Source organism: Dendropsophus ebraccatus, chromosome 1 (genome assembly GCF_027789765.1).
Source record: "Dendropsophus ebraccatus isolate aDenEbr1 chromosome 1, aDenEbr1.pat, whole genome shotgun sequence".
Taxonomy (NCBI): domain Eukaryota; kingdom Metazoa; phylum Chordata; class Amphibia; order Anura; family Hylidae; genus Dendropsophus; species Dendropsophus ebraccatus.
Genome location: NC_091454.1, coordinates 68,510,985 through 68,583,073, shown reverse-complemented (window position 1 = coordinate 68,583,073; position 72,089 = coordinate 68,510,985).

Below are 72,089 nucleotides of genomic sequence, written 5' to 3'. Positions count from 1 at the left end.
GAGGGTCCTATATAACTGTAGTATAGAGTTGTTGGAGGTCCTGTATACCTGTAGTGTATAGTTTGGGGTCCTATATACCTGTAGTATATAGTTAGTGGAGTTCCTTTATACCTGTAGTATATAGCTTTGGGGTCCTGTATACCTGTAATATAGAGTTGGTGAAGGTGCTGTATACCTGTAGTATAGAGTTGGTGTAGGTCCTGTATACCTGTAGTGTATAGTTTGGGGTCCTGTATACCTGTAGTATATAGTTGGTGGAGTTCCTGTATACCTGTAGTGTATAGTTTTGGGGTCCTGTATACCTGTAGTGTATAGTTTGGGGTCCTGTATACCTGTAGTATATAGTTGGTGGAGTTCCTGTATACCTGTAGTGTATAGTTTTGGGGTCCTGTATACCTGTAGTGTATAGTTTTGGGGTCCTGTATACCTGTATTATATAGTTGGTGGAGGTCTCTTGCACCTGCAGTGTATAGTTTTAGGGTCCTGTATACCTGAAGTGTCCTGTATACCTGCAGGGTCGTATTTACCATTAGGCACCCATGGTCTGGTGCGTAAGGTAGCACCTTGCAGAGGGGTAGTACCCTCCCGTTCATACTTGCCATAAAATCTGGTGTCTTTTCGAGGGGGGTATGGCGGTATTGGTAAGGTCTGGTATAGCGGTGTTATCCAGTCACAGTATGGTGGTATTGGTCAGGTGTGGTATGGCAGTGTTATCCAGTAACAGTATGGCAGTATTGGTCAGGTGTGGTATGGCAGTGTTACCCAGTCACAGTATGGCGGTATTGGTCAGGTGTGGTATGACAGTGTTATCCAGTCACAGTATGGCGGTATTGGTCAGGTCTGGTATAGCAGTTTTCTCCAGTCATAGTATGGTGGTATTGGTCAGGTGTGTTATGACAGTGTTACCCAGTCACAGTATGGTGGTATTGGTCAGGTCCGGTGTGTCGATGTTATCCAGTCACGGTATGGTGGTATTGGTCACGTCTGGTATAGCGGTGTTATCCAGTCACAGTATGGCGGTATTGGTCAGGTCTGATATGATGGTGTTATCCAGTCACAGTATGGCGGTATTGGTCAGGACTGGTATGGCAGTGTTATCCAGTCACAGTATGGCGGTATTGGTCAGGTCTGGTGTGGCAGTGTTACCCAGTCACAGTTTGGTATACCTGTAGTGCCCTGTATATACATGTACTGTATAGATGGAGTAGGGGGCCCTGAATAAATGTACTGTATAGATGGAGTAGGGGGCCCTGTATACATGTACTGTATAGATGGAGTAGGGGGCCCTGTATACATGTACTGTATATATGAAGTAGGGGGCCCTGTATACATGTACTGTATAGATGGAGTAGGGGGCCCTGTATACATGTACTGTATAGATGGAGTAGGGGGCCCTGTATACATGTACTGTATAGATGGAGTAGGGGGTCCTGTATACATGTACTGTATAGATGGAGTAGGGGGTTCTGTATATACATGTACTGTATAGATGGAGTAGGGGGGTCCTGTATACATGTACTGTATAGATGGAGTAGGGGGTCCTGTATACATGTACTGTATAGATGGAGTACGGGGTCCTGTATACATGTACTGTATAGATGGAGTAGGGGGTCCTGTATATAAATGTACTGTATAGATGGAGTAAGGGGTCCTGTATACATGTACTGTATAAATGGAGTAGGGGGTCTACCAGTTATTACTGTGGATGTTGTGAGGCAGCTTCCCTAGCAACCATTGCTCCCTGTGAAAATGAAAGCAGTAATCCTATTGGTTGCTAAGGCTCCAACTGCCGTGTCTGCTGCAGCTAATTATATCACCTGTGTTTGCAGTGAGGAGATTTTCCCATTCATCTCTATCGGGCGCCGCTCTTCCCCCTCTCCCTCCTCTCCTGTACATCTGGCGGGGACAGGACCTTCGCAATAACCTTCCCGGGCACCCAATGTGTCTATGTGCCAAATTTGGGGTCAAAATATATTTTAAAGTTAACACTGTGTTATTGGGTTAACGCACTACAACTGCATCTGTACTTCTTATGCTGCGTTTACATGTAACGATTATCGCGCAAATTTGCGCGATAACGATCAAATTCGAACGATAATTGTACGTGTAAACGCATCGAACGATCAAACGATGAGCGAGAAATCGTTCATTTTGATCTTTGAACATGTTCTCAAATTGTCGTTGATCGTTCGCAAAAAATTTGCAGATCGTTCCGTGTGAACAGTCGTTCACCGATTTAACCAATGTGTGAGATAGGCTTAAGCGATTGCAAAACGAGGGGCGTGTCTAGCCGCGCATGAAGACGGTTGTGTGAGACCGGAGCTCCTGCTGGCGTCGGCTCTAACAGCGGCTCAAAGCATTCCAAACGCTTCCTAGAGAACCTGAACTTTGTTCAGAACATCTTCTGACCTCACCCAGATGGCGAAAGGGAAGAAAAAGAAGAGTCCGCTTCGACTCACTAGCTTCTTCTCGGCATCCGAGGCCTCTCAAGATGGCGCCGGTGCGCCTAAGCACACCAGCGCGCACTCAAGGGATCAAAACGACGAGGACCAGATGGGGCTTGCTACACGCAGATCATCAGTGCAGGCACCAAACTTGTCTCCGGAGGTGAGTGAGGAGATTATGTCGGCCCCCATGCTTACCTTGCCAATATCCCCGAGCAGTGCGTCACAAGCAAGCCGTAGCAAAGATGGCGGCGATGGAGGTTCAGCCTCATGTTCCCCGGCGCATATTACAGATGACTTACTGGACTTGGACGCTCCATCCCTCCCTCCAACTCCACTATCGTGGAAAATGACTCCCATCACCCCGGTTAAACAGCTGTCCCTGCTATACCCGTCTCCTGCTACTCAGGACCCTAACACAGGAGCTATAACGTTGCCTGCTATGAAACAGCTCCTGGATGATCTTAAAATGTCCATGCAGGATCATGTCACACAGGCAGTAGCAGCAGTCCGTAAAGAACTCTCAGCCATTGGAAACCGCACGTCTCATATTGAGCAAAAAATGGCCGAGTTATCATCTGCCCATAACAGTGTGGTAGATACTACAAATGATTTAGAAAAAGAAGTTGAAACTCTCAAGCTTAAAATAATGGATATGGAAGATAGATCTCGGCGAAATAACTTGCGCCTGAGGGGTATTGCCGAATCTGTTAAGACAGAACAACTAAGAGAGTTTCTAACAGACTTTTTCACAACTCTCCTCCCTGATGCGTCTGACCAGGACCTCACAATTGACAGGGCCCACCGCCTGCCCAAACCCAAATCCTTACCCAACACAATACCCCGAGATGTCATCGTACGAATTCACTTTTTCCATACGAAAGAAAAGTTAATGGATGCAACGAGAGTTCAACCTACCTTACCTGACAGATTTAAGGATATTAAAATCTTTACAGATCTATCAGCTGCCACACTGGCACGCAGGAGAGAGTATGCGTCCGACACAAAGCTTCTTAGAGACAACAACATATCTTATAAATGGGGCTTTCCTGTAAAGCTTATTGTCACTTACAAAGGAGCAAAAGTGATTGCTAATTCTCCTGAGGAACTCCATCTCCTGAGGAACTCCATCACCTATGTTTGGATTGGCACTTGATCGACAAGGAACAGGAACCCTCCACCTCTAAAAGACCCATGCCTCGTTCCGTATCTCCAGGATGGCGTACAGTCCACTACGGCAAACGGCGACAACAACAAGATAACCACACCCAAGCTCCCACTACTCGAAACTCCCGAGTCATATGTTAAGAATTCCCTTTTATGCTAATAGCGATTTGGAATACTAATTCCTTCCTTTCTTAGTTATAGCCGATTAGGCATCTCTTTTCTGGAAATTTACCCTAAACCCCCTACCGGAAGAAACTTCCTGCTGAAAGCAGAAAGCGGTATTGCACCGCAACGTTTTTTTATTTTTACTGTTCTTTTGTTGTTAGGGGTTGCCACCCCTAATGGCTTGTTTTCTGTTCTTTTCACTATGTTCCCTGTTTGGGATTTGCTAAAACCTTCCCTCTCCAAGGTATTTGTTGCATCATGTATGTACAGGAACGTATTACTAACTTTAATTATGATAACTCTGCTCCCCATATTGATATGTTGGAGCACTGCCTCTCTTTTACAAACTAGCTGGCTGAGTAGAACCCCTCCTCATCTTTAAAATGGTTCTTAACATAATGTCCCTAAATGTCAAGGGTCTTAATTCACCCTTTAAAAGGTCACTATTGCTGAAGGAAATGACGATTAATAAAGCCGATATATGTAGTGTGCAGGAAACGCATCTTAACGAAGAAGACATATATAGGTTAAAATACAAAATGTTTCCCCATATTATTTCCTCACCAGCGGTAAAAAAGAGAGGTGGTGTCTCTGTACTGATTAGGAACACAGTAGCTACTTCTATAAACCAAACAATTTTGGACGATAAGGGCAGATATGTTATTATTATCGGTCAGTTTAACAGTGTCATGTATACTATTGTTGCAGTGTACTCACCTAACAGGAAGCAGCACAGGTTTGTTCGTGGGGTGATCGCCAAGGCTCAAAAAGTGAAACAAGGATCACTGATATTAACTTCAACCTACCGGTATGGCCCTCTATGGACACTACGTCCTTATCCAAACATAATGAACCCACTCCCCTAGCTAAAACACTTCATTATCATAATCTACAGGACCCATGGAGGGTTACCCACCCGGGAGATAAGGACTTTACGTTTTATTCTAATCCCCACCATATATACACTAGGATTGATTATTTCCTAGTGGAGGCCCCCTTCCTAAATCAAATTGCAGGTGCACAGATACACACAATTACATGGTCTGACCATGCACCTATAACTTTGCAAATACATGAACACTTCACGTGCCCTCCTAATTCCGTATGGAGATTGAATAATTACGTATTGCAACTCCCCCAATACTCTAATGACACCCAGAAAGCCATGGAAGAGTTCTTCTCTTACAATGATAATGCCGAAGTCTCAGACATGACTTTATGGTGTGCTTTCAAAGCTACCCTACGCGGCCATTTTATAAAACAGGCATCCCATTTTAAGAGAACGACCACACAAAAAGTATTAGAGGTTAGACAACGTTTAGCGACACTTCACAGGCTAAACAAACAAAATTATGACCGCGAGAGAACTAAAGAAATTTCCACACTTACCTCTCAATTATCAGAACTATTAGCGCACAAACATGAATTAGCCATGAGAAGAATGCGCATGTCTTATTACTGGCATGGCAATAGACCCGGCGCACTTTTAGCGCAGCTACTCAAAAATCGAGCAGCTAAATCCCGCATTCCATTTATATACAATTCCAAAAAGGAGAAAATTATGGATCCCAAAGGGATTGCCAATGTATTTGCGGATTATTATGCATCTCTGTATAATTTAAAACATGATGCTGATACTCCTCAACCACAAGAGCATAATATTAAACAATTCTTACAAAAACTAAACCTTCCTCAACTCCCCCCTTCAATAGCGGATACATTATCTACCCCTGTGCAATTAAATGAAGTGTTACTGGCCATCAAAGCTTTAAAATTGAACAAGTCCCCGGGCCCAGACGGTTACACTAACGAATTTTATAAGAAATATCAGCCTATTCTTGCACCGTATCTCCTTAGAATTTTTAATCAGGCTTTTTGTTCTGGTACTTTTCCTCGAGAGATGTTGGGGGCCTTGGTGGTCACCTTGCCCAAACATGGTAAAGCGCCAAATGAGCCTAGCAATTTTAGGCCCATTTCGTTATTGAACAGTGATCTTAAGCTTTATGCTAAAATTATTGCTCAAAGACTCGCAGGATTATTACCGTCCGTTATAGCAAATGACCAAGTAGGCTTTGTACAAGGCCGGCAGACTCTGGACGGGACCCGACGATTTATCAATATAATAGCACATACACAGCATCTTCGAATGCCTTCTCTGCTCCTAGCCCTGGACGCGGAGAAGGCATTCGACAGAGTGCACTGGGGCTACCTCCGGGAGGTATTGCTTCGATTTGGTATATCTGGTAATATACTTAAAGCAATAATGGCTTTGTATACGCAACTGTCAGCCAAAGTATATACCTCCGGCGCCCTTTCTAGTGAGTTCCAAATTACCAACGGCACAAGGCAGGGGTGCCCTCTTTCCCCCCTAATTTTTGCCATGATAATGGAGCCATTGGCTCATAGCATTCGTACTTCCAGCTCTGTGTCTGGAATTAAAATTGGACTAGAAGAGCATAAGATCGGACTATTCGCCGACGACGTTATTCTTTCCCTATCTAGCCCCGAGAATTCTCTACGAGCAGTGACTGACATTTTAACGGAGTTTAGCACTGTCAGTTATTACAAAGTTAATACTTCCAAATCCCTAATTCTTAACATGGGCATACCTCTCACCACCCAGGCACGATTACAAACTAGTTTTCCATATCAATGGTCTAATGGTTGTATTCCTTACTTGGGTATAAATCTTACATTTCCCCTGACCAATCTGCTTTTATCTAATTGGAGTGCTCTTATCAACACTGTCCAACAGGATATAACACATTTTTCTAAGCTACCCGTTTCCTGGTTAGGCCGTATAGCCACAATAAAAATGATGATACTTCCCAAGATCATATACTATTTCCGCAACTTGCCTATTTCTATACCTATGAGTAAGATTAATCGCCTACAGAAACTGATTATGGATTTTATTTGGAAACAACAAAGATCCAGAGTTTCTTTTAAAACCTTAGTAATGCCTGTGGACAAGGGCGGTCTAGGTTGCCCTGACCTCAAAAAGTATTACTTGGCGGCCATACTGGAACAACTTAAATCATGGTGGCACGGTGACCTCTCCAGAAAATGGGTCTCCATGGAAACCCATATAAGTAGATATCCCACTCTTAGCGATCTCCTTTGGACATCTAGGTTACCTGATGTTAGACCCTCCTCATACTCGCCCACTATAACAGCAACACTAAAAGTCTGGAATCATCCCATGATTAAAGCCATACTCTTACCTACCAAGCATCTGAACATGCCACTACGCTGTCTGCACACAGTAATACCTGATATAAATTTAGATACTTGGATAGCACACGGCCTAGATATTATGCATAAATTTTACAATAACTCTATTATTAAACCCTTTGCCTCTCTTGTGACTGAATTCTCCCTCCCTAATAAGGATTTTTATAAGTATTTACAAATCAGGCACTTTCTACAGTCATTACCCAAAACTGACCCGTCTCCTACTACAATTTATGAAAATTACTTTAACAATGCTGCAACCAAAGTAAAGGGTCTGTCCAGAGCTTACAATGCACTACAAGAGGAGGACCCCTTTTTGCCTGCTATTGTTAGGTGGGAAAGGGACCTTGCCACCAAACCTTCTCAGCAGCAATGGTGCCACACTTTCACGATTACGTCTAAAGTCTCATACTGTGCCAACCACTTAGAAGCAGCCAGAAAACTTCTATACAGGTGGTACCTCACGCCACACCGTTTGGCCAAGATATATCCGTCATGCTCTCCTCTCTGTTGGAGATGCGGTGAGGAAACAGGCACTTTGATACATGTGTGGTGGGATTGTGCATTGATACAGCCACTGTGGTGTGAAGTTTATAAACTATTACACAAAATTCTACATTTCCCCCCACCCTGGAGCCCCGAGGTGGCTCTCCTCCACCTTTATATGGAGGACTTGAACATATCTGATATTACAATTATCATTCATACTCTCATTACTACCAAAACAAAAATTGCCCAACACTGGAAAAGTGTGACTGTACCATCTATCTCTGAAATTATTGCGGGAATATCCTCTAACTGTGTATTAGAGTACTCGGTGGCTAGTGCGATGCATAATTTGCCACTATTTAGGACTCGTTGGTCCAAGTGGATTGAGTCAGATATCCACCCCCCCCTGATGTTTGTAACAAATAAGCCATAACCCCATATATCAACAACGTACTGTGCATTTATACGTTTCTTGTGCGTCTATGCATTCATTCCTGATTATATTTATTCCGGAATATGTTTCCCTTGGAGTAGGGACTTGTTTTGTTTTGTTTTGATTTGTTTTGTTATTTTGTGCCATGTAGGCCCTTGTCCCTTCTTTCTCTTTCTCCCTCCTTCCTCTTTTCCAATTTACCCCTATCCTCCCCTCCCCCCCCCTCCCCATCCCTTCCCTCCTCTGTGTTTACACGTTTCCTTCAATTTGGATTTCCTATATATGGGAGAATGAGGTTTATTAATGCTTTGATAGGTGTAAGTATATATTCCTCAGGAAAATGCTTTGTTGCCTGACTGTAATCCTTTTTGTCAAAATTGACTATACATCTTTTGTATTTTTCTATTTCTGTTAAAACTTGAAAAATTTCAATAAAAAATATGTTAAAAAAAAAAAAAAAAAAAAGCGATTGCAAAACGATTGCAAAACAAATTTTCCATACGATATATCGTACCGTCTAAACGCTGATTGTTATGAAAAAAAAAATCGTTACTCTGACATCGTTAATCGAACGATCGGGCCAATTATCGTTTCGTGTAAACGCAGCATTATACAAGTCTGTGCAAGTTCAGGTGCAACAGAGTTGACATTCTGATTGCATTAACATAGCTAGATAACTCGGCTATCTGTCTAATCCCTCATAGATTGTAAGTGTAAGATGTCCCAGAACGCATGTGCCATTACTATTTTGGGACCAAAGTGTCCCTCTGGAGATTCAGATATCCTTATTACAATTATAATAATACATTGCATCACAGGATGTAAACCTTTTAATCCATATTAGGATAATTATGGCAAAATAGATCTAAATAGAACGAACAACATTCTGCCTTTCGAAGTAAAAAAATAAAAATAAAATATTTTTATCTGACTTTCACCCAATCCCAGCAAATTACAATGTACAACCTTTGATTCTTGAGGTGAGGGGCACGACTAAAAATAATAGGGTGGACCTGTTTAATGTTGGTGTTTCCTTTCTAAAATATACTTAATGTTTCCTGAGCATTCGACCTTTGTTAACTTTAGGCACCATAAGCATTTCTTCAGACATCCGTCATGAATAGGCGATAAAACATGAGCACGGTGGTTGCTTCATTTATTTGTATATTTTAGTAATAAGGTAAACTATTTAGTATTTTCATTTAATAGCATCCTAGTTTCTTGTTGATGTCTCCTATGGAGAAACACGAGGAACTACTTGTATTATTGTGTAACCGATATCTGCCTAGTGTGAGTTTAGAAAATGACTTCCTTTATGGTGAGTGGCCAGGATTAAGATACAGATGAGGCATTGATAACAGGTTAATGAATGAATAGTGAGCTTTATACCCCAATTTTTTATGGAAAACGTTAAGTGTGACCATTACATAATCCTTTAGCATGAAATGTAATTTGCCTTATTTCAAAGTGGTTATAAGCTTAAAAAAATTTCTTCCAAATCAACTTGTTTCAGAAAGTTATATAGATTCGTAATTTACGTCTATTTAAAAATCTCAAATCTTCCCATATTTATCAGCTGCTATTTGTCCTGCAGGAAGGGGTGTTTCCTTTTTAGTCTGACACAGTGCTCTCTGCTGCCACCTCTGTTTAAGACAAGAACTGTCCAGAGCAGCAGCAAATCCCCATAGAAAACCTTTCCTGCTGCTCTGGACAGTTCTTGTCTAGGACAAAGGTGAGAGCAGAAGGCACTCCGTCAGACTGAAAAGAAAACATTTCCTGCAGGACATAAAGCAGCTGGTAAGTATGGAAAGACTTGAGATTTTTAAATAGACATAAATTACAAATCTATATAACCTTCTGAAACCTGTTGATTTGAAAAAAATAATAATAATAAATATTGCAAAGTGTGAAAATGACAATTATAGTAAGGCAAATTACATTCATGCTAAAGGATTATCTAATGGCACACAACGTTCCTCATAAAAAGTTGGGGTATAGAAGCACGTCTACCGGAAGTTCCATGGGCTTCCATTATAATTCAACCCACTGCTGAGACAGAAATGAAGAGTCAGAGCGTGTGCTGCTGCTCGTGTCTACCTCTTTGTTCTACCGATCGGCAAGTTTCTTAGCACCAGGACCCTGATCGATACAAACCTCTGATATGTCGCTATGAAAAAATCATAAGTGCGCTTATATAGTGTAATTTTAAATATGTTAAAGGACTTCTAAATAGAAGGGGGTACAATCTGAAGTAAGTTGGGAGAAAAATGAGAGGCAACAGAAGAAAATATGATTTTATTGAAAGAGTAGTAGATGCTTGTATTGAACTTCCAGGCAGATGTGGTACATCTACAATAAGGTAAATCAACAATAACAGAATTTAAAACTGCCTGGGATAAACTATATATATATATTAATGCAGACCTGTGAGGAGCTAAATGGGTGATGACAATAATACAATATTGCAATTTTAGTTGGTTATAGTTGTAATAATTTTTATATGACATTTCAGGAATCCATCCATATATTGTTGTAGGGAACCTGCTGTTAATATTTTGAATCTCACCCCTCCCACTGTCTAAGCCCACAGTCTACAGGTCACATTCTGACTACTAGGAAATTTCCTAAACTGTATTACTTTAGCTCTGCTGTTTATGAAAGGAAGCACACTTTATTGCAATGTACATTGTCAGGTAATAACCACTCTTAGTGTCCTATTCCACAGGCCGAGCAGGGCCCAATTAACGATGTAAACGAGCGCCGATCTGCTAGATTGTCGCTCGTTTACTGGGCCTATTCCACGGCCCGACAATCATACCTGTCCAGGTGCAGGTCTTCTCCTTCTCCCAGTCCCGTGCGGCAGCATCAGCTTCGGAGCGGCCTGGCTGAACTGACAGAACGCTCAGCCAATCACTGGCCGCGGCGGTCCTGGCCAGTGATTGGCTGAGCGCTCTGTCAGCTCAGTCAGAAGACCTGTGCCTGGACAGGTAATGTATGATATTTGTGAAATCGTCGGTCACCCGCCGCGCCCGCTATTTCACGTAGAGATGCGCGGGTGGCGACCGATAATTTTAGGTTTGAACCTAAATGAACGATCAGCCGATGACACAATCATCGGCTGATCGTTCTCTCTCATAGTATTTCCCTCAGTCTTTTTTTCCACCAAAACCAGGAGTGGGTTGAAAACACAGAAGCTGTGCAAATCTTTCCATTACAATTTTGCCCTGCCAGTCCCACTCCTGGTTTTGGTTGGAAAAGGACTGACCAGAAGACTGACAGAAGTACTATGTGTGAACATAGCTTTTTACTGTACAGCATTTGTACCAACAACACATGGTTCATCCGGGCTGTGTAAATAATTAGGAATACAAAAATGAGAACATATGAAGTCAGTAAGGTAACTGTGAAAACCTGTGGTTCTTATAGTACATTTCCTTTCTTGAAGGTACAATGTTGATATGTTCCCATGAACACAAAGAGTCTGCCAAGGCATGACAATGACACCATTGTAATAACAGTAAACTGGAATACATTACATGCAAATTTATACACTCAGTAATAATGAAACTTAGAAAACAAAAAAGCTCAAAATAATATTTCACCTGTTGCAGAGCATTATGTCACATGAAGATCTGTACAAATACATGAATATACCTCATTACACACAATGAAGTAAATTGCTGACTGCTTTTACCTATCCTAAGTTTCCTTGTTTACTTTGCCACAAGCTCTGAGAGTTTCATATGAATCATTTATACATCTCATCTTGTAAAACATGGTGGTACAAGTTATATACAGTAAACCTTAAAACAAAACCCAAAATCTGCAGTAATGCTATTTAACTCCTTAAAGCAAATCTACCATCAGGTACATTCGTTTTGAGTGTAGCATATCAATAGAATGGCGCAGGCGCAGGGAAGCCAGCGCCAGCCTATTACCGAGCACGGGCCCAGGCTAAAGCACTGGAGGCGGGCAGGAGGAAATCCCAGCCCCTCTGTGACACCACTCTGAATCTATGGAGCCGAGTCACAGAGGGACGGGGGTCTCCTCCTACTGGGGGCAGGCCGGACCGTCTCCAGTCCTTCAGTCTTTGCCGGTGTCCGATAATAGAGTGGCGCCGCCAGCGGGAATCGGGCTGTGCTTCAAAAAAGGACCCTGCGCTGGTGCCATTCTATTGATATGCTACACTTAAAGGTACAGATGGTACATTCGCTTTAACCACCAGTGTGATTCAGTCAGAGTTGGCAAATATGGTTTAATGGCCTTGATTAATGGCCCTTAAAGTGTAGCTATAATTTTAACAATCGTCTGACATGTCATAGAGACATGTCAGAGGTTTGTATCGACCTGGGTCTGGGTGCTGAGAACCCCGCCAATCGGTAGAACAAAGACGCGAGCAGTGAGCAGCAGACCTCTGACAGCAGACCTGCTTCTCTATTCTAGCCTGTTGTACTATGCTACTTTATCTACAAACTGCTGCTGTGTTATCAGGTTTATGCACTTAATTTACATTATTGTCCACATGTTGATTGCTATACTGTACAGTAACTTATAATATCACATATTTAGCTGTTTCTAAATGTTTGTTTCATCTGTTCTACATGTTATTCAGAATTTTAAAAAATCTTTATTTTTGGGGTGTGGAGCCAATTATCTGCATTTTAGTGATTTCTTATGGGAAAATTTGCTTTGGTTTAACCCCTTAACGACCAAGGACATAAATGTACACCCTTGCGTTGTTAAGGGCGTTCAGAGGGGGGCCGTGCGGTGACCCCGCTCTGAACCGCCGCGATCCCGGGTGCTATCTGCAGCCGTGCCCGCTAATTAGCCTTTTAAATGCAGCTGTTTAAAATGCTTCTTTTCCCCTTCCCTGGTGTCTAGTGTGGGGGGATTGCGCGGGGTCCCCCGCGCAACGTGATCTTTACCGGGCCGCGGTCTGGGCTGCGATGCCGCTGATCCCGACTCGGCATTCTATTGCTCTCGGCTGCAGCACCTGAGAACTTTAGATATCGCTGCATGCGTAATTGCCCGAACTAATAATTTATTTCATTTCTGATCTCTGACCTCTCACGGTAAATGGCTGAAGCGTGAAAAAATTCCAGTGCAAAGTGCAAAATTGTGCATTTTTGGTCGCATCAGGTCCAGAAAAATTGTAATAAAAAGCTATCAAAAAGTTGCATATACTTGAACAAGGTACCACTAGAAAGTACAGATCATGGCGCAAAAAAATTACACCTCAAACAGCCCCATAGACCAAACGGCCCCATAGATAAAAGCGCTATAAGCATGGTAATAGAGCGATTTTTTTTAAAGCCATCAAATAAAATAAGTTACACAAGTTATATATTTCACCACACATTTAATTTTTTGTGGTTTCGCAGCATACTTTATGCAAAAATTAAGCCTGCAGTTGCAAAGTACAATTAGTGGGGCAAAAAATAAGGGCTCATGTGGGTCTCTAGGTGAAAAAATGCAAGTGCTATGGCCTTTTAAACACAAGGAGGAAAAAACAAGTGCATAAATGGAAATTGGCCCGATCCTTAAGGGGTTAAGAGTGGACTTGGGTTACAAGCACGGTCCTGAAATGAATTATGCTTGTAATTAATCCAAGGCACTATATATATATATATATATATATATATATATATATATATATAATTTTTTAAGTGTCCCTGTACAGATTTTTGAAGCCAAAGCCAGGTATGGATTTAAGAAAATGAAAAATCTCAGTCTTTCCTTTATGACCTTATCTCTGTTTATAGTCCATTCCTGGCTTTGGCTTTAATAATCTTTCAGCCTTGTGAGGACTTTTTATTTGGAGGCAAACAGAGATGAGCGAGTAGTGAAATATTAAAATTTTCGAATATTGTGGAGCGTAGACCCCGATACTCGACTATTCAATCAAATATCGAATCCCATTAAAGTCTATGGGAGAAAAAATTCTTCCACACTTTGAAATCAAAATTCGACGACTTGGAGATCACAAGTGCACAATGACACCTCAGGAAATGATGCCAACACCTCTGGAATGGAACTGGGACAGCAGGGGAAGCATGCCTGGGTGCATCTAACACGACAAAGTCACAGTATTACGTCACTATCACAGCCTATCAACCAGGGGCGGACACAGACTGCAGATGGCCCCTGTGCAAAAAATGTGATTTGGCCCTCATAAGCTATTCCTATCTCCACCTTTCTGCCTTAAAGGTGCACACATATGTTCGCCCGGGTATCTGGTACATGTATCCTGGTTTCTCGGGGGGCCCCTACAGCACAGTGTGGGCCCCAGTGTGGGACTGGGGTACCTGTGTCCCACCAAGGGAACTGATCTTGGGGGGCACCCAAATAAAGAACCCATTAAAAGCAACATGTACTGTATGTTGGATACATGTACTGTATGTGGCTGCACAGGTGGGATACATGTACTGTATGTGGCTGCACAGGTGGGATACATGTACTGTATGTGGCTGCACAGGTGAGATACATGTGGCTAATTAGGGGGGAGATGAAAGAGAAAAACAACCATGCTGCAGCGGGGGCGGGGCACAGATATTGGCAAAAAGGCATAAACTTATAATCAAGCATCAGAGGATGGGGGGCTCTGTGCTTTCTCTTCCACAGTCCACCCTCTACCTTACAACTTCCAGCAGCCTGACAGACACACTGACAATAACACTCACTGTCAGAGCTGCAGCTGTTGCTCCTCTTCACAGTCCAGTCCCTGGCAGCCATAACCCTGCAGGATCCCTCCAGTCCTTGTCATCACATGCTCTGTCCTCCTAACACAAGGTATACCGAACAGTGGGGTACAGGAGGGGGAGGGATTGGCAGCAGCAGCAGCTGCAGGAGGAGAGCAGGAGAGAGGAAAACCAGCCCTGGCTGGGCACAACATCCCATGACTAAGAGGGTCCCCCAGGAAAAGGGGGCCAGCACGTCCTGGGTGTTAATACCAACTGGGGGGCCCACTACAGACATGTGCCATGCTGAGATGACACTTTAGAGTGCTGTGCAGCTGAACAGGTTGCACAAGTGATATCTCCGCCACTACTATCAACTATACACTCCAAACACAATATAACCTCTATGTAAAGTGGAAAACATACATGGAAACCTTTTTTCCTTTACAGTAGTATAGACAGAAAGCCACATTTTAAGTCAAAGAAATATTTTCATGCACCCCTTTGAATCACGTTGCCTATGACAACCACAGATGGTGTGTGTGTGTGTGTGTGATGCGGTCAAACGTGTCCTCTTTAAATTTTCAAAGTCATCTGCCACTTCTATGTGCCCTTATTACACATAAGGGAGCGTGGGTCTCATGGCACACAAGGAGTATACAGCGTATACCCTCTCTGATGTATACTAAGAATGCCCTACACAGGGCTGGCTGGCAAATTTTAGCCTGGGGAGCAAGCACACAGCACTGTCCCATGAGTAGCAGGCTAGCAGCCCATCCTTGAATGACCACTCTGGCCCTTACCTACTATTACCTATTAGTGCCTCATATAGTAGCCAACCCTTATAGTGCCCCATTAAGTAGCCAGTTCCCCCCCCCATAGTGCCCCATATATTAGCCAGTTCCCCCTCTCCATACTGCCCCAAACAGTAGCCAATCCCCTGGTATAGTGCCCCATACAGTAGCCAATCCCCCCCCACCCCATAGTGCCCCATATAGTAGCCAATTCTTACCGTCCATAGTGATCCTTATAGTATCCAGTCCCCCCATAGTAGCCAATTCCCACCTACATATTGCCCCTTATAGTGGCCAGTCCCTCTATAGTGCCCCCACCAGAAAAAAACTGTAGCTGGCTTCTCTCCTGGCAGCGCTCTCTCCTCTCTCATCTTCCAGCGCAGGCAGCAGGGTACAGAGTGTCCCTGCAGATCAAAGATAGAGGCTGCAGGTCACATCCAGTGCAGGCAGCGTCTCTGTACCCTGCTGCCTGCAGCGGAAGATGAAAAAGAAGGTGCTGGGGAGCGGGACAGATGAGTTGCTTCCTCCCCCCACCCCAGTCCTAAGGATTAGATGGCAGCACTGCGTTCACTCTGCTAATTGGCCCCTGAGGGCCGCCGCCCGACTGAGGGAGCTGCCAGACACTGATTAGCAGTGCCGCTGCAGCACTGCCAGTTACTCTAGTTAGGGATCGGCCCCGTCAGCAGTGTCGGTCTTCCCCCAGTACATTATAGACCCGGGATGGCCTGGCCTTATAATGTACTCGGGGAAGACCGACCTGGGGGACAAATGCCCCCTTCCCCCCCGGCTCAGCCCGCCCCCGGCCTTACAGCAGGCAACAGGCGTTATGTTGTGCACAGGATGCAGAACAGTAGCACGACACTTATATTTTTTGCCTTGGCACACAAGCAGTATACAGCCGTGTACCCTCTCTATGAAGAATTAGAATGCCCCAAAGCAGGCGACATTATGTTGTTATTAGAGTTTATGTTGCAAACAAGCACGTAGAAGAGTAGTACCAGGCTTTTATTTTTTGCCTTGGCACACAGAGTATACAGCCGTATACCCTCTGATGTATAAGAGTGTGCTACAGCAGGCAACAGGCGTTTGACTTTATTATGTGGCGCACAGCATTCATAACAGTAGTACCACACTAAAAGGGCTACAGAGCTAATCACTTTGTTATAGCATAACTTCAGATAATACTCTATAAGGCTATGTTCACACACTGTTAAATGAAAAATATGCAGGTTTTTTTTTAAATGTTCACATACTCTTTTCACTCAAACTTACTGCAGTATTTTGACATATATGTTTTATCTCATTTGCATTTCCTTCTGAACACATTATATTAAGCAATAATGGAGGTGAAACTATTTTCACTTTGATGGTAAAATCACATACAGCAGATTTGTTGCAAGAAATTTCTGCTGCTGTCTAATTTAAGCAATGAGGCTTCCAAAAATCCTTGTATCTTATGCAGAAAAAAAAACCCATTCACATGAATTAAGCAAAAGTGACATTTCTGCTCCCAAGACAACCCCTTTAAACGGGTTTACCAGCCCATCTGAAGAAAAAGACTAGGAGCTGGCAGTGGCTGGGAGAACAAAAAACAACCCATACTCTGCTCCAGGTTCAGCGTTACTGTTACTCCAGACTGCTTAGCAGAACTGCAGCCAGTTATGTTCCTGAACACTTAACACAAGATGCTGTAGCCAATCACTGGCTTGACTATCTATCTATCTATCTATCTATCTATCTATCTATCTATCTATCTATCTATCTATCATCTATCTATCTATCTATCTATCTATCTATCTATCTCCTATCTTTCTATCTCTCTATCTCTCTATCTCTCTATCTCTCTATCTATCTTCTATCTATCTATCTCTCTATCTATCTATCTCCTATCTATCTATCTATCTATCTATCTATCTATCTATCTATTATCTATCTATCTATCTATCTATCTATCTACCTATCTATCTACCTATCTATCTATTATCTATCTATCTATCTATCTATCTATCTATCTATCTATCTATCTATCTATCGAACCAAGTAGAAAAGACGCTGCACTCAGAAGATGTGCACTCAGGTGAGTGTTGGGTGCCAGCAGTGAGCTGGGGATCTCCAGTACACAAATATCCAATAGAAAATACTGCAGCACTCCGTTCAAATGTGAAAAATATAGGGTGGTTTATTCAATCCATACAGCAGGTGATGCGACGTTTCAGTCTCACTATTGATTTAATTCATAACAAAGTAAGCACTTAGGACCTAAAACATAACTTTTAATCAAGATAATAAAAAAGAAAGGTATATATAGCTAAAATAGATAGAATCACCAATCTGAATCAAAATCACCGCACTTAGGAAAATAACAGTGTAAATGTATAAACAACGGAACTTATTAAAAGGGAAAAACACGAGAGGACAAGGTGCACTCTGTCCACTCCTAGATAGTGATACTTTCCCTACCTTTTGGGGTGACCCACCTCCTTAAAAGGGTGGCCCCAACCACAATGACGTTCCCTTCCCTCCTCTAAGTGCAGGACAAGACACAAACAAACACAAAATGTGAATCACACAAAATGGGGTACCACACCAAACCAGTATTCAAAAAAGAATTCAACGCGTTTCACCTGTACAAATAATAACAGGATCATCAGGGATATAGTGGTGTACAACAAACAATAACAACAAAAGAAAATGTAGTGCAATAGATGTACAGCGCAAAACCACCTGCACCACCTCCGGTCGATTGCTGGATAATGCTGAGGAGTAACTCAGTGACACATGTGTGTCTCAGAATGCACATGGGATGATGCCAGTACTAGTAATCAGGACAATAGAAATCCTAAGTATTACAGCAAGTGAATACCACCAATAGGACTCTTGGGAGTCAGTACCCAAATGCCAGGATATAGCAGAAAATAGTCATTTACATGAATGTGACAGGCATGCTAAGATACAGTATACTGTTTGCAATTAGCCCAGTCAAGCAGCTAATAGCTGCATCCTACTATCACTGGATTATTATGCCCTAGGGGCATTACATCCTGGCACCTACCACCTTAGGAGTGCACTGAACATCTGCAACAGGATGCCTGTTCCACCATCGGGACGCTATTGATAAGTATTGCTGGTTTTCAGACACATGTATACTTTGTGCTTTTGTGCTATTGAGCATTTAATAATCCAGTGATAGTAGGATGCAGCTATCAGCTGCTTGACTGGGCTAATTGCAAACAGTATACTGTATCTTAGCATGCCTGTCACATTCATGTAAATGACTATTTTTTGCTATATCCTGGCATTTGGGTACTGACTCCCAAGAGTCCTATTGGTGGTATTCACTTGCTGTAATACTTAGGATTTCTATTGTCCTGATTACTAGTACTGGCATCATCCCATGTGCATTCTGAGACACACATGTGTCACTGAGTTACTCCTCAGCATTATCCAGCAATCCACCGGAGGTGGTGCAGGTGGTTTTGCGCTGTACATCTATTGCACTACATTTTCTTTTGTTGTTATTGTTTGTTGTACACCACTATATCCCTGATGATCCTGTTATTATTTGTACAGGTGAAACGCGTTGAATTCTTTTTTGAATACTGGTTTGGTGTGGTACCCCATTTTGTGTGATTCACATTTTGTGTTTGTTTGTGTCTTGTCCTGCACTTAGAGGAGGGAAGGGAACGTCATTGTGGTTGGGGCCACCCTTTTAAGGAGGTGGGTCACCCCAAAAGGTAGGGAAAGTATCACTATCTAGGAGTGGACAGAGTGCACCTTGTCCTCTCGTGTTTTTCCCTTTTAATAAGTTCCGTTGCTTATACATTTACACTGTTATTTTCCTAAGTGCGGTGATTTTGATTCAGATTGGTGATTCTATCTATTTTAGCTATATATACCTTTCTTTTTTATTATCTTGATTAAAAGTTATGTTTTAGGTCCTAAGTGCTTACTTTGTTATGAATTAAATTTGTTGCTTTATAGTAGCACAGGAGTGTGTATATCGGTGTGGAGGACGTTACCCCCTCGTACATCTAATTGGGTTTTCTGTGGAATTCGCAGTCTCACTATTGAGACTTTTTTCAAGCAAGTGAACACATTTCATTACACACGTGTTTTATAGTGGTCTTCTTAATACATTAATAAAATATCAATCAGTGTCAAAAAAAGCAATCAGTGTCAAAAAAACAATACATTGCATATATCTATCGTAATATGGTTAAACATATAGACTTCATCTCTGGAATATACATGTCCAACAAAAGTGTTTCATATACAAAGAGAGTAAATTGTTGATTGTTAAATAATGAACATACAGAGCATCTGGGGAAGTAAACAACTGTTAAACATCCATAAAAGTGAGATACCGTGATGATGAGTGGAACGCCCAGCTGGGAGCAGACACACTTAGCATTGGTCCGCTCCTGGCTGGCCGTGCATTGCGTTCCACTGGTCACATGAGACGCGACATGCATTTCACGACTGTGACCAATACGCATGCGCGTATGCATTCCATTGAGTAGTGTGGTTCACATTGGCGTGCGTTCCACTCATCATCACGGTCTCTCATTTTCATGGATGTTTAACAGTTGTTTACTTCCTGACTGATGACTCGTGGTGAGTTCCCCAGATGCTCTGTATGTTCATTATTTAACAATCAACACGTATATTTTTCACATTTTTACTTTCTTTGTACATGAAACACTTTTGTTGGACATGTATATTTCAGAGATGAAGTCTATATGTTTAACCATATTACGATAGATAGATAGATATATGCAATGTATTGCTTTATTGACACTGATTGCTTTTTTTGACACTGATTGATATTTTGTTGATGTATTGAGAAGACCACTATAAAACACGTGTGTAATGAAATGTGTTCACTTGCTTGAAAAAAGTCTCAATGGTGAGACTGAAACGTTGCATCACCTGCTGTATGGATTGAATAAACCCTATATTTTTCACATTTGAACGGAGTGCTGCATTATTTTCTATTGGATATCTATCTATCGTATCTATCTAGGAAGGTATAGTCCACAGCACTGCAGGTATGGTGAAGAAAAATGATTTATTACATCGAACAGGTGCAGCACAGCAATAACAATGTAGCTGTACAATGTTATTGCTGTGCTGCACCTGTTTGATGGAATAAATTGTCTTTCTTCACTTTACCTGGAGTGCTGTGGACTATACCTTTCTATTTGCACAAAGCTCATGGTCAGAGCTAACTACTGGCACCCATTCTGCGCTGGTTTGTGCTGCTATCTATCTATCTATCTATCTATCTATCTATCTATCTATCTATCTATCTATCTATCTATCTATCATCTCTCTCCTATCTATCTTTCTATCTATCTATCTATCTATCATCTCTCTCCTATCTTTCTCTCTCCTATCTATCTATCTATCTATCTATCTATCTATCTATCTATCGATCTATCTATCTATCTATCTATCTATCTATCTATCTATCTATCTATCATCTCTCTCTCTCTCTCTCTCCTATCTATCTTTCTATCTATCTATCTATCTTAGGGATACTGACCAGGACAAAACCTGTGAAAGTAACAACCACATATAAAAATACATTATTTTGTGCAGGAAGGTAATAAGTGAGAATATAAACAGAAGAAACTGCGCCAATCTAAACAGAACTACACCTGCTTCATTAGCGTTATGTTTATCCCCAGGGACAAAAGCCAAGATAATGGCTTGTGCAGGTCATCCTTTGCTTCTTCTTCAATTGTTAGTAGATATTAAATGATTGTTGCCCTGGCTGAGTAGGATCAAGGAACGGTCAGCCTGACTATCAGCTAAATGACAAAATGAGGGGAAAAAAAGGAGGTTGACTTGTATTTCTTTAAAGATTATTATTATATAACAGATGATAACCAGTGTCGGTATTCAATAAATGCAGGGCCACAAATACAAATGAATGGCTAACAAAATCTTTCAGATTATTTTTATTCTAATATATTTTAGGGAAAACCACTCTCATTTGGTACTACTAGTTTATGAAATAAAAACCTTACTGCGTGATACCAGTGAATGATATCTGATCTCATCAAAGATTTGTCTAATCAAACAATTTGGTATCTGGATTGTATATTCACAGGTCATTTAGACCTTTTTGCAGTCATATTTTTCCATGATTGATGATGACTTATGGTGTGTTTTCACAGATTAGTGCCCCTCCAGTGGACCAATTTGCCCCTGTTTGGCCAGGGTCTCTCTGCTTATATTCATTAGGTGGGGTGGGCCAGCTAAGTGTGGATCGGTGCACTGGGGATGGTAGTCCGGCCCAGTGTACCAATTTCACTTATAAGCATAGGGATTAAAATCCTGGTATCACAGAAAGGTAAGAAACTTACCCTTATCCTCAGTGCCCCGTGAGCTATAGAGAAAAAGAACACTCAAGGCTAAACGCTCAGGCCCAACACTGGGCAGATCCCAATGATTTTTGCCTGGAGTGTATCTTTAATTAAATGGATAGGCTGACACCAACATCTTAAAGTTACAATAGACTCTTTTGTACCTTGTTCAGCAGTAATCTTACATCTCCATTTCACAAATAATAGGACATATGACAGATGAAAAAAAATATTGGATTGTCCAAAGGAGAATGATTTTCTAATAGCTTGGCTGGTACAGTAAATGTGCTATGGATGAACATGAACAGGGTATTGATTAATATTTTAACAATAGGGACAGCTTTGTTCTTGCATAGATTTCTTTTTCTTTAGACCTTGATAGTCTGAGGCCCCCAGAGATGTTATTGTTGACCTCAGAAATTGACTGGACATTTCTACTGCTTGGTTATATAGCTTGCTGTAATTCCTCTTGTCTGCTTTCTGCTCTTTTTTCCACCATCTCTCTTTCCTTCTTTGGCTTTTGTCTAGTATTTGGGGACTATTAACTGAATGTTAAGAAAACCTTTTATTTTGTCACAAAGGAAACAGAACATACAGTTTTGATAACTGAAACATTTCAGTAGTGACACATCCCTTATTAAGAGCTTAGCTCGAATTTGTCCCCTGGTTGTAGGCAATTAATAAATCAAACAAATGGGATGAGTAGCATTTAGTGGATCTTCTTTGCAAAATGCGAGACAAACAGAATGCATTAAGACGCAATATATTTCATATTAACACATTCCCAGCTCAAGGTTGTTTATAGGAATAAAGCAATTTCTGTTTCTAATATAATGGTTATTTTAAACTTTAACCATCTGCTTTGGCTTTCCATTGATGAAGCATAGAGGCTACAATACTAGTACACATCAAGGTAAAGGAAGAATAAAACCTTTCTTTGTCATACTAAAATAAGCCATACACTTTCGATAGCTGTTGGCTGAATGTTGTTTCAGCTAACAGCTCTTTTCTCCCCGTATATGTGCACATTCAACATGGCTAAACATTCATGTATTGTTAATGGAGAAACCAGGGCCAGCTCCAGGTTTTTGTGGGCCCTTGGGCGAGAGAGCCTCAGCGGGCCCCTTTGTATAGCACACCTTGGGGCACACCTACCAAATAAAGTTTGACAAAATACCGAAAAAAACGTAATTCAGTAACTCACTGGTGACATCTTCTTTGATCTGAGGCGATCGCTCTCCGTTTCCTCTCCATCTGGCCCAGACCTCCATGATGATTTCTTCCAGCAACAATTCATCTCTTTGTGACCTGTCAGACAAACATGTTAGGCTCTGCACTTTTCCAGCAACTTCCTTCCCTTTTTCCTACCCATAGACTCCTATACAGTAGTAACTCCACTGTTTAGTGTCATGTGCAGTAAAGTAAGGAGGTTTGTGGGTCCCGTGCTGTGCCCCCCATATAGTAATAATGCCCTCTGTCCCCATAGTAACGCCCCCTGCTCTGTCCCCATAGTAATGCCCCCTGCTCTGCCCCATAGAAATGCCCCCTGATCTGCCTCAGCACAAGAAAATAAAAAAAATAAAATCATACTCTCCCAATCATACTTCTCCCTTGTGTGCGCCTTGTGGATCCACCAGCAGGCGTGATGACGTCATCGCTCTGCGCCTGTTGGTGAGAGCGCATCCATGCTAGAATGGACTAGAATGGAGGTGCTAGAAGGAGGTCGTCCCCCTGGAGTCTGTTTTCTAGCTTCTTCACCATAGAGCAGGCTAGAATGGAGTTACAATAAGAGACATTACATGAGGTATACCAGGGGGAACTACAACTCCCAGCATGTCCAGCCTGTTATTATGGGAGATCAAAGGACATTACAGGAGGAGATTTAAAAAGAGTACTACAACTCCCAGCATGGACAGCCTGTTATTATGGGAGATCAGAGGACATTACTGAAGGAGATATAAAAGAAGGACTAAAACTCACAGCATACAGAGGGAAGGTATTAGTGAGCCCCGCCTCCTCATGTCACATGAAAATGATCACAGGTCCTTCATCCATATGCAGCCTCTCCCGTTCTCATCCCCGCCCCCTTATGACGTCACCACAGGTCCTTCCCCAGTGCAGCAAACACGGCAGGTCCTTCCACAGCTCCTCCAGCCCTCCCCCGGACTTGGTGTCGGCAGCACCCGCTCCCCCGGGGGTCAGTGATACGGCGGTCGTCTGTCTCACTGTTTGGGCAAGTGTAGGGGGTCCCTTGGGCGGCCGTGGGCCCCGACACTTGCCCGAGTATGCCAGGTGCTGACGCCGGCCCTGGGAGAAACCAAGGGTAGGCCATTATCAGACAGCTCTAGCAGCGACTTATTGCTAAAAGCAAAATGGTCGGGAAGTTATAATACAAAATGCGTAATCCTTCACCTGGGCAGGTGGTTATTTGCCTTCATTAGATTCTCAAGCTATTAAACTGTACATCCAGTTATTTTAGATGTGTGTAAAATGGCTGTATACTGTATACTACCATGTGCTTACATTCTCCTCCTGATATGCATGAAGATAAAGAATTATATCCATTTTATGATAATATGTACCATTAGCACCTGTAGGTTTAGGTTCTGAAACAGAGGTCCAATGCTGCTACTTGTCAATTGTAATATGTGTTTCCAGTCTACAATGTGAATAGAGTGCTAGATATCTGTCACTTGTAATATGTTAAAGCTGGAAGAGTTCTGAACAGAACTAGTTTAACTACTTTGCCATCAATTCTGAATTTTAAAGCGTCATTTAGAAAATGAGACCCCTACCGATCAGTAAAGGGAGTGGAAAGCAGAGCACCACTGTCAACTCAACTCATTCCAACTTCTCCATAGATTTATTAAGAAGCCAGTGGATAGAGATTGCAGCAAGACTATCCAGTTGAAGCTTGACCAGCAATATTGAGACTGGAATTAGGAGTGGACTCACAAATGGTCAAGGTTCCTTAGGTTCCTCAGCACAATGCTGACTGATCCTATAAGTAAGCATTGAAATACCTAAACATTTAATGACCAGTAAATGTATGGTATTACAGCACTTCTGACTTTCAAGGGAACAGAAAAAATGTGAATGTGTATTAGACTTGCAGCGTGCAGTCAGACATATGCCGCAATGAATGAACTGTTTAAAAACCCAAATAATTTTCCATTCTTAGCAATCAGTAGAAACCAGCTGGAGTAGTCTGATCTCCTGATTATAATGAATATGATGGATTTTCATGGGACTGAAATATACTTGCAGCTGAGATAACGTTTACTGATAAAATTTGAAGAAATTGGTGGAAACAAGTAGAAACTAGCCGTCACAGGTCATTCAGAATTCCTCAAGGGTACGGCTTTCAGCTGTTACATGCATATGCACAAAGAAAAAAGGAAAAACATATGTACTTTAGCTATCTCCACACTCATTGAAACAGTAAAAAACAGACACTGATCAGGCATATCATTAAAAACACTTGGTTTTAATGTTGCGGCTGATCTACTGTATGTATACACACTAGTTAAGCTAGTTTACTAAGATCCACCATAGACAGGAAAAACGCAAAGGGCCGGCACTAACTAAGTCAAGTAGTGCTGACATGTATCCACACGTACCCTGATGGAGACAGGAGACCATAAGAACAACAGGCAGTACTCAGCAAGACAGACGAACTGTATAATATAGCCAGAAGTCTTTGTTCTTGATTGTAGTCAAAAGCCATATAAAATCATAAGGAATTCACATGCAGGGGAACGAGGATGAAGACAAGGTGCATATTTGCGATGGCGGTTTTGTGCGCATTAAACTGCCGTCGCAAATATATGTATATATGTATACATCACCTGTCCATGCTTCCAGTGTTCTTCTGCCCTCTGCCAAACTTAGTGTCAGAAGTCATTTACCTGCACTCTAATTTAAAAGGAAATAAAAACTATTTTTCTTGCTAACCTACAGGAAGCGGGGCTATACCTCTTACAATGTAGGCATACATTAAGCTCCTTTGCACCAAACAATTATCGGCCGCACTATGAAGCGCAAACAGAATGAGAGACAGCACTCCACAGCGTAATCCAGACAAATGAAATAGAGTGAAGGTATATATGGAACTCTCACCTTAGTGAGTTGTGCAAGTATAAGGCACAACTCTCACAAAAACCACATAAAAGAACCGCAGCCACTCCCGTTTAATCCTCTCAGGGATTAACACAATAGACAAACTCCTCCACTCCAACAACAGGATGCCAAGCGCAGGTCCAGGCACCAGGAATAGATAGCGAATATTAAAATAATTTATTAAAACGTATAATACAAGACACAACGTGTTTAGAGATCGGTCCGGTCTCGAAACGCGTAGTAGCTTGTGTCATATGTTTTAATAAATTATTTTAATATTCGCTATCTATTTCTGGCTACCTGTGCCCGGCATCCTGTTGTTGGAGTGGAGGAGTTTGTCTAATGCACTATGAAGCGAGCTCAGGAGCTGAGCTCGCTTCAAAGCTGCTATCAGCAGCTGGGCCCTCACCCTCAATGTCGGACAGCCCGCTATTAACCCCTTAAATGCTGTGATTGCATGACTGCAGTGTTTAAGTGTAAGTGTCAGGAGCAGCTCCTGTCACTTACCCGATCGTATGGCCTGACTGCTGGAGGTCTCTTACCTTCCTCCATGCAGTCTGGTCTTCAGCCTTCTGATAGAGTCTTCCACAGGCAGGCTCTATCAGATGATTGCCGATAACATTGATCCCTGCTATGCAAATCTAATGTATGTAAATGTTCCGTAGGGGTACTAAAAATGTGTGAAAAAATATATAAAAGTTTTTAAAAATGCCCCAAAGCCCCTCCCCCAATAAAAGTCAAAATCATCCCCCCTTCCCATTTTATAAATAAAACATACGTAAAAAAAAACATACAGATAGGTGAATTTAGATTAAGAGCCCTAATGGGGTCAGGGAATAAAAATTGGCGAAAACTATGTTAAGTGCTGCGGAATCTGTGTGCGCTATACAAATAAAAGCATTAAATAATAAAATTAACATATTATATACCGTAGAGTGCGTAATTGCCCGATCTATTAAAATAAACCAATATTATTCCCACACGGTGAATGGCATGAACAAAAAGCAGTAAAAAAACAAAAACAAAACAAGGATTGTTAAATGTTTATTAATTTTATATTAAAAAAATAATAAAAAGTGACCAATACGTTGCATCTACACAAATTAAAACAAGATATCATGATGCAAAAAATTACACCCCATACAACCCCATAGGTGATAAAATAAAAGCGCTATGAGTCACAATAGGGTCATTGTAATCATACCTGTTTGCAAAAAAAAAAAAAAAGTTTCACTGTTAATAATAATAGTAAAACAGTAGACAAACTATGTAAACCTGCATATCGCTGTATTCAGACTGACCTATAGAATAAAGATAAAATGTCAGTTTTACCTTAAAGTGCATTACGTAAAAAGGGACGCCCCAAAAATTTGCAGAATTAAATTTTTTATCCCATTTTCACCCCATAAATTATAAAACAAACAAAGGTGTTTGACATGCACAACTCAATGTTAATGTGGGTGCTAAATGGTAAGCATATAAACCAATATAACTATACCAAAGAAACAGCTATGCCAAATTCATAAACCATAGCACACCAAGTAATGTAATAAATAAAAGTACTTTATTATAACAGGTACAATATTAGATATCAATGATCCCACAAACTGAAAATCAATTAAAATGTATAGCACATAAGGGGGTACCCGGTATATTACCACCCATAATGACACCCCAATCTAAGTGTATCAACCACCCTGTGTAAGTAAAGTGCACGTGCAATATATTGGTAATCAATTGTAAACCTAATTCGCACCAACAATCCACAATACTATTAAATATAAATGCTGTAAGCAATATCACCCAATGAATAAAGAAACTGTTTTAAAGACAATAAAGTGAAAATCAGATCGGATGATAATAAATATAAGCACAAAAAGCAATATCACCTAATGAATAGAGGAGCTGTTTTAAAGACAGTAAAGTGAGAATCAGATCAAATAATAAGATACCACCATAAGTACACAAACAACAGGGTGGTGATGGGGTGTCAAGGGAAAGAGCCCCACGCGTTCCGTCTGCCCAACCGGACTTCCTCAGGGGTACTGTACATAGATTAGGGACCGTTATTTATACACAAAAGTATTAGATAAGTATATCATACAAATAATTAGTAATACCTGTGTAATGGGAGCTGCCCATTGTTCCATGCTGACTCCAAGATGGCGCCGATAGCGTGACCCATGCGTTTGTGCGCATGTTCGGTTCATTTTGGTCACATGACCGCGGCTGCCTGACTCTAAGTCACATGACCGCTACAGCTCATTATATTTGCAAAAGCCATCAAAAAACAAGTCTTACACCATTATACAGAATGTAATTACAGTAGAAAATATGTTATTATAGTTGTAGAAGACATATGTACTCATGAGGCAATCCTCGCTGGTACCCGTAGTGCCACAGATCTGCGCATGCGTTAAAGTTCTCGTAGCATAAATCATGCCATACCTTTGAAACATCACCATATTTGTCAAATATGTATAGTGTTAGTATACGACGGATATATACATTCCTTATATATTAATTAAGTATAGTTACATTAATACTCCGAACTATATGCGTGCGCCAGTACCAAGACATATATAATCCCATTGCTCACTAAATATGCGCATGCGCCGACGTTGATAGTGCTCAATAGGCTACAAATACAGTCATGTAATAGGTTATTAGCACCATCGTCGCATACAAACAAGCACACAAAGTTTACTATCTATATTATAACATATGCACCGTTTCTAAATAATTAATTGATAATGGGTGTATAAAGGTATAAGCACTCTAATACGTGTGTGGTCATAAATAACCCACAAAGGACCCATGATGTGAGCACTCTAATACTATGTGCACGTAAATCTAAATGTTTATACATGATCATCCTTTTCAGTAACAGATATATAAATATATCAATATTTATAAATAAAATATAAATATAACAAATATATACAACGGAAGGCCTAATATGTCCATAAAGTCGACGCGCATGCCCCAATCAATATATGACCAATAGTCAAAAGCAAAATATCATAGATCATATATCACACTCTAATGCCACCCTGTAAAGAAATGGGTAATGTGTAAGGGCATAAAAGAGTCACCTATAATTATGTTTTGGGTGTTCCGTCATTAATTTTATGGTAGATTAAAAGGCGTCATTACAAAGTACACCTGTTCCTGAAAAAAACAAGACCTCACATGGCCCTGTAGCTGGATAAAAGAGTTTTAGCTCTTAGAAGGCGAGGAGGAAAAAACTAAAACGCAAAACTAAAAGTTGGCCCTGTCCTGAAGGCCATATTAGGCTCTGTCCTTAAGGGGTTAACATGTTGAAATGGCCCGGTCATGACACCAACAGTCTACAGCTCATTGCTCTGTGAAACAGGAGCGGCTGTAGCAGACCACTGCCGACTTTGATGGGCCATTTGGATGATCTAAGGATCATCTGGGCAGCCCCTCCCACAGCTCCCTGCTCCACACCACTGTCTGTCTGTGCGAGTAGTAGCACAGGCAGTGAGTCGGGAACAAGTCCTTAATATGGCCTTTAGTCAAGTAAAGGTCTGAAATAGAACACTGCAAGGTGGCTCCATCTATAAGCAGAAACCGGAAGCAGTATGGAAGATGCCTATCCTGGGATAAGTTGGATGACCTGTGCTAAAACTTGGGGATGGAGCGCAGTTATCTTAATAAAAAAAAATACAATAATATACATAAAGCCAAGGGTTTGTTATACAAAAAGGTAAAGGAAAATCTTTAAGAAAATAATGTTATATATCTATCTTATATATCTTCCCCTACCTTCCTGTTTAAGCCTTCTTTCTTCCTTCTTTCCTTCCTAACATTCAGAAGACCTACATGAGTATTTGTGTAAAGTGCTGCCTTAACTTTTTTTTAAACCCATAGCTTAGCATCAGAGCGGTTGTTAGAGAGAGGACTGCACACATATAATGCTAGATTCATAGCATTCTCTGACTCACATTATTTAGACAAGATGCAGCTTTTTAATTCTCTTAGTAAGACTACCAAGACGGTAACCTATCACTTAGGTAGAATGCTTGGATATTCATGCGTATACAATTATTATATTTAGTCTTTTTTAGTTTCACATTAAGGTGGACATTTCATTAAGAAAATTACCAGCTAACAATTATAGTAAAACTGCTCACATCTTGCCTTTTGAAGCCAAGACCTGAAGCATCGGAACATTCTTAAATATATTTTCCCATCAAATCGTTATGTTGTTGCTAGTATTACATTTCTGGAGCATATAGAGCATGACATTTCAGATTTATTACCAATATCAATAATCAACAATACTATAGAACACAATACACAAGGTAAGCATATCAAAGATGAAGGGCAAAGACAAAAAGTAAGGAGTTCCATTTCTCTGTGCCCATTTATTCAGAGACTCTCAGTTAAAATAGTTTGTATCAGCGTTTCAAGCTGAACAGTGTTCTGTCATTTGTGAACTATTTTTTAACACTTAACTTTTTAGTAATGTCCCATTTTCAACACATCTCAGCCACCGCTGATAGATTACTGCTTAAGTTTTACACTATAAATCATTTATACAAAGATATGAAAGTCATCTCAGATCCCAAGACGGCTTCTCCACACCAGCAGCCCCATCAATATTGAGTCCAGTCCTGTATGTAAGTGCTCTGCTGCCAGTGATTGCCATTGATTTGCAGAGCCTGGCTGGCTGACTGTGCTGCTCTGCACATATCACATTTCACAGGAGCGTGCTGATTGAATTTACTGAGTTATGGCAGCAGTAATATTTTGTCACTTTTGCAATAAGATTAATGACTATGGCGTCTAATAATATTTTTAGCTCCTTGGGCTCACGCTGTCTATCATGTCACTGTCTGCTTTTGCTGCATCCTCACAGGTCAAACTGACTTAATAGTTTTGATGAATAAACCTAGTTTTTTTTTACGGCCAAAATATAGAAATTTAAAGTAGAAAAATACAATGACTATATCAGACCAGGACTGCTTTTACAATTGACATTTACTCTAATGAAATTAATTAATGCTAAGAAATTTTGATGAATAAAACATTTTTTACTTAGAAAAGATGTCATCATTCAAGACAATGTTACTTTTTGAGGTATTTTCTCATCTTCTCATTGTCCATCGATGCTAAGATATGCCCTTTGTATCACCTGCCAAGAGACATTGCATATACTAAGTGTCACTTATGATCTTCAATAAAGCTGTGGTAAAGCTGCAACATTGAAGAGAAAATTACCCTATTGCATCTGATACCATGCCAGTCCTCCTGTAACTCTATAGTCCTGATAAAGATATCTGGGGCTTACCTCTGCACAGCCTAAGATGTCACAATGATATAGGCAATCTACTATGCAATATACTGATCAGCCATAACATCAACACCCACTGCATAATATTGTGAAGGTCTCCATGTGCTACCAAAAGTCACTGATCTGATAAGTGGACTCAATAGGACATTCTTGGGGCCCCATTTATCCTGTATGCCCCCTCACCCCACACATACTCACCTAGACTGGAACAGTCCCTCAGAGTTCCTTTGTTCTCTCAGATCCTCAGCACAAGAATGAAGGCACAGACAAACACTGGGGGATTGTGCCGGGTCAGGTGAGTCTGCATATATAGCCCAACATGCTTTATTGCACTGTGTGTTTTGACACCTTTTTTTTTACTATAGTCAGCATTGTTTTTTTAGTTCCTGTGTGAGATTGGTCTAGACAGGTGTAACGACTGGAGTCGTGGATCCACTGGACCGTCACTAGCGATGGCGTAAGCCGCACCAGGGAGCGGAGTCTAAGGGGTCGCTGGTTTTCATCAGAGCCCGCCGCAAGGCAGGATGGACTTGCTGCGGCAGGCGACCCCCAGGTCGCTACCCCTGGCTTGGCTTGCTAGTGACGACGGACGAGGTGTAGCTGGAACAGTAGGCAAGCAGGCAGACAGGCAGGTAGGCAGCTGGATACAGGGAACTGCAGGTAGCAGAAACAATGTGCAAGAACACAGGATAGGTACAAACAGGTAGCTGGGACTAAACACACTAGGAAGCATGCAGAGGCTCCAACACCTGTGGTGGGGCAGGGCTGCAATTTATAGGAGAATCTCAGAGCAAAGCAGCAGTCAATTAAAGGCACAGTGACCCTTTAAGTTATAGCAGAGCCGGCGCGCGCGCTCCCTAGAAGACAGGGACGCGCCCTTCGGGCTGACAGGGAGCTGAAGGAGGAGCCCCAGCACAGAGCAGGAGATGGGGCAGCAGCGGCGCGGCAAGAGGTATGTGCCGCGGCCGCGGATGTGACAACAGGCAAGTCTTTGCTCCCAATTTTTAGCCGACCTGTCAAACTGGTCAGCAACGTTGTTGAGTGGACCTGTCAAACTGGTCAGCAACATTCTCGGAACCCGAACGCTTGGCATTTGATTCCCTGTGGCTGCAGAAGTTGGAAGCCCCTGGAACACATGGATACAGCACCCTTGTCCCTGTCACTAGGTCACTAGGTCACCAGTTCAATTTTTTCAAACCTAAATGCTGCCCAATAGCTAATGGGCAGCTTAAAACATTAAATAGAGATATTGCTTTGTATAGTATGAATCACAATGGCATCATTGTGTTATTACCATGCCATATCATTGCAATGCTACAATATAATTCTTTTGTTAGAGAGTCCAAAAGGATATTCACCCAGTTATATTCACAACCTCTGTTAATATTCCAGAGACATGTTCATTATAACTAATCATGCAAGAGTTGACTCCTTATCTTTACTGGATGTAAACAAAAAAGCATTCAACTTTTGGAAGGATCAGTTTCTCTATAAAATACAGTATTTGGCTGGCAGTGTAAGTTAATTTGTGTCAAAAAAATAATAATTCCATAGAGTGACTACCAGGATTTTTATGCCAGGTGGTAAAGTCAGTTCATGGCCTTTGGGAAGGAAATGTACAGTTAAAACTCAAATGGTCTGTCTGACTGGATGTGCTTATGTAGTGCAGATGTATCCTGCTCTTGTGTTTGACCATTATTTCATCATTAGCTGGATGATGATTACAGATGAGTGAACTAGAGAACATAAATCATATAGTGCTCAATTGTCCAGTAAGTAATTCTCAAATTTATTAGGTTACATCCACACCTCTATTAAATTCTTTCTGAGAAATGCCATGGGGAGAATAACATTAGTGACAGTAAATTAAATGCATATATATATATATATATATATATATATATATTCACCATCATTATATTTTTGAAATTTATCAAGAGAAGAGTTGGAGAAAGTTTGGTTGAGACAAATGGTAGTAATGTTCTAAATAGTGAGAGACAAGCAGAGTTAAGTACATGGCCATGTGCCTTGAAGAAATGTGCAATGGATTGGGACTGTTCTTAACTCCTTAACAACCAGGCTATTTTAGGACTTTAAGAACAAGATATGTTTTTTCCATTATGCCATTTTTTTTTTGTTCTGGGTTTTTGCTTTTGTGTTCACTGTTAATATCAAAGGGTATACATTTATTGTACACATCAAGTCAAATGTGTGGATATATATTATATGTGTATTTAATCTTTTTGGGTCTTTGACGTGGTGTTTTTTTTTTCTTTCTGATCTCCCCCTTAGGGGACTTATACTTTTAAATGCTTTTACTTAATGTACTTTTATGTGTCTATATGACAGGATATTATTGCTGTGATCATAAATTGCATAGGCATTTGTTACCAACAAGACAACCCTGGGAGTATTTCTTACGCAGAGGCCTATTTCAAATACCAAGTCAGTCCTGCTGTCCCCTTTGCTGTGGCTGACAGGGATGGGAAAAATTAAACCTTATACCATTGTTCAAAGAAGAGATGAGTGAATTGCAGATTATTGGGAGGAGTGGCAGGGAGTGGAGCAGCATTGACAGCCAGGTGGCTTGATGAGTGGAGCGCAGATCTGCCAAATCTCTGACTTGCTAACCCTTAACGAAGCATGATGAGTATATTCCCCCGTTTCCTATTTCATAAATATAAATAAACAAACATATTTGATATCGCCGCGTGCGTAATTGCCCGAACTATTGAATTATCACATTCCTGATCTCGCATGGTAAATGGCGTAAGCCCGAAAACCCACCAAAATGCTAAATTGATGATTTTTGGTCACATCAAATCCAGAAAATTGGAATAAAAACGATCAAAAAGTCCCATATATGCAAAAAAGGTACCGATAGAAAGTACAGATCATGGCACAAAAAATGACACCTCAAACAGCCTCATGGGGCGAACAGTGTCAACACAATCCCCCCCAATAAAAACAATTGCCCTTTATTTCAATTTCACTGCACAAACAATTTTTCCCGGTTGTGCAACATATTTTCTGGAAAAAAGTCAGTCAATGCAAAGTACAATTGGTGTCACAAAAAGGGCTCATGTGGGTCTGTAGGTGAAATAATGCAAGCGCTATGGTTTTTTAAACACAAGGAAGAGAAAATGAGAGAGCAAAAACGAAAATTGGCTCCATCCTTAAAGGGTTAAAGAATTAAATCCTCCTCTACACCAAGCTTCCCCTCTAATATCATATGTATCCTCCCCACCCCCTCTCACTCAGTCCCTTTTTTTTTTTTTTTTTTTTTAACACTTTATTTAAGAAATTATTTTTTCCAGTAATACAACACATACAGAAAAGTACACGTACTCAACACTTGGTATATCCCATTGATCTAACACATTGACATGTACTCTGGAGGCATGGGGAGGGGGGGGGGGAAAGAGGAAGTGGGAGGGGGGGGAAGGGGAAGGTAGGACAGGGAGGAAGGGAAGAAGGATAGGTAGGGGGAGAATATTTAACTATGAACCAGAAAACATGAAATAATCAACTTGCTCGGAACAGAATAGCTCCTGTATATACTATTGTTCTAGATGCTCATGTTCGGGTGAAATCCTAATGTATGGGGGAATCCCTTTGACATAACATAACTTCTTCATGAGGGAGTAGCGTACAAGCTTCCCCAACTCTCCCACCTTTTCACAAAATTTGCGTGAGTACCAGTACGTCTAGCGATTAGGTCCTCCATGAGGTAATTATGTTGGACCATGGCTAATATTTGAGCTAGAGTTGGAATATCTGCCGACCTCCAATGTTGTGCTATGGTTGTGCGGGTCACTGTAAGTATATGGAATAAGATCGTCAGGTGGGAGATAGGAAGTTCATCAAGCCCTATCGACAGGAGTGCCACCCCTGGACCCCACGGCACAGGGTACCCAACCATGTCGTCCAACTTATTGTGAATTTGTCTCCATAGTTCCTTCAGTCCATCGCAAGACCACCAAATGTGGAGTAATGTGCCCACAGATTTACCACACCTCCAACATAACGGAGAGGAAGTGGGGTAGATCCGAGATAGTCTGTATGGAGTGTAATACCACCTATATAGCAGTTTCCTAGAAGTTTCTAAATGATTAGCGCAGTGAGAGACCCTGTATGGTAGGTGGAAGGCAAAATTCCACTGTTCGTCTGTTATGGTTGACCCAAGGTCTTTTTCCCATTTAGATTGAAATGGTAGTCTGTCATGTTTTTGCATTTCTAATAAGTTAGTATAGGTCTTGGATATACCTTTGGTCGTCATCGCAGGGTTATAGAAAAAGGTCTCGTATTTTGTAGCAGGAGCGTCCCATGGTAACGTCAGGGATGAGAGGAGGTGTCTCACTTGGAGATACTTAAAGAAGTCCGAATTTGACAGCAGCCATACCTGAGCTCCAGCCCTTACCGGTGGGGCCAGGTTACATACCTGGGTCTTCATCAAGCTACAGGACCACAGCCAATCTGATAGGCGCTGAGGGCCCACACTCTTTGCCTCCATGTGGACCCATTGGGCCGAGGAGTCACTATGATTCCACCAACGCTTAATTTGGTCTAGTATTACCGCTCTGTAATAGGTCAGTACACACGGGCAGCCCAGGCCTCCTAGGTGTTTAGGGAGATATAGGACGGAAGCTGCTACCCTATGTTTCCCGTTTTTCCAAATAAACTTCATAAGGGTGGATTGGATCTTACGTATAATGGGCATCGGGATTAATATAGGTAGATTTCTAAATAAATACAGGATCTTAGGCAAGAGTATCATTTTAACAGTGGCGATACGCCCCAGCCATGAAAGCGGAAGAGGTAGATAGGCAGCTATATCATTGTGAAGTTGGGTGAGTAATGAGGTACAATTGGAGGATATAAGTTTATTAGGGGATTTAGTGAGTATAATGCCCAAGTACGTTAGTTCCCCCGGGGCCCACTGGAACGGAAAATCTTGTGTGATGCGGTGTTTCATTGATGCAGGGATGTCGATGTCAAGGATCACTGATTTAGACGCATTAAGCTTGTAGTAGCTTACTTCACTAAATGTGTTAATTATGGCCATTACCCCCGCCAGGGATGTTTCTGGGTTAGTAAGGGATATTATAACATCATCAGCGAAGAGACCTATTCGGTGCTCCTCGCCTCCCACCATAACTCCTGTCAGGTTACTAGACAATCGTATATGTTGGGCGAATGGCTCCATGACTAAGGCAAATATCTGGGGAGACAGGGGGCACCCCTGTCTTGTGCCGTTGGTGATTTTAAACCCAGTGGAAAGAGATCCAGCAGTATATACCTTTGCCGATGGTGAGGTGTATAAAGCCATAATAGCTGTTGTTAGCCTAGGAGGGAACCCAAAGGCGGCCAAAGCCGCCCTCAAATATCCCCAATGTACTCGATCGAACGCCTTCTCTGCATCCAATGACAGGAGCAGAGAAGGCGTTCGGCCCGCACGAGCCGCGTGTATCACATTAAGGAAACGGCGAGTGCCATCAAGTGTTTGGCGGTTTTTTACAAAGCCTACTTGGTTGTTGTGCACAATCAATGGGAGTACGTCCACCATCCTGGAAGCCAGTAACTTAGCGTAAAGTTTGATATCTGCATTAAGCAGTGAGATCGGCCTAAAGTTGGCAGGTCTATCGGCCGGTTTCCCTGGTTTGGGTAATGTGACAACAACAGCTTCTAGCATTTCTGATGGCGGAGGACCCCCGGATGCAAATTCATTGAACAGTCTGGTGAGGTAGGGAGCCACTAAAGGGCCATGTTTCTTATAGAATTCATTAGTAATGCCGTCAGGGCCGGGGGATTTGTTGGATTTAAGGGTTTTAAATAATGCAATGATCTCATCCACTGAGAATTCTTTAGCTAGGGAGTGGGTTAATTCCTCTGGGATACTAGGGAGGTGTGCTGCCTTTAAGAACATCGCCATGTGTTCCTCCGCTGGCTGAGGCGTACCACCATCCTGGCGTAAGTTATATAATTTTTCGTAATAAGCTGCGAAACAGTCAGCCATGCCCTGAGGGTCAAAAATCTTTTTACCCTGATCGTCTATTATGAAGGGGACTCTCAGTTTCGCCTCTCTCTGCTTGAGCTGTCGTGCTAGTGCTGCTCCTGCTTTGTTACCTTGGTGGTAGTATGTCATCTTAAGTTTTCTGAGGGCTAGATCATACTTGTGCAGGTTAAGTGCATGTAGCTGTCCCTGTAATGTAGATATCTCTAATGCTCTTTGGGCAGAGAACGAGAGCTTATTCAATCTATGCAGGTCAGCTATTCTCATCTGTAGGTCAATTTGGCTTTGCTGCTTCAGTTTCCTATCATAGGAGGTCTGTGATATGAATAGCCCTCGCACTGTTGCCTTAAAGGCACACCATAAGGTACCGGACGATATGTCGTGAGTGTCATTCACCGAAAAATACTCCTGTATTCCAGATGAAATTTTAGGAGAGTATTCTGGGTGTTGGAGAATATAATTATTTAATCTCCAAAGGGAGGCTGGGTGTGATGTATAATTCTCTTTTAAGTGCAAAGTTACCGGGGCATGGTCAGACCAAGTGATGGATTTGATGTCTGACTTCTCTACTAATGGTAGTACGTTTTTACTTGTCAAAAAATAATCAATGCGCGTGTATATCTTATGGGGCGCAGAATAAAATGAGAAGTCCTTCTCGGTGGGATGACACACACGCCACACATCGAACAACCCCAGTTTAGAAACCACAGAGAAGGCCTTAGTGGGTTCTGCTCTGATGGCCGACGAGGAAGAATCCATCGAGGGCCACAGTGTGCAGTTGAAGTCTCCTACTGCTATAAACAAGCCTTTAGCCATGCCCTTAGCTTTTTTTAGAATGTGTCTCATAAAGGCACATTGTTTACGGTTGGGACCGTAAACTACTGTAAACGTGTACTGTATGTTGTTCACTAAGCATATTAGGATTATGAACTTGCCACCCTCATCCACCTCTACATGCTGCATGGAAAATGCCACAGAGTCTCTAATAGCAATCGCCACTCCCCCTTTTTTACGTGGGGCAGGGGCATAGAATATATGGGGGTACCTCTTATTTTTAAGGCGATGGGAGTCCGCACTTAAGAGGTGCGTCTCTTGCACACATAACACGTCCACTGCTGAGTGTCGGGCTTCTGCCCATAGCATGGAACGCTTAAAGGGCGAATTGAGCCCCCTGGCATTTATGGATAAGATTTTAATACCCATTGGAAGATGTAGAGGCGGATGCTGGCCGACTGCGTATAAACTTCAGGATTATCCCCACATCCTTATTACATTGTGGAGTTACACTGGTTAACCTGGACCCATTACGTTCCGAGCATACACATAGGAGAACTAAAACCTTAAACAAAAAAAACCAGTAAACAGGAATAGAAAGTGGTAAATAGTGTACATGTACGTACAGTGGGGAGAAAGTACGTGAGCTAAAAGGCACCATGAGTTTGCATATTAAGGCCTAATGTGGAAATTTGGGTCGTTCCCCACAACAGAACAGAAACTTACTGATGTCCAGATATATCGCTTATCAGTATTGTTAGCCCAGTAACATGGGGGGATGGTGTTGACTCATCCTTAGCTTGCTGGTAATGTTCCACTACATCAGTGGAATAGATAGATAACAGACCAGTCACACAGTCTTGCGCTTCCTATGGGTCACGGTGATCCATTCTTCAGGGATTTCTCGGGGACCTCCTGGTCTCCTTGGGGATGTCCCTCCTTCTGGTGGCATCAGATCCCACTCGGTGCAAAGGCGGCGTAGAGCTGCTGGGGTGGAGGCCACATGCTTAGCCCCTCCATATGTAATGATGAGCTTGACTGGGAATCCCCACTTGTATGGGATGCTTCGCTCACGTAAGATTCTAGTGCCAGGGCCAAACTCTCGTCTGCGGGCAAGTGTAAGGGCTGAGAGGTCAGCAAATATAGATATCTGTCTGAACCTGTCAGGGAGTTCTGGGTTGCGCCGGGTTGCCTCCATCAGTCTCTCTTTGATATGGAAAAAGTGAATGCGGGCAATAACATCCCTTGGTACCTCCGAGGAGAGATTTTTGGGTTTAGGAAGTCTGTGGACCCTGTCTATAGTCAGGTCCAAGGTGGTTGCTTGGGGCAGCAATGCTGTGAAGTAGTCAATTAGGAAATCATGTAGCTCTTCAGTCTTTACAAGCTCTGGTATGTTCCGGAATCGCAAATTATTGCGTCTGGAGCGATCCTCCATATCAGCAATTTTCATTTTGAGAGCTTGTATCTCGTCTTCAGCGGCGTTAGTGGAGTCCACGACAATATTGTGGGAAGCTGTTAGCTCCGCCATTTTCCCCTCAATATGTGATGTGCGAGAGCCTAATGAAGTGACTTCTTGGTGCAGTGAGGTTACTGCTGCCTTTATGTCTGCTTGTAATGAGGCACGCAGTTCCGCCATGAGGCTTCTTAGTAGGGGTTCGGTGAGCGGGGCCGGCTGTGCGCCCAAAGAGGCTGCAGTATTAGATGTTGTTCCGGCCTGGGAGGAAGGCGCCATTTTAGATGGGCTGCTGTGTGCGCCATTGCCCCAAGCTTGTACACCGACTGTCTCACCTGTCGCATGGTTCGTCTGCGGTGACGATCTCGGGCTGTCCGCTGAGGAAAAGGCCGAGGTGGGTGATTCCGCTGCGGACATTGGGGATGCCGGGAGGGATAGTTCCTGCTGGCGGGATCTGGTAGCATGCGATCCGGCGGCGCCATTTTGGGACCCCTCTGCAGCCGGGAAAAACTGTGTCAGCTTCACAGGGCTTTTCTTGGCTTTCTTTCTGGCCATCATGAGTGATGTCTGTGGTCTCTGGTGACCAGAAAACCCACTCGTGAGTAGTTGTTGTGGGGGAACTGCCTGTTTGTGCCGCTACGGGCCTGGATACGGAGCGGAGCTTCTCACTGTGCGACCGCTGCCATGAGCTGCTAGCCACGCCCCCCCACTCAGTCCCTTTCTTTGTTGCACACTGGAATGCACTCTCTGTCTGCAATAAACTTTCATTTATCTCATCCACCAACTCTTTCTTTACCACAACTTATTCTTCTTAGGCCTAACTGAAACATGGCTCACCCCTACTGACACAGTTTCCTCTGCTGCACTGTCCTACATATGCAAAAGAGGAGTCCGTGGAGCCTCATTGAGGAGTCTCAAAACACAGGATTAGCCAGATATCCCTCCGGGAAGGACCCGGCCAAGGGGCAGCTCCTGTTAGGAAACCACCAAAACCACCATATTAAGTGGCCCTATAAGTCAATGTAATGACAAGGGATAAACCAAGGCTAGGTAACCATCCACATACAGCTGTTTCGGGGTGTTGCCCCTCATCAGTGTGGAGCAGGATTCTGGCTAGGTGGGAGCAATGCCTAGTAAAGCCATAAGAGAAACAGATTGCTGAACTCAGGGAGAACAGCCAAACGACAACACTGCTGGCTGCTAGTAAAAGCGCTCAATGCAGTGAAGTCCTAGGTGCATTGCCCCCTGGGAAACATGAGTATGCAAAAGAGGAGCCCGTGGAGCCTCATTGAAGAGTCTCAAAACACAGGACTAGCCAGATATCCCTCCGGGAAGGACCCAGCCAAGGGGCAGCTCCTGTTAGGAAACCACCAAAACCACCATATTAAGTGGCCCTATAAGTCAATGTAATGACACAATGTCCTACAGTGCGCTCCAGGTGTCTTACACCACTCATCCTGGCAACAAACAGGGTGGCAGTGTTGGCCTCCTGATAATGGACAATTGCTCTTTTACCCTAACTCCTCCTCTCCCTACCCTTATCCTCACCTCCTTTGAAGTATACTCCATCCATATCTACCCCCCTCCAACCTCCAAGTGGCCATCATTTACTGACCACTAGGCTCTACAGCCACTTTCCTTGACCAATTCACCACAGGGCTATTGCAGTTCAACTCTGCAAATATTCCCACCATCATCATGGACAACTTCAACATCCCCATTGATACATCCCATCCCATCACTAACCTCCTTCTTTGGCCTCATACAGTGGTCTTCTATGCCCACCTACAGAAAAGGTGCATACACTGGACCTTAGTTTTACTCGCCTCTGTACCTTATCTGAAGTTACTAGCACACCTTTACACATCTCTCACCACAACCTCCAAACATTCTTTCTCTTTTCCTTAACTTCCCCCAAGTCCAGAACATTGCTTACCCTTGCAGAAACCTTAGACACCTTAACATTAAAAGACTCTCTGACTCCATTCTGCCACTCTCCATCATATCTTCTCTCAATGACATGGCGCATGGCACATGGCAAAACCTTTTACAACTCCACAATTACTTCAGCTCTTGACTCTGTCACCCCTCTCACGCACAACAGAAAATGGCGCATCAACAGACAGCCCTGGCACACCAACCTAACCAAACAACTAAGGCCAGTGACCAGAGGTGCTGGAAGAAAATCCACTTCAAGAAAAAAACTTCCAGACATATAGGCAAGCACTCCTTCAAACCTGCTCTTCCCTCTACTGAACAGGATTACTTTACTTCCCTCATGCAATATGTTCTTTGTCTCACAAACATAGGCAACTGTTTAACACCTTTAGTCCCTTCTATTTCCCCCTGCAATCTGGCTTCTGCCCTCACCACTCCACAAAAACTGCCCTCTCTAAAGTGACCAATGACCTGCTATCTGCCAAAGCCTTGCGCCAATACTCTGTACTCCTTCTCCTTGACCTATCTTCTGCCTTCGATACAGTTGACCATGCCCTTTTCCTACAAACTCTTTAATCCCTTGGTGTCACTAGCTCGTCCCTCTCCTGAATCTCCTCTTACCTCTCCAACTGAACTTTTAGTGTCTTCCACTCTCACACCACCTCCTCCCCTCATCCCCTGACTGATGGTTTCACCCAAGGCTCAGTGTTCTGGCTTCTTCTCTTCTCTATCTATACTTTTGGCCTGGGGCACATCATCGAATCCCATGTCCCGAGTACCACCTCTATGCCGATAATACTCAGATTTACCTCTCCGAATGTCAACTCCCTGCAATCCAGGATTGTAGAGTATCTATCAGCTATATCTTCCTTCTTCTCTTCCTGCTATCTAAAACTCAACATGGACAAAATGGAAATAATTATCTTTCCCTAATCTCACTCCAACCCTCCATCTAATCTTTTCTTGCCCAATGTATTTATTTCAAATTGTTGACCATGACATACAAGGCCATCCACAAGCTGTGTCCTCCGTATATCTCTAACCTGATATCCTGCTATCGTCCCTCACCTAACCTTTGATCTTCCAATGACCTCCTTTTGTGCTTTCCCGTTGTGCGTACTTCACACAACCGCCTCCAAGATTTTGCCTAAGCCTCCCCATACTCTGGAACTCACTACCCCGGCTCTTATCCATCATCAAGACCTTCAAAAGTAACCTGAAAACCCATCTCTTTAAACTAGGCTATAACCTATAATTCTGCACCCCACTTTGATTAGCAGCACATTTACCCTCTGTTTCTCTCTCCTTACCTTTTAGATTGTAAGGGGTGTAGAAGGTTGTCAGGAGAGGGGGGAGAAGGGGGAGAATGAATTTTGTACTGCTGTGATGTGTGTGATGTACGTTTAGTGTGGAAAAGGAAAATGAATTAAATAGAATATAATGTATCTATGTATAGTGTGGAATGTACTGCATATGTATGGTAGAGAAAGGGTGAAGATGAAAAAAGAGGAAAGAAAAGAAAAAAAAGGAAGAAAAAGGAGAAGACAGTGGGAGAAGAAAGGGGAGGAGGAGAAGAAAGGATGGGGAGGGAAAAGGAAGGTTGGGGAGGACGGGGGGGGGGGGGGAGGGAAAGGAAGAAAGGCAGGGGAGTCGGGGGAAGGGGGGGTGTTTGGGGAAGTTGGGGGTTATACTACCTCACAGGATCTGAGGTGGAGGTGCTATGGGACCTAGGAGGCAAAGCAACAGATACAATACAATGAATAACACAACAGTATATAGTCATAATGCAACATATAGTCAAGTTAGAATATCATATTCACGGTTCAAGCCGTTTGGGGTTAGAGTCTGAAGGGTATGAATCCAATCCGATTCTCTTTTCCTGAGTAGTAAGTTAATGTTGCCACCCCTGCGGGGGTGGGTCACTTGTTCAAGTATCTGGAATCTCAATTGCGCAATAGTATGTCCTTTATATGTCCTAATAGTATGTCCAGGTTTTTTGCAGCGAATAGTAGATTTGTGGCTGCTCATCCTGTCCTTGACCCGCTGGGAGGTCTCGCCAACATAGGCGAGTCCACAAGGGCACTTGATCAGGTATACAACATTACGGCTATTGCAGGTAAAATGTCCCTTGATGTTGAATGATTTCCCCGTTTGTGGGTGTGTGAAGCAATCGCCTTTAATGACATTTGAACAGCTCATGCAGCTCAAACACGGAAATGTGCCGTTATTTTTGGGATTTAGGAATGTTTGTCTCAGGTTTTTCCTGAAACTGCCGATGTTTGCCCTAATGAGGGTATTACGGAGAGAATTAGAGAATTCTTTGATTTTAGGAATGATAGGCTGGTTGGTGTGGGCAAATGAAATACGTGTGGTATTATCTCGTCTATTGGTGGTGGGTTGATCCATAAGAGTAAGAGATTTCTCTTTTTCTAGCAGTGTCAAGGGGTATCCTCTTTCTCGAAACTTATTGGCCATTTTGTCCAGGCGTTGTGGTCTAAGTGTATCACTGGAGACGATTCTGGAAACACGTTTAAACTGGGATCGAGGAAGTGACAGTTTAGTAGCTTTGGGGTGGCAACTCTTGTAGTGTAATAAACTATTGCGTTCACTAGGTTTGGAGTAAATATCGGTGTTCAGTTGGCCTTCGGGATCCTTGATGACTAATGTGTCTAGAAACCAGATCTGACATAAATCCTGGTGTAGTGTGAACTGGAGTTCGGGGCGGACATCGTTAAGGGCTTTGAAAAATTCTTCAAGTGTGTCTTTGGATCCATTACAAATGCAGAATATGTCGTCTATAAATCTATACCAGCAGAGGGCGTGGCTTTGGAATAGCTGGTGTGTATAAAAGTGTTCTCTCTCAAATTGCGCCATGCAGCTATTGGCGTACGGGGGCGCTACATTTGATCCCATGGCTGTCCCGCATCGCTGTGCATAGTATGTGTCCCCAAATAAAAAGAAATTTTCATTTAGTACTACGTGCAGTAGCTCAATGCAGATTTCTATGGATTGATTAGATAGGTCAGTTTCCGTGAGAAGGGATCTGACCGCCAGTATGCCTTTATCGTGTTGTATAGATGTATACAGGCTGTTAACATCAAGTCTCACTAGGAGACTAGAAGGTGGGACTTGTTTCAAAGTCCTGAGGTTCTGCAAAAAATGGCCTGTGTCCAATATGAAGGATGGAGTGTTTTTAATGAGAGGGGTTACCTCTCATTAAAAACGTCTTTCTCCCCAGGTCCCGCGGCGCAGCATCAGCTTGGGTGCAGCCTGACTGAGCTGTCAAACCGCTCAGCCAATCACTGGCCGCAGCAGTCCCGGCCAGTGATTGGCTGAGCGGTCTGACAGCTCAGTCAGGCGGCTCCGGAGTTGATGCTGCGCCGCGGGACTCGGGGAGGAATACGGAGCGGAGGAAAAGCCCTGCTAGGTAATGTGTGCTGCAAGGGCTGCAAGGACATCGGTAAGGATGTCCCTGCAGCCCTCACTAATGATTGTCACGCTTGTTTACATCGTTGATCTGGCCCTGCTCGGCCCGTGGAATAGGACCCTAAGCCCTTGCAGGCACAGTCCTCTTTTCCCATGTATCAGTCTGCCATTTAGCCTATTCATGTAATATGTTTTCGATCTTATAATGTTCCTGTTTGTTAACCTCTATCACTTGTTTATTGCTCTGGAATCAAGGGCGCTTATTATCCTCACAGCATACATTGGTCCCTCAATTTTCTATAGCCTCAGGTTACAATATTTTTAACATACATGGTTCTTTTTAGACCATCGTAAATTAAGACCAGGCTCAACATACAATGCTACAGACAGTCACGAGAAGTTCGGAAGTGTATGCACTGATTGTCTTTATATTACCTCCTCTCTACAGTACAGTGTGATGCTACATGTTCTGCACTCCCCTTTACCTGTGACAGGATGAGTTGTTCCTTTGGGCACCAGGTGAGGGCGGCTTCATTTTATTTTTCTGGGATGCTGTGTGCTCTGTACTGGACTCTGAAAATTTTCCAGTCTTCTACATAGAATATACTGTATTTTTTGCTTTATAAGACGCACTTTTTTTCCTCCCAAAGTGGGAGGAAAAACTAAGTGCGTCCTATAAAGCGAAGATGGCTCCAAGCAGTGCCGAGCACCCCTGCGTCCTGCCCACTATGCAGTGCAGGGAAGCAAGGAAGCTGTCCCACCTGCCCAACCCGCCCCCTCCATTGCCGCTCACTATGCATATGCATAGTAAGCGGCCCTGAGCGACCCCATCCGCCCGCCCAGCTCGCCCCCTCTATCGCCACTCAGCTGACAGCCGATCAGAAGCCCAGGAAAGTGCAATGAGCAGCACTTTCCTGGGCTCCTGATCAGCTGTCAGCTAAGCGGCGATGGAGGGGGCGATGAAAGGGGCGGGCGGGGCGATGGAGGGGGCGGGCGGAGGGGGTCACTCAGGGTCACCCACTATGTATAGCTCCCTGTCCGCTCCCAACTGTCCCGGTCTCACCTGTCCGCCGGTCCCAGCAGCTCCTCTCCTGGCAGAGCGCGCACTCCCATCATCCTCCGGCGCGGGCAGCGGGGTACAGAGACGCAGACTGTGCCGGATGTGTTCATGATAGAGGCTGCAGGACACTTCCGGCACAGTGTCTCTGTACCCTGATGCCCGCGCCAGAGGATGATGGGAGTATGTGCTCTGCCAGGAGAGGAGCTGCTGGGACCGGCGGACAGGTGAGTTACGGCTTTGTTGTTTTTCTGGTCAGGCCACACTATATGGGGCATTGGCTACTATGTGGGGCACTATATGGGGGCACTGGCTACTATGTGGGGCACTATATGGGGGCATTGGCTACTATGTGGGGCACTATATGGGGGCATTGGCTACTATGTGGGGCACTATAATCGGCAATTGGATACTATTTTGGGCTGGAGGGGGCAGGCTGGGCGAGCGGAGGGGGTTCAAAATATTTTTTTCTATTTTTCTCCCCTAAAATCAGGGATGCGTTTTATCAAAAGGTGCGTCCTATAAAGCAAAAAATACAGTAATTTGCAGTCTCCAGTATCCCTTTCTGACTGCTGGATGTAAGAACTTGTCTTATCTATATTAGTTATCCGGTTATTTTTCTTTAAATCTTTTTTTTTTTTTTTTCTTTTCAGATGATGGTCATCCTGAAACTAATTACCAGTTTCCCATAGAGTTTTAGTCACGAGATGCAACATTTTCAACGTACTGAACAATGGTTGTCCTGGAACCAATTAATATTGTAACTTGAGGGACCACTGTAAAGGCCTGCAGGCAGGGGCGGATTAACTTTACCATAGGCCCCGGGCTGTAACTATGGCAGTACTAGCCTGGCGTTCATAGTACAGGACAGGACATAGTTCATAGTACAGGACAGATAATGTCATGATGTCCTGATTTGTGCGAAATTGCCATAAAAAAACTGATTTTTGCAAATCATGGTGGAAGTGTAGTCAGGAGACAGTACACCACTGAAAGTTTGTCTTTTTGGGTGGTCATGGGCCCCCCAGGAGCTCAGGGCCCCGGGCTGCCGCCCAAAACGCCCCAATTGTAATCCACTACTGCCTGCAGGTTACATACACGTACATCAGGATGTAGAAAAGAGTCCCTTTCCCTGATATACTATACATGATGGTGCAGTTTATTATCCAGTATATGCCTGATTTTGGTAGCCTGAGTAAAAGTTGGTAAAATCAGAAGTGTGCAAAATACATACTGTATATGTAAAGGAGTCTGAATGTACTGTTTTTTTTTTTTAGTGAAGTAATTTATATAACGGTACTGTTCTGCTCCCCAATGAATCTGATCATTACTTATTTTTCTTTCTGAACCTCGGCCATATTGTCGCCATGCAACAAGCAACAATAACACTTTCCCATAAATACCCTTGCTTGCATGCACAATGCAGACTATGGCCCGTTCACACTGAGCAAGAGCGTCAGAATTCTGCGGCGGAATCCCGTCTTGCTCAGTGTCTCACTATGAGTGGAGAGGACATGTCATTTGTTTGAGCTGAGAGAGTGGGCAGCAGAGGAGCGCACGCCCTCTCCTTCACTCAAAGCAGCAGACTGAGCAGGGCGGGATTCCACGGTGGAGCGCTCCACCACGGAATTCCAACGTTCTTGCTCAGTGTAAACAGGGCCTAACTGCCAATGCTTCCAGGATAGACTAACTAAGTTAAACTAAGCACGTGTGACCACATTACTTGATGTAATGACCTATGGATACAGGTAGCAGGCACATGGGGCATTAGTAAGCATTATTTTGGATCTTACCAGAAAAAAGTAACAGGTCCGGTACTACACTTCTACTGGCTTAAACGGAGGGAAAACACACATTTAAAATCACTGTGCTTTCATGATGAAAGCTAATAGACTCTAAATAATGCAATGATAACAAAAAAAATGGCTGCAATAACCCAGCAAATTTCTAATTTTTCACATCACCATCGTGCAAGGTGTAAAAGCCCTATTATACGGAACAGCCAATAATCGTCCTGTGTAATAGAACACAACAATCAGCCGATTCGTCTTTCAACATGTTGTAAGACAAATGAATAACATAGCAATGATCTGCTGCTAGGTTTACACTGTGTTTTTGTGATCCGTCCGTTTTCATCTGTTTTTTGCAAAAAATGGATGAAAAAAATGTAAATTGTAAAATAAACGGATCAAACAGATTTGTTTTTGTTTTTTTACAATGGAAGTCAATGGAAAAACGGATCAAAACGGATGCACACAAATGCATCCGTTTAATCATCTGTTTTTCATCCGTTGTTTGCAAAAAAACGGATGAAAAAAACGCAGTGTGAACCTAGCCTTCCATGTATGAGATAATACTTTTAACTTTTAATTTTGAGCAGACTGCCAATATAATAGAACCCCCTACAGTGCGACCAAAAAAGCTGGTGCCCATCAATGGGCTTCCTTAATCTATATCAAGACTTGTTCTTGTATTTGTAAACTTCATTCACCCTTCTGTTATCTTTGATTATGTGAGAGATATTTCCCTGTGACATTGTATAAAAGTCTTTGTAGATGTTGCCAGTGTGACATATAATGTAGCTTATATCTGTTCCAGTCAGTTGTAAGCAGATTGTCTTTTTTACTGAGCTATAAGTGTGTGTATGACCGAACAAAATGTTAATTGCCAGGAGTAAATTAGGTCAGTATGGTACTTTTTGCTACACAAGATTATCTAAGAAATTACGCTCTTATAACCTATCATCTGGCTTGACTTTCTACTCACTCACAGCTAAGGATGGCAGACTGCAGGGGTCACAGGACCTGCACGCTTTGAGTGAATACTTCATCCAGTGTATGTGTGATAGGGCATTCTGTCAAGCTTACAGATAAGTGGTGCTATGTAACTTGGTTTTCTGTTCTACTGTACACTGAGTTAAGCTGAGTGAATGAAATGGAAATAAATTATTATTAGTGATGAGCGAGTACTAAAATGCTTGGGTGCTCGTTACTCGAGACGAGTATTTCCCGATACTCAAGTGCTCGTTTCGAGTAACGAACCCCATTGAAGTCAATGGGAGACTTGAGCATTTTTGCAGGAGACTCAAGTTCGGTAGAGGGAAGGTCGTGTGAAAACCTGTCAACCTCAGAAATTGATGGAAACACAATGGAAATGGACAGGAAACAGCAGGGGCAGCATGTAGGCATGCCTCTGAGGCTGCCTAATGGCACCATTATGTCTAATTCTGTGCAACAGCCTGGTTAAAACAGAGGTAGGCGTAGGAACCACCCAAAAACTGACACAGCATAGTGAGAACACAGGGAACCATTAAAAGAGAGGTAGCATATGATGAACCACTCCAAAATTTAGCCTGACACAGCATGGCGGTGAGGACAGAGTGAACAAGGTAGAAGCGGTAGCCAGTGAGCCTTCCAAAAATTATACCAGACACAGCATGGCATTGAGCACACAGAGAACCATTAAAAGTGAGTGAGGAAGCAAGTGAGCCTCCCAAAAATTAGGGCAGACACAGCATGGCATTGAGCACACAGAGAACCATTAAAAGTGAGTGAGGAAGCAAGTGAGCCTCCCAAAAATTAGGGCAGACACAGCATGGCATTGAGCACACAGAGAACCATTAAAAGTGAGTGAGGAAGCAAGTGAGCCTCCCAAAAATTAGGGCAGACACAGCATGGTATTGAGCACAGAGAGAATTATTTATGTGAGTGAGGAAGCAAGTGAGCCTCCCAAAAATTAGGGCAGACACAGCATGGCATTGAGCACACAGAGAACCATTAAAAGTGAGTGAGGAAGCAAGTGAGCCTCCCAAAAATTAGGCCAGACACAGCATGGCATTGACCACACAGAGAACCATTAAAAGTGAGTGAGGAAGCAAGTGAGCCCACCCAAAAATTGGAGTGAGTCCAGGGGCTGGGATTTATAGTGGACACGAACCCGGGTGCTGACAGCTAACTGGCTAGGCCAGCTGTCAGTCACCATCAAAGGTACACCTGATGCCTCTCGACCGGGGGTGATGAGGCCCCGGCCATGGCTAGACATAAAAATAAATAAATAAAACAGCTGGCAGGTTGTCGGGGGCACGATCGGTGGGCCCCACGGCAACCAGTCCCGCTCCTCCGCAGACATCATCCAAGGAAGGTAGATGGTACTGGTGAAAGGCCTGGTCAATCCTGCCTTCAAAAAGGCTACTACAACATCCAAGGAAGGAAAGAAGCTACACGTAAAAGGCCTGGTCAATCCTGCCTTCAAAACGGCTAAAACATCCAAGGAAGGTAGGAGGTGCTGTTCAGCAGTTTGAGCACCGCCTGTTGGGCTGCGCCTAAAACTAAAATAGCCGGATTATGGCTAGATTTAGCCTCACACCCTCATGCAGTTCTGCGTAAGAGGCATCTCTTTGGAGGTAGGGACAAAGAATAACAATACAGTCTTCTTAAGAGGCCCTGAAATTTGAACAAATACACTTTAAATCCTTTAAAGAGTCTCTAAAAGAGGGCAAGTGTGGTAGCCTGTCTATTAAAAAGACCTGGTCAATCCTGCCTTCAAAAAGGCTACAACATCCAAGGAAGGTAGACAGTACTGGTGAAAGGCATGGTCAATCCTGCCTTCAAAAAGGCTACAACAACATCCAAGAAAGGTAGAAGGTACTGGTGAAAGGACGGCAGAGGACACCCGTAAGATGACATCCACACATAATATGGTTTGAAATGGACAAGACAAGGATGCTAAATTGAATTTGACTTTGAATTTGACTGTAGCAATTGGGGTAACATTCCCTGCATCATGTGACTCCCCACTTCTCCCCCCACCACTGTTTTGACTTTCAATTTGACTGTAGCAGTTGGGGGTAACTTTTCCTGGTTGACTTGCGGAAATGCGCACAGATGCGGTGCACCTTGGTGAGCAAGTCAGCCAAATTGGGGTAGGTTTTAAGGAACAGCAGCAACACTAGGTTGAAGACATGGGCCAGGCATAGTACATGCGTGAGGCTGCCGAGTTGCAGAGCCTCCACCAGGTTCAGCCCCTTGTCACACGCAACCAAGCTCATTGCTAATTACACAGGATAATACAATACAGTCTTTTTAAGAGGCCTCGGAATTTTATTAAAAAGACCTGGTCATGGTCAATCCTGCCTTCAAAACGGCTACAATATCCAAGGAAGGTAGAAGATACTGGTGAAAGGGCGGCAGAGAACACCTGTAACATGGCATGGTACATGTGTGAGGCTAACGAGTTGCAGAGCCGCCACCAGGTTCAGCCCCTTGTCACATGTAACCAAGCTCACTGCTAATTACACAGGGTAATTAGCAGTGAGCTTTGATATGGCTTCAATAAGAAATAAAGAAAAAATAAAATTTATAAATGTCAGCCTGTCAGTTGACAGGTGGGTGCGCTTATTAGTGACTGATAATGCCACCAGCTGCACTGAAAACCCGCTCTGACAACACGCTAGGGGCAGGGCAGCCCAGCACCTCAAAGTCAAACTCAAACTCAAAATCCAATCAGCTTTTGGGAGAAGTGGTGAGTCACATCCAAGCTCACTGCTAATTGCCCTGTGAAAGATGGTGGCATATACTATATACAATATAGCTGCAGTTGCCCACAGATTGTATACGACAACCTCCAGAAACTAGTGTGACCTGTCCTGTATATTTTCTTATTTCTTCATTTATGACTGCAGTCACATCAAAGCTCACTGCTAATTGCCCTGTGAAAGATGGTGGTATATACTATATAATAGTAATAATAATATAAAAGTACTGAGGACTTCTTAGGGGTCTGTATGCAACACCTGCTGTCCTCTTTCTGCCAGCCGCCGATCACCACAGTGTGCTGCTAAAATCTTGGTAGCTGTGGGATGCAATCCGGTAGTGGCTGCACCTATACACACTCTGTAACACCCCCTTTACTCTGTGCAAGCAGTTGTAAACTTAGATAGGCCTTGCGTATGAAATACAGAAATCAGGAAAAATACTTCTGGTCCCATTAGTTTTGGGGGTCTGTGGGATACAATCCAGTAGTGGCTGCACCTGTACAAACTCTGACACCCCCTTACAATGAGCAGTGAAGTTCTATACAGGTGTACTACAAATCCCAACAATACAATGTAGTACAGCAGCACCACCCGCCACAAAATCAAAAAATAGTACTGAGCCCTTCTTAGGGGTCTGTATGCAACACCTAATGTCCCATTTCTGCCAGCAGCCAATCACCACAGTGTGCTGGTGAAATCGTGGTAGCAACACTGCAAGTCCCAGCCAGCAGTCTGTAGTAATACTACTAAAAAAAGTATTTGAAGCCCTTAAAGGGGCTGTTTGTTTGTATTGCTAGTATTCCCTGCCTACTGGAATGCTAAATCCTACACTGACGCTCTCCCTGAGCAGCAGCAGCTCTGTCCCCAATCTCTTTCAGCATACATGTGAGCCGAGCACTGCCAGCTGCGCTTTTTATATGGCAGGGTCATCTGATCTGGCCAACCAATCGCTGCTATCAACATGTATGGGTCACACGTGATCGCAGGATGTACCAAAGAGTCTCCTGCATGTTTATTGGCTGAGAAATAGCACCCAAACTTACAGGAAACGGATGATAAGATTTTCTCGAGTATCGCGAGCATGCTCGCTCATCACTAATTATTATCTTTTTAGCATAGGAATACAGATGATCCACTTTTGAAAATGCCCTCTATATCTACTCTATATCTAAATATAGCAGTCAGACCACTGCTTTTAGAGCAGGGTGCTGCTTAATAACTTAGAAAACAAGCTGTCAACAATGGGAGGGAAAGGGTGGCAAGTTTACTAAATGAATCTTGCTTTGGCTTCTAGTTAAAGTGTTTTGCTGTGTGTGTATTTGTTTCAGTGTATGACCTTAGCCTGTTTCCTGAACACTTTCCTGCTTAATCCTCTGTGCTATATTGTCTATGACACAGAATGAACTGTATACCTGTGCTGCCTATTCCTGTTTTTCAGTCTTTTGGGCTAGCCATCACTGACACTAGATTTTTTCTTTTTTAATAAACAATTTATTGCAGTATGATGTCTGCATTTGACAAAAGTGAAACAAAATTTTCAAAGAAATTTTACATCCATTGCATTTTCTTAACTTAAGTATAGCCAGGAGATACAACTCATCTGCCCAATCCCCCAAATGAGTCACGAGAGTCTACACAGTGCAGACCTGCGTTATCCGGAGTCCATAGGAACTGAGCACTCTGTGGTTTCAGTGATGAAATGATGAGACATCTATAAAGCTGACAATGAGATGACAAGTCCCACAGTCTCTCCATCGCCCTCCGGGATCAGAGGGAGATTTGGGCAGGAGGAAAATAATACTGTGAAAGGGAAGCTCGAACCTAACGACAACCCAAGAAAACAAACTATACTAACAAAAAGGAAAAAAAAACAGGACGCTTTGCTATATCATCGTAATAATAAACAGTATGAAAATATGAGCGGGTGGATGTGCCTTGTACCTTGTAGTCTCGTAGTCCTGCCCTACTAAGGGTGAAACGGTTTCACCTTAACCTCTTTTCCAACCGAGGTGAAAATGGGGAAACCAGTGAGTCTTACATCAAGCCTGAGGTCAATAATGAGATCAAGGTAAGTGTAAAGTGAGACCAACCAACCTTCTTCAACCACCTATTTGTAAGATAAGTATCAGAGTTTCAGCACTGCCTCTTATGTCCTCATTACAATACCAGCCGGTGAGCCTGAAGTGTTGCATGATTTGTGTCCGTTCGGTTTAGGACAGGGTATGTTCTACAAAACTTCTCCACTTCCCAAATAAATTTTTTGTGGAGGTTTCTTTCGTTTTTAGGACATGTAGTAGTTCCCAATGCAGTGTGTCTTTGAGCGCCTTGGTGAGGGCGCTTATCGGGGGCATTGCGTCCTGCAACCAGTGGCGTAAAATACAACGAAGAGCCAGCAGAAGGGTTAGGTGGACCCCCTTATTTGCTACCAGCTTATCCAGTGAGCCATTATCAGAGGGGTATGGGATGTAGTGAAATATGAGACCTAGCGGGCCCATTTCTAACTTAACATGCCGTAACGTGTTAGCTATAAGGTCTCTAACTAGCCTCCAAAAGTTCTGGGTTTCATCACTGACTCTAGTATCACTCTCTGAGGTAGTAACCTGATAGCCATGTGAAAAACAGGTCACTTAGAAAACTCCCAAAACCAACCCTCTTGGATGGCACAGTAGACTCTTGCCCATTACAGTTTGTAGTCTAAGCAGCCACTCAAAAGTCCTTATAATCTTGAAAAGATATATGAAAAACAAAGCTCTTATAACTAAGTTATAATAATTTATGTTAATGTCAAATGTTTAATGTACTTCTGACATGTCATTGGTCATAGAATGTGAAGGAGTCCTAAAGTATCCAGAATCAAATCAATAAATCAAGTTCTTAAATTTATTGCAAAATCAAAAGCTTAACAGCGACGTTTTGACCCCAGAGGGTTTTTTTTATCAAGTATAAAAGATAAGACATATAGAAAATGTCACTCTTTTGCTCTTTGCAATAAATAAATAAAAAAAAAAAACCTCTGAATTCTTGATGCTGCTGGACTCACTTTCTATATGATACAAGTCAGCATTGGGATAGCTCACACTCCAGTTTACATCCCCATCACTAATTAACATTTCCTGGACCTGTGCTGTTTGACCTCAATCCTTTGTTATGTCATCAGGCATGTCAAAGTTATTGATCACAGCTAGTTTCACTGCCGAGACCCCCTGGGATCAGGAAATATAACCAGGTAGAGCATGGCAGTAGCGCCATCCACTCCCTGGCTGGCCGCTAATTCAAACAATGTAGTCTCGTAGACATTGTCATAATTGTGTACAATTACATTCGTATAATTATCTACATACAGGAGGGGAGTGGATCACTCTGCTGCTGCGCTGTCTCCTTAGCTATATCTCCTGATCACATGAGTTCTTAGAAGTGAGACCCATTGTAATCTCTGTAATTTTGATATGCCTAATGACATGCCAAAGTTATTTTCATGAAAATTACTCTTTAATTGTGAGGGCAAAAGGTCAGGAGATTCAGATGGTCACTCCAGAACCTTCACTTTATTTTGCTGTAGCCAATGACAGGTCGACTTGGCCTTGTGTTTTGAATCATTGTCATGCTGGAACGTTCAAGTATTTTCCATGCACAGCTTCCGGGCTGATGAGTTCAAATTTGCCTCCAGTATTTGCTGATTTGCATATTTTCTTCAACTTTGGCTAAGTTTTCTGTGCCTTTGTAGCTCACACATCCCCAAAACATCAGCGATCCATCCCTGTGCTTTACAGTAAGAATGTTGTTTCTTTCATCATAGGCCTTGTTGACACCTATTCAAATGTAATGTTTATGGTTATGGCCAAAAAGTTTGAGTTTGGTCTCATCACTCCAAATTAACTTGTTCCAGAAGTGTCCAGGCTTGTCTCTGTGCTGTTTGGCGAATTGTAGGCGAGATACTTAGTGGCGTTTGCGCAGTAATGGCTTTCTTCTGGTGACGTGACCATGCAGCCTATTTTGTTTTCAAGTGCCTCCTTATTGTGCATCCTGAAACAGCCACACCGCTAGTTTTCAGAGAGTCCGGTATGTCAGCTGATGTTATTTGTGGGTTTTTCATTGCATCCCTAGCAATTTTCCTGGCAGCTGTGGCTGAAATTTTTGTCATTTTGTGTCAACTTCTGTGCATGTTATCAGGCCAAACTCACCAGGGTATGTGAACTTTTGATCAGTGTCTTTTGGATTTTTTTTTTTTTTTTTGCTTGTCATTATGATTTTAAAAAGAGAAAAAAGTAATTTGAAAAAAAAAAAATGGCTTCACCAAACCACTAACCATGAGTGGAAAAAGTTTTTGTGTTATTCATATTCTCAAAAAAAAAAGACAAGAAAGCAAATATTCTGCCAGGGTATGTAAACTTTTGAGCACAAATGTACACTACCGTTCAAAAGTTTGGGGCCACCCAAACAATTTTGTGTTTTCCATGAAAAGTCACACTTATTCACCACCATACGTTGTGAAATGAATAGAAAACAGAGTCAAGACATTGACAAGGTTAGAAATAATGATTCGTATTTGAAATAACATTGTTTTTACATCAAACTTTGCTTTCGTCAAAGAATGCACCTTTTGCAGCAATTACAGCATTGCACACCTTTGGCATTCTAGCTATTAATCTGTTGAGGTAAGCTGGAGAAATTGCACCCCACGCTTCTAGAAGCAGCTCCCACAAGTTTGATTGGTTGGATGGGCACTTCTGGCGTACCATACGGTCAAGCTGCTGCCACAACAGCTCAATGGGGGTTCAGATCTGGTGACTGCGCTGGCCACTCCATTACCGATAGAATACCAGCTGCCTGCTTCTGCTGTAAATAGTTCTTGCACAATTTGGAGGTGTGTTTAGGGTCATTGTCCTGTTGAAGGATGAAATTGGCTCCAATCAAGCGCTGTCCACTTGGTATGGCATGGTGATAGCCTTCCTTATTCAGAATCCCTTTTATCCTGTACAAATCTGCCACCTTACCAGCACCAAAGCAACCCCAGACCATCACATTACCTCCACCATGCTTAACAGATGGCATCAGGCATTCTTCCAGCATCTTTTCATTTGTTCTGCGTCTCACAAACTTTCTTCTTTGTGATCCAAACACCTCAAACTTGGATTCATCCATCCACAACACTTTTTTCCAGTCTTCCTCTGTCCAATGTCTGTGTTCTTTTGCCCATCTTAATCTTTTTCTTTTATTGGCCAGTCTCAGATATGGCTTTTTTTTTGCCACTCTGCCCTGAAGCCCAAAATCCCGCAGCCGCCGCTTCACTGTAGATGTTGACACTGGTGTTTTGCGGGTACTATTTAATGAAGATGCCAGTTGGGGACCTGTGAGTCGTCTGTTTCTCAAACTAGAGACTCTAATGTGCTTATCTTCTTGCTTAGTTTTGCAACGTGGCCTCCCACTTCTTTTTCTACTCTGGTTAGAGCCTGTTTGTGCTGTCCTCTGAAGGGAGTAGTACACACCGTTGTAGGAAATCTTCAATTTCTTAGCAATTTCTCGCATGGAATAGCCTTCATTTCTAAGAAGAAGAATAGACTGTCAAGTTTCAGATGAAAGTTCTCTTTTTCTGGCCATTTTGAGTGTTTAATTGACCCCACAAATGTGATGCTCCAGAAACACTGGACATCTGCTCAAAGGAAGGTCAGTTTTGTAGCTTCAGTAACGAGCTAGACTGTTTTCAGATGTGTGAACATGATTGCACAAGGGTTTTCTAATCATCAATTAGCCTTCTGAGCCAATGAGCAAACACATTGTACCATTAGACCACTGGAGTGATAGTTGCTGGAAATGGGCCTCTATACACCTATGTAGATATTGCACCAAAAATTAGACATTTGCATAGGTACATAGGTATTTGTTTAAAGTTAGGACTAGTTTAAAGTTATCTTCATTGAAAAGTACAGTGCTTTTCCTTCAAAAATAAGGACATTTCAATGTCACCCCAAAGTTTTGAATGGTAGTGTATATGCCAAAGTGGTACCATTAGTCTTCATTGTTTAGATTCATGAACACAGAAATTATAATAGGTAGTATAGATACTAAGCTCATTTCAGAGCCAAAGTATTTAGAAATTCTTATGGTGGTAAATACTTTTGATCAAAGTATTTTAGGAGTGATACCTTTATTGGCCAACATAAAAATTGTTATAATTGTGAGCTTTCAGAATTTTAAAGATCCCTTCATCAGACAAGTTTACAAACTCCTAAAATACTTTGATCAAAAGTATTTACCACTACATGGATTTTTTCGTCTAACACTAAACTAATATTTAAGCATTGTGAGCTGCAATGTTGCTTTTTGTGGGATCATCTAAACTTTTATTGACTGATTCATAATAAAGTTCAACATACTGTACATCTTTTATAGAAGTAGTAAACCAATTTAAAAAAAAAAAATCTTTTATAAACCAGGGAAGGTAAAAAATCCAAAAGTAAGACAAATAAACTAGTACATTAGTATACATTCTTCAATAATATCACAGTTCAGGAGACATATCTCAAGTAATTTAGGCATTTACCAACAGTTTGCAAACTTCCATATACACAATTATTAATTGTAGTGTGTAATATTTTCTGTTAAGTCTATTTTGCATGAAATATAACAGTATTTGCTGACTATTAGCTGGGCAAGGATAAGTCATATATGACTAGTGTAACTGAAAGACAGCATGGACTAACCTTTTGTTGAACTGCGGGTGTGAAATGAGAGGGAAATTCATAAGTTCCTTTTGACCTTGGGAGAGTAACCATGTCGTGAAACAATGCCAAAACTACAAATAAATAGCTTGCGACATGTCTCAAATTTAATACATGAACTAAAAAGTCTTTCAAAGAAAGAGAAATAGCTGACACGCAGTAATACCCATAATAATAATAAAAAAATTCAATTTGGTGAAATTTGGACTTGTCCTCAGTTGTGACAAATATAATGATTCACAATAGGACATAAGGTATGCATACAATCTCTAAGCAGGCAATTAAAATGAATATTTTATTAGATCTATACAGACCTATCAGAGGGCAGCATAAACTAGTCACAGTGATTCCAACAAAGTATGTTTTCATCCAGTCTATGTTATATATCCACACTACATTTTGACTGGATATATTTATCCAGTCTATATTTGAGATAAAAACTTTTTTTTTTTTTTTAATTCCCCTATTTATTTTGTTTTCTTTTTCCTTAAACAACAACAATCAAAGCAATTTATAAAAAGAACGATACGGTATAGGCGAAGTAATAAATCAAGATTAATCACATGCCAAAAATCAGACATATCGCCTATCATCTTGACTCTTATTGTATATCAATACCTAAAACCATCCAATAATAACCCTTAACCCACTCCCACCCCAAACCCTGACAATACTAGGAGGGAGAGAAGGGGGGGAGAGAAACATTCAAAACATTGAACATTCAAAAACTTTTATCTCCATATGCCCCACCTTCGTTGATATTTATTCAGACCTTCTTTTTTCGCTTGAAACCAAGCCAATTCATACCCCTTTACCATTTTTACCATTCTACCTTCTACTTTGGTTGGTACATCCTGGGAGAACCAATGGTTCAAAACCCCTCAACCGTGCATAGAAAAGAACCTTTATTATCAATAATTTATTCTCCTCTTAACCCGTTGAGTCTCCCAGGATAACAACCAACGGATTGCGCGGAACCACATAACTAATTTTAGTATCAATTTCGTCAAAAAACTTGTCTCCAATATTCTTGTATACGAGCACACAGCCAAAATAAACACATTAAATCGGCACCTTCAGTTCCGCACCTAGGACAGGTTTCAGTATCCCTGAGTCCCATTTTATATAGTAGCTCCGAAGAATAAGATAAAAACTTGATTTGAAGAGACGATTATTTCTGGTAGTAACCATGAACCCCAGTGACAACCATCATAGTTCACCTTTTTCACAGTTTTTTTTTTTTTTTTTTAAATAACCTGCCCTGTGACGTTATATGTCTATGTATATTATTTTTGTCATATATACCAATTAGCCATAGAATTAACACTACTGATAGGTAAAGTAAATAACAAGCCAAAACATGAACAAGCATAAGAATCTGAGGGTCTACTGTATGGCAAGTGTCAAATAAGTATGGCTAGACGAGTAGGTCAAAATAAAACTGTAAGTCTTGTGGGGTTTTCCAGAAAAGGTTCAAGAAAGAACAACTGGTGAAGTGGCAATAGGGTCATGGGCATGTAAGGGTCAATGATGCAAGTGAGAATAGTAAGCTAGTTTATCTGGTCTAACCATACAGAAGAGGTACAGTAGCAAAAAGTTAAAATACTGGCTATAATAGTAAGAAGACAGATCACGGAGTACATCACAACTTGCTGTTTGTGGGATTGTTTACCAGTGAAAGTGCACAAGCTAACCCCTGTCCACTGATGCAAGTGGTTCCAATGTGGATTGCTTACCTGGGCATGCTATGGCAGCAGAGTGCACTATTGTAAGATGTAAGCCACTGGAGGCAGTGTCTTGCCTTGTGCAATGTTCTGCACTTGGGCACACACCACCTACCTAAGCATTATTGCCGAGCATTTACACCCTTACATGACAATTATATTCTCTAAAGGCAGTGGCCTCAATCAGCAAGGATAATGCTCTCTGCCATATTGAAAAAAAATGTTCAGGAATGGTTAGAGGAGCATGACAAAGAGCTCAAGGTGGTCTCACAAATATACACAAAATGGTCTGGCAAATGGTACACACACAAAAAAAAAAAAAAAACATGAATACTTTTTTGGTTAGCTTATAGATTTAAAAATAGATGATAGATTAGAGGCATCATATTTGCCAACACACTATCAGCTTTTATTTGTTTAGTTACTGGCTTTATAAAGGGAAAATTAGATTGTAGAGAGCAGAGGAATGTAAACAAGTAAATATATCAATGCAGCCAGTATCACATTTTCATGTTTGTAATCAGAGGCCTTTGATCTTCTGGCAATCTGGTCTACAAAGGAAGTGAAATATTTTAACATATGCCTAGCAATCAGCTTTATTGTAATTATAATTGAACTGCAGAGAATGGAGGCCATAGTCAATAAGTAATGTATTGTGGTGTCTCCTCTTAATGAGGTCATCTGAACTGTTACTCTATAGTCCCAAAAAAATTGAACATTACCAGTAGTGTTTATGAGTCTTGGATTGTGCTAAAAGCAACAATGACTTACATAAATGTATATGTTTATTGTAGCCACATTTTGTGAGGGTCATGATCTAACAATTAGATTTAGATCTACTTGGAGATGTAATGTTCTTTTTGCTAGAAAAGTCTTAATTTGTATAGAGAAGCTTTTAGTCTCTTCTTGCCTGTCTCTATCTTTTCTTTGCCTGTCTGCTGTTGTTTAAATTGATTCTAAAGGAGCCATGTCATAGAGGGGTGGGGTTTTCCTCCCACTGGGGGCAGGGTGGCCTGCCTCCAGTGCTTCACCCCTGGCCGGTGCCCAGGAATAAAATGGCATTTTAAACAGGAAACGAGCTGCAGTTCAAAAAAGGACTGCGGCACCAGCTTTCCCTTGCCAGTGCCGTTCTATCCATGTGAAAAACTTGTGGCACATTTGCTTTAATCTCTTTCTTTCATTAACCTCTTAAGGACCCATGACGTATCGGTACGTCATGGATCCCTGTCACTTAAGGACCCATGACGTACTGGTACGCTGGCCCTTTAACGGGGCGCTTCGGCCGGCTGGGTCCCGATCGGGGAAGATAGCCTGCTATAATACATAGCAGGCCATCTCTCCCTGTCGGCACGGGGGGTGGTTAACCCCCCCCCCCCCGTGCCGACGATCACTGCTATTGGCTGATCAGTAATAACAGTAACCCGATGACCCGGTAAGCAATGGCGGTCGGTGCTGTCCGAGACCGGCCGGCCGATCACGGCGATATTAGTCTAAAAAGTGTATAAATACCTGCTCTGATCGTCTCAGCTATGTAGCTGAGGTGTTCAGAGCAGGTATTGGCCCATACTCACCTGATCCCGACACCCGGATCGGTGTCTTCCGGGTCCCACGGCGTCTTCTTCAGGGCGGCTGTGTTCGGCTTTTTCCGGCGTCGGCGCTTCAACTTCGGGTTTTTCCGGCTCCCATCGTATGTCTTCGGCTTTTTGTCTTCTACTGCCCCCTAGTGGCTGATAAGTGTATATAATACACTGGCACCGCAGCTGGCACCCACCGGCGGACTGATGCAGGCGCGCGTCTCCGCCCGTGTCATAGACTCCATTCTATGCACGTTCGGATTCCATCGTCTGTCCAAAGAATGAACACGTTCATAGAATAGAGTGTGACACAGGTGGAGACGCGCGCCTGCATCAGTCCGCCGGTGCATACAAAGCCTCTATGCGTCCAGGACAGTGGAAACCCCCCACAAGTGACCCCATTCTGGAAACTACACCCCATAAGAAATCTAACAAGGGGGGCAGCGGGGATATGGCCCCCTGGTGACGTGCACATTTGTGCCATAAAAATAAAAAAAATGGTATTTTTTTATTTTCATGGCACATGTTCTACATATGTGCCCGTTACAAGTGGGGTCCATATGCGCAATGCACCTCTTGTTAGATTCCTTATCGGGTGTAGTTTTCAGACTGGGGTCACTTGTGGGGGGTTTCTACTGTCCTGGCAGCACAGGAGCTTTGTAAATGCGACATGGCCTCCATCCTCCATTCCAGCCTCTAAATGTTGCTCTGCCCCTTTGGTGGCTTGCCCTGTGCCCATATGGCACATTATGTCCACATGTGGGGTATTTTCGTACTCAGGGGAAATTACCCTACATGATTTGCGTTCATTTTCTTTTTTAACCCCTTGTGAAATAGAAAAAATCAAGGCTAGACCAACATTTAGTGTAAAAAATGTTTAATTTTTACACTAAATCATTGATCTTGTCTTCATTTTTTCATTTTCACAAGGGGTTAAAAGATACAAAAAACACAAAATGTGTAGAGCAATTTCCCCTGAGTACGGAAATACCCCACATGAGGACATAAAGCGCCATGCGGGTGCAGGTTAAGCCTCCAAAGGGAAGGAGCGCCATTTGGCTTTTGGAGGCTGGATTTGGAAGGGAATGGATTTCGAGGGCCATGTTGCACTTGAAAGGCCTCTGTGTTGCCAAGACAGTTGAACCCCCCACAAGTGACCCCATTATGGAAACTGCACCCGTCAGGAAATAAAAACAAGGGGTGTAGTGAGCATATGGACCCCACTGATGACGGGCACAAATGTGGAACAATGTGGCGCTAAAATGAAATATTACATTTTTTACACTATAATGTTGGTTTAGCCTTAAATTTTTCATTTTCACAAGGAGTTAAAAGAGAAAAAAAACGCACAAAATGTGTAGAGCAATTTCCTCCGAGTCCGTAAATACCCCACATGTGAACATAAAGTGCCATGTGGGCGCAGGGCAAGCCTCCGAAGGGAAGGAGCGTCATTTGGATTTTGGAGGCTGGATTTTGCCAGAATGGATTATGAACGCCATGTCGCATTTACAGAGCCCTCGTGCTGCCAAAACACTGGAAACCACCCACATGTGACCCCATTCTGGTAACTACACCCCTCAAGGAATCTAACAAGGGGTGCAATGAGGATATGGACCCCTTGATGACGGGCACATTTGTAAAGTGAAAGTGAAAAAATGAAAATTTTTCCTTCACATTGTTCCACATTTGTGCCTGTCATCAGTGGGGTCCATTTGCTCACTGCTCCCCTTGTTAGATTCCTTGAGGGGTGTAGTTTCCAGAATGGGGTAACTTGTGGGGAGTTACCGGTGTTTTGGCAGCACGAGGGCTCTGTAAATGCGACATGGCCCTTGAAATCCATTCCAGTGAAATCCAGCTTCCAAATGCCAATTGGCGCTCCTTCCCTTTGGAGGCTCGTCCTGCGCCCGCTTGGCACTTTATGTCCACATGTGGGGTATTTCCGTACTTGGAAGAAACTGCACTACACGTTTTGTGTTTTTTTTTTTCTTTTATCCCATTGTGAAAATGAAAAATTAAGGCTAGAACAATGTTTTAGTGTAAAAAAGTGAATTTTTCCTTTTTTACACCACATTGTTCTGAAAATCTGTGAAGCACCTGTGGGGTCCAAATGCTCACCGCACCCCTTGTTACATTCCTTGAGGGGTGTAGTTTTCTAAATGGTGTCCCTTTAGGGGTGATTTTTATGTTTTGGCACCCCAGAGCCTCTGCCAACCTGAAGTGGTACAGTCAAAAATGACCAAATATAACGGAGGCGTTGAAATTCACTAGGCGCTCCCTTATATCTGAGGCTTGTGGTTGCGACAAATAGCGTAATAGGGCCACATATGGGGTATTTCTATAAACTGCAGAAATGGGGCAATCAATATTGGGTTGCATTTCTCTGGTAATAGGTTTATAATTATGAAAAATATTGGATTACAATAAAATCTCTGCACAGAAAATTAAGATTTAAAAATTTCTTACACACTTAGCGTTTATTTCTGTGACTCCCCTAAAGGGTTAAAAAACTTTCTGGATGTGCTTTTGCAGAGTTTTTTTTTTTTGGGGGGGGGGGGGGGCAGTTTCTGAAATGGGGTGCTTTGTGGGGCTTTCTAACATAGAGGCTGAACAGGTCCCTAAAAAAATCAGATTTTGAAATTTTACTGAAAATTTGGAAGTTTGCTGCTAATGTTTTATGCTTCCTATTGTCTAAAAAAAATGAAAGATAGTTTAATAAATGCCGCTAACATAAAGATGACATGTTGCTAATGCTATTTAATATATAATTCATGTGGCATAACCATTTTCTGTATAAGCAGAATAGTTTCACATTTGGAAAAATGTAATTTTTTACGTTATTTTGGATTTTTTCATAAAGATTCGTTATAAGTATCGACCCATTTTACCAGAAATGTGAAGTACAATATGTCACGAGAAAACAAACTCAGAATCAGCCGGATAGGTAAAAGCATCCCGAAGTTATTAATGAAAAGTGACACAGGTCATATTCATAAAATTTGCCTCTGTCCTTAAGGCCATTTTAGGTCCGGTCCTTAAGGGGTTAAAATTATCTCTTTGATATCCTTTAAATGTAAAAAAAAGTTATTTTCATTCCTCCATAGTACAAAGTACTGGAGTAAATAAAACTTCAATGGTAGATAGTAGTAAGCCAGTTGATCCGGCCTGGTAAGTCTTAGTCTTGGTTAGTGATGAGCAAATTTACAGTAGGAACAAAGCGAATCGCTTCGTTCATATCTGCATTCCACTCATTGGGCTGCTAGCTTTGAAGCGTGCTCCACTTCTTGCCGCTCCTCCCCATGTGCTGGGAAAAGATGAATCCAGTGGTGGAAAACTTTTCCCAGTTTCCCAGGACTGAATCCATCTTTCTTCAACCCAGGGAGGAGCGGCAGGAAGCGGAGCAAACTTCAAAGCCCACAGCCTGATGAGCGGAATACAGATAGGAACGAAGCGATTCACTTTGTTTCCTACTGTAAATTTGCTCATCACTATTCTTGGAGTATATTGATCTGGAAGGTAAAATGGGACCTTCCAGATCAATATACATAAATTCAACATTTTGGACACATTTGGTCTGGCAGTGACTAAAGTGAGGTGGAGAAAGAAAATCAAATCCTCCCATGTGTCCTAAACTTACCAGGTTGTAATTTTCAGAGTAGTTACCAATTGGCAGTGTGATGCTGCCATGATTCTGGAACTAGAAAGCTTTTTAAATAGACCACTGTATCAACTAACTGGTATCGCTTTGGGCCTCCCCTGTTGGCCATGTATAAGTGGTCCCTTGTTTTTTCCCTTTAGTTTCTCTACAGGGTCCTGGACTTGGACTCTGCAGCGGCTGCCAGGGTGTAAATGTTACTGCTGTTGACCAAAAACACTGCTGATGGTGGATTCCGTGGCAGCATCAGTATGTGTAAGTGTACAAGGGGCCTTGCTGGGGTCTTATAGCTCAAACAATATGGTAAACAGGTCCAAAGTTCTGAGCACATTTTTAGCAACTTAGTAGTTGAGCATTGTGTTTCTGAGCTACAACCGTCTGCTTCCTTTACACAGTTGAAATCATACAATTTTGTGAGCCTGCAGCCACCAGTAGGGGGAGCTTAGAGGAAATACATATACTCAGCTCCCACTGAATCTCTTCAGTAAGTTCTCACATTCCCTATAATGTAGGTTGCTGGTAGAAAGCAGTGTTACTGAACTCTTACCATTGTTAAGGGTTTATTATAAAATTACTTAGGGGGGCATTTATTAAGTCCGGCGGTTTTTACGCCGGACTTATAAATGCCCCCGCAGCTCCGGCGCTACGGGGATTTATGTAGAGGCGGACTGCCTCTATATAAATCCCGTGCGCGCCGGTGCGCACCGCCGAAAACCTACGCCAGCTGAGGACTGGAGTAGGTTTTCGGCGTACATGTGGGCGGAACGGATGGTAAATTGCGCGAACTCTGAGTCCGCGCCCTCCGTTCCGCCCACTACACGCCCCCTTTCCGCCCCCCTGGCGTACTAGGCGGAAAGTGCCGATTTGCAAATATTTTATTCGCAGATCGGCCATTTGCGTATAAAAAAATATGCAAATCGGCACTTTCCGCCGAAAATCATCCGTTGGCCGGATGATACATGTGGCCCTTAGTGTTTTTGATAAAAATTACTATGTTTTTGATAAAAATAATAGTTTTATAGACTTTTATTCTACAGATAAGTATCATGAGATATAAAGGCAAAAGTCATATTATTTTGAATAGCAGGGAAAATACAGTACAGATTAACATGATGCTGCCTTAAGCAGTGAATAAACTACTGGGTAATAATAAAAGACAATAGGATAAAATGCCTGCACTTATACATTCCTGATGGTTGACAGATAATGCTTGCAGCCTCTGCGGACTATGATGAGCCGCTAGAAGGGAGGGTTCCAGCTTTATTTTAAGATGTTTGTTTGCTCAGTCTTCACAGCTCATATACTTAGTGGATGAGGCATGAATATGTTTTTATGTTCCCTGCTGTCTTATAGATTAGTTTATACTTAGCAATCAAGAAGTGTGTTCTAAAGACAACAATAAAGGGAAACCAATGCAGAAGGTGTTCTGGAGAAAGAATTAACCAATTCAGACTCACACCCATAGAAAGAGCAACAAGTGTTTGTCTTTAAAGGAATACTGTCACTTACTCTATGTGTGTGGTTCTCTGCACAATCCACAAGCTTAGATGCTGCACATTTAATATATACATATATAACACATTTCTGTGTCTTCTTACTGCTCTAAAAATGCTTCATTATTGCATGTTACCCCCTCTCATGTGAAAGTGGTACAAGACAAAAAGATTGTTTCTCCCTCACAACCAGACAGTAGCAGGTAAAAATGCCTGTGCAAGTCAAGTAAAAACTTTTAGAGCGCCTGCCAAGTAGAATGTATGCCTAATTGCTAGCGATCTGTACTGGACCTCTGTGACCACCTCTTATTTTATTTCATCATAAAAAAAAAAAAAAAAAAAAAACAGAATTTGCAATTCTCACTGTAAAGGTTCCCCCGGACATCGTTTACAGTGGCTCTAACAGCGCAACCACACAACCCCCCCCCCCCCCCAGCGCTTAAGGCGCCTCTCATATACACTACCCCCTAGACACTAGGATTAATGAAGCCCATACTGTTTTTTGCTATGAGGACCCATGAATCCTAGTTACACCCCTGTCTGTAGCGTTTCAGCAATGCCTAACAAATCGCTGAAAATAGGTTAAAACAAACAGACAACAATAACAAATTTTTTCAGTCAAAGTCATGAATAGATCCAGCTAGAAGAAGTGTAAGTCCTTTCTTTATATTTCCCATGCCTTTCTAATACACTTACGGCTTTGGCTCAAATAAACAGCCACAAAAAGCTGTATGTGAATCCCCACTAGGGGTATTTTTGACACATAAATTGTGAACTTTTCACATATTTTAACTATCTCTGTTAAATTTAAAAGAGAGAGCAGTTAGATGGCTGCTTTGATATAAGAAGTGTCAACTAGAGTAGTTTTTTTTTTTATTATTCCTGTTGTCTGTAGTCAGATGTCTTAAAAATGACACCTTTTACTGTACTTTTATTTAACTTATGAGCATTTCTGGGATGTTTTAACAAAAATACTGCTGAGACTATGATCACAAGGTACAGCCTGAGGGAGTATGTGCCAAATCTGACTTGTTACCTCCATTACAATCTATGAAGTAAAAGAGTAAAATTTTCTGCTGACATGGGTGTGGAGCACTCAACTGCGAAATTACTCCCAGCTGGATCTCAGAGGGTCTCAATGTGACCCAACTTTTGACATGTTCTTGGCACGATCTGTTGTCCATGGCATTTACTAGCTCTATATACAACTATTAACAATATACACTCTATATGTAAAAAAAAAAAAAAAGATTGAGACACCTAAATGTTACATCTATAGGAGGTTTAAGGACATCTCCTTCCAAATCCATGGGCACTACTATGGAGATTTTCCCCTTTTGCAGTTATAACAGCTCCCACTCTTCTGGATTTTTCCATAAGATTTTGGAATGGCTCTTAGAATTTTTGCACATTTATTCAGAAAAACATTTGTGATATCAGTCACTGATGTTGCATGAGAGGGTCTGGCTTGCAATCTCTTCCTACTTCATAGAAATGTGTTTAATGGGGTTAAGGTCATGGATCTCTGTGGGTCAGTTTAGTTCTTGCAATGTCCCAGAACAAATTTGTAATAGCTGTTCTGTTTTCTTATGTAGGTTGACACTAAAAAGTAAGTAATTATGTCTATTCTGGGCTAAAGGTGTAGTACTGCACTCCCACCACTAGATGTCTTACAGTATATTCCACTATTGCCTGGCACAGCTGAATGTATTGACATTAAGGGTTAACTGTTTATGTGAGTTTACCTCACAGGTTTTATTCTCTACCTAACAACCTATCACAAGTCAGATTCACAGTCTCCCTATGTCTTCTCAGAAAGCTTCTTGCAGTTCATATATAATTGTTGAGTAGGCCATGTGTCCAATTTCAGTCAGTGAGTGGGATAATGAATGCTGTTTCTAATTAGTTTATTTAAATCAAGTGTTTCTGTGCTAGCCATGCTTTGTTAGTAAACTTGCGGTTAGGCTACTATCGACAGGGACCAAGACGTGTCCATGCTTGGGGACTACACTTTTATCAGCAATAGACGGACCTTCATAGCCATGAGTGGACCCAGGTTTTTCTCTCAAGTATATTACCACCTAAGACGTGGTTTAAACCCTTCTACAGCTCATTGTCTGGATAGGTCCCCCTTAAGATAGCCCACTGTCACTTAGTCTCAAGTAAAGCCTAAAGTACCAAATCTATCCAAGTAACAAGAGACTTTGCTTAAGAATCACTAAACTCAGTATACTTGCTCGCAGCAGTCATTATACAGAGATTTATCTATCTTAAGTCTACCTGATCAGAAAGGCATTTATAGTGTCCAATGCGTGACGCCAAGAAAAATTATAATGTCCCTTTGGTGGTATTATTGTAATATGCTGAGGGTATTGTGTTGCTGGGCGGTGTAGTGCAACCTTAGGGCTCACCTTCTGAAACTTTCCTGTCACGGTGAAGTCCGAAGGTGCTGGGGCCCTTGACTTCTTCAGCATACACGCAGGGACATATAATTTTTATTAAAAGTCTTCACACAATAGCGGTGAAAGTATATCAAGACTTTACTTGAAGGATAACTATATACAATCCAATACAGGGGCATCTGATGATGGCAAACTGTTGGCTTGATCAGAGTCCTTAGCTTCATGGGTATGGTTACCTTGGTTACTATAGCTTAGACTTGGTGGATAAATAGGATTTTTAAAGAGACAGACCTGTTCCTGAGACTTTATAGCTTTTCGCCTTTATAATGTACGTGTGAATAGGTACTTGAAGTTACTGAAGAGACTTGACGCTGTCGACGCTCACTATCATGTAGGAGGAAGACGCATGGACACACTGACTTGGAAGCCAGGAAGATGTGGACGGTGAATGGGAGACCCTCTATCACTTCACCAATCCGACAGCAGGCACTAATAAATACAGAGGATGTCCTGCTAAGACTTTGAAGGCACATATTAGTCCTTATGGCTGACTGGAAACAGGTTAGGAGGTTGAAGATGGAGTCCGACAGGATTACTGAGGTGACGTAGGGAGGTTAGATGTGACTCGGGCAAAGCTAAACTACCAACTGTCACTGACAAGACCGCAAAGCCCTTCTGGGTAAAAGGTGGGCGGAGCTAGCTTTCCCCTGGCCAATCACTAGAGTGTGGTAGGTTGCAGGGGAGGAGCACTGATCAAGCTCAACACTTGTATTGTTAGCAATTAATACATAACAACATATTAAATAAATATGTAGCAGAAAACAATACCACTACAAGAGTGCTAAGGAAGAGCAGCAAATACATAGGCCCTAATGCAGACTGTCTAAGGTTGCCAATAGCAACAATACATCTCCATACATTGATTTATCTAAAGTATCTTCAGTGTACCTGTTAGGAAGCGGGGATCTTAGCCAACTCTTAGGCTAACTCTATTGCACCTTGATTACAAAGGGAACTGGTATTCAAGTATACTGTGCCTTTAAGTACAACTTTAGAAAAATATGAAACTTGTTTAAGTTATTGCTTGACTCTAACGGCTGTGTGTTGGGATCCAGGAAGGGCACATACCACTCTAAAACAAGTACCACAACAACTGCCCTTGCAAGTACTAACTAGAACCCACTGGGTCACCACACTCTTCCACACCAAACTCATTCAACCATGCCTTTATGGAACTTGCATTAAGCACTGAGGCAAAGTCATTCTGAAACACTGCTGTTATCAAATAATGTTTGTAATTTTCCATTAAATGACAAATGTCCAATAAAAGGTCCAATAAAGGCTGTCTTTTTGATGGTGTGTAAACATAGCCTAAAAAGTGGAAATAGCTGAAAAAGAGAATAATGTTTCTGTTCCCATATTCAGTGTCAAATTGACTGTAAGTTCCATTGTGATTTACTGTACTGTAGTTTTGTGGGTCTATTAACAATGGTTTTTATGCTGTTCACTATGACAACAGCTTCAGATGTAACACAGTTTCCAAGTTAACCATTTTAATGCATTGGTGTACGTCAACAGAAAACTAATATACTACATAAACATCTCCCAGAATAATTATAAGAGGCAACGTTTAACCCTTAAAGGTTGAAGCATATGACCTCTGTGGAGTAAAATAATGTGTTTATCATTATGGACATTTGTATAGTAATTAATTATGGAATATGTTCTGTACAATTACAGGTTTTTCCCAGAAAAACATTGTGAACCCAGCAAGAGGTCTTTGTTTATGCACAGTGCTTTGACAGTGTTTCTGATAATTAAAGGGAATATGTCATCAGAAAATGTCTTCTTGTTTAAGTTAAAGGGATTGTCCAGCGAATATTTTTTTTCGTTCATAACAACTGGAGTCAGAAACTTATATAGATTTGTAATTTACTTCTATTTTTAAAAATCTCAACTCTTCCCATACTTATAAGTGTTGTTTTATTTACATTTAATAGTGTTCTCTGCTGACACCTCTGTCCATGAGCAGTAGCAAATCATCATAGAAAACCTCTCCTGCTCAGGACAATTCCTGTCTCAGCCAGAGATGTCAGCAGGGAGCACTGTGTCTGAGTGTAAATAAAAAACAACACTTCCTGCAGGATATATAGTAGTTTATAAGTATAGGAAGACTTGTGATTTTCTAAATATAATTACATTTCAAATCTATATAGCTTTCTGACATCAGTTAATTTGAAAGGAAAAAAAAAATCTCTGGACAACCCCTTTAAGTTCTTATATTAAATGCATGTTTTAAAATATGTTTGCTATTTTTTTCCCCATTGTACTATCAGTTCTATAAAATATTCCTGAAAAGTTTTCTTTTTAAGTCTATAGCCACTACAACTAAAACTAAGACTTCTGTATGGATCATTTGTCAGCAGTGTCCTCCTCATCATTACAGACAGGAGAACAGTGAAAGGTGATACCAATGAATAGGCAATAAGTGACTGGTGATATCTGCAGCTTGGCCTCCCCCTCCTCATGGGATTACTTCTAGACAGGTTACAGAGCATTCCCAGAAGCCATTCCTATGTTTCCTGTCTATTGTTGCCTACAAAACACAGCAATCACTGATCTCGGGGAGATCAGTGAAAAAAATCCAATGAAGTACTCAGTCAAGAGTCTCCATTAATACATTGCCCCCTATAAATTTAAATATCCAAAAAAGGGGTCAATTGTGAGTCTCAAAACGCAGGAATAGCCAAAAATTCCTCCAGGGAAGGAAAATCTGTTGCTAAGAGGTGCCTCCCAGTGGGGAGATCACCAAACCACCCTGATACGTAGCCCCTTAAAGAGGATGTACCACTAGGTACATCCTCTTTAATCTGACACAGGGATAAAACGGCGCCATCACGAGCAGGCCGATGCCGCGCTCGGTTTTTCCATCCGCGACCCGGTTCCTGTGTACGGCGCCATTCTATCCATGGGTCCCGGGCTGGCCCATCCCCAGTGGGAAGGAATTCCCTCCCCTGTATGACGCCATTGATTCTAACGGAGCTGTGTCATACAGGAAGGGAATTCTCTCTATTTATGGGGGCCCGAGCCGCCATGGATAGAACGGCGCCGTACACGG